The sequence below is a fragment of the Felis catus genome, chromosome A1 (genome assembly GCF_018350175.1).
Source record: "Felis catus isolate Fca126 chromosome A1, F.catus_Fca126_mat1.0, whole genome shotgun sequence".
NCBI lineage: Eukaryota > Metazoa > Chordata > Mammalia > Carnivora > Felidae > Felis > Felis catus.
In genome coordinates, this window is record NC_058368.1 from 226993558 (window position 1) to 227065646 (window position 72089).

At 42.4% G+C, this 72089-nt stretch overlaps 1 long non-coding RNA gene across 1 annotated transcript; it reads right to left on the reverse strand.

Moving 5' to 3' along the window:
* Positions 1–31374: 31374 nt before the first annotated feature.
* On the reverse strand, positions 31375–46523 carry LOC123380462. Its single transcript, XR_006586260.1, has 4 exons — positions 46145–46523; positions 39791–39893; positions 32668–32751; positions 31375–31548 (listed from the first exon to the last, which is right to left on the reverse strand). It is a non-coding gene; the product is annotated as an uncharacterized LOC123380462 (long non-coding RNA).
* Between the last annotated feature and the right edge of the window lie 25566 nt (positions 46524–72089).

The window sequence follows — 72089 nt, forward strand, 5'->3', positions numbered from 1 at the left end:
GAGAGGAAACTGAACTTTAAAATGGTAAGCAATGGGTATCACTCCCATGCTAGTCTTCCGGGAGCAGAAAAGCCATTATCTGGAGAAAGTATTTTATTTTATTTTTTTTTTATTTTTTTGAACGTTTTATTTATTTTTGAGACAGAGAGAGACAGAGCATGAACGGGGGAGGGGCAGAGAGAGAGGGAGACACAGAATCGGAAGCAGGCACCAGGCTCTCAGCCATCAGCCCAGAGCCGGACGCGGGGCTCGAACTCACGGACCGCGAGATCGTGACCTGAGCCGAAGTCGGACGTTTAACCGACTGAGCCACCCAGGTGCCCCAAAAGTATTTTAGAGACAAATAGGTTTCATCTCTCAGGAATGATTCCTCGACTCATGTTCTCACTTCAGAAGCCATCTCCCTTGCCTCCCCCAAGCGTTTGCTCAAATATTCAAATGTTATTCTCTCCGTGAGGTCTACACAGACCATTTGATAGGAAATTGCAAAATTAATTCTTCCCCCACCCCATGCTCTTTCTTTCGCTATGTATCTATCACCTTCTAATATTCTAGATCATTTACTTATTATGTTTATTGTCTATTATGTTGAGAGGAAGTTCCATGAAAGAAGGAACCCCCGTCAGTTCCGTTCAAGCACCTGGAATAGTGTCTGTCCACACTGGCACGCGTAGATGTCCTTAAATGGATGTGTGCGAGCAATAGTGAATCGAAGAGCCGCAACGTGTCAGCCATTAACGGAGGGCCTAGGGAGACGAAGATAACGTCATAATAGATGAGTATGGATCAGGGTTGCAAACTCAGGTACCATCAGAGGCCAGGGAGGTGCAATCCATGAGCGACGTGGGCCCGGTATAAAACAAGGGAGGGTGGTGGGATCAGGAGGGCTTGGGAACACCCACCCCTCCTGAAGGCATCACATTCAATTTAGAAAAATTCTCTGCCAAGCAAAACACATCTGCAAATTGTATGAGCTTCCACATTATGATCTCTATAATTCTATGTATTTTCCAGCATACCCGAATTTTCTTCCTCCTGCTTTTAATTCTTTCCAAACTTCCTATCTCAGAAAGTCAAAATACTATAAAGTCAGACTCAACTCTAATAAAATTGATGTTCCATTTTAAAGTGATCCCATCTCTGGTTCTAATTAAAAAGTTATGAATACGAGTTGAATAAAAGACTTAAAAATCTACTTCCTGTGTAAAAGGCACCTCCCAGTATCTGCACTATTGTCTATAGAGGTATAGGTGGAGACCCAGACTAGTCTAACTTATTTTTTATTTCTCTCTAAATTGCTGTGCGAGCTGGGATCTTTCATTTAACCTCTCTGGATCCCATTTTCCTCATCTGTAGAAGAAACGTTGCGTCCTTCTAATTTTAGGATTCTATCTAGATTTTACTTCCCCTCCTTGCCCCAAGAATCTCAAACCTGACATAGTTTAGTTGATGATGCTGAAGAATGCGGCCTAAGGCATTTTGTAGTAGGCCATTGTATCATTCAGCTCTTGCTGGGTAAGAAACAACCACAAAACCTCAGAGCGATACGCTCAACTCTGCAGGTTGGCAAGGTGACTCTGCTTCGCGTGTCTCATGCTGGCCACCAGAGGGTGTGACGGCGACACCGACATCAGATGGCAAGTTGTAAGCCTCCGTCCACATCACAATGAGACAGGCTGTCCCGTTGGCCTTGAAAAGTAAGCCGCCACGTAGCGATGACCTGAGATCGGTCCCCATCCAACGGCCAGCCAGAAAACCCGGGGCCTCAGCCCTACAACCACAAGGAGCTGAATTCTGCCAACAAGTCATGAACTTAGGAGAAAAACGTGTGGCTCGCGTTGAGAACGCAGTTCCGGCCAGCACCTGATTTCGGCCTGTTTGCACACTGAGCTGAGGTTCCAGTAAACCTTGACTCGGACTCCTGACACGTGGAAACTAAGATAAGAAGATAAGAAAAGGATGCTGTTTCAAGGCTGCTGAGTTTGTAATAATTCATCATTCAGCAATAAGGGACGTTAATACACAAGGATATTATGAACTCACGGTAATATTTTAGGCTTACTGAAAGTAAACAATTAGTCATTGATTCAAATTTGGTTCGGATTGGCATCAAAGTCAAAATCGCTTCAAAAATTCGTCAGTGATTAGTATCTTCAAGCACCTTGACACGAGAGGAAACAGTAGTTCGTAAGTCACATCCCCAACTCCTGCCTTCACTGGCCCTCCGATCAGCTGTGACTCTTTCCCCTGGCTACTCTCCTTCCTCCTCTCCAGCAGCCCCCCCCTGCCCCACACCCCCCTCCCAAACATGCAGTCTCACCACGTCCCCTTCAGTTTTCGATGACGTCACCGCCTAATTTCAGCCGCATGGAACAATAAATTCCATTTGGGTTTATGCCACTTTGATTTAGGGTTTCTGTTTCTTGGAATAAATCTCTTCCAGCACTCATCCTTTCTCTCCTTATTTCCCTTCACGGCCAATGTCTTCAAAACTTTGCTCCATTTTCCTACCCCTTCTTAGCTCGCTGCGATCCGAAGCCCGCCCCATCACTCCAATGGCTCTGCTGTTGTCAAATCCCCTGAAGACCTTTGTTCTTCACGCAACAGTCACTGCTCAAAGTTTGTTTTCCCTGGTGTTTCAGAAGCTGTTAGCATTGGTGACCACCCTCTTTTCTGGAAATAGGCTCCAGAGGCTTCTATTTTTTTCCTTATTTGTCTCCTTTAACAATGTGAACATTTTGGATTTCTCCATTTCTACTCTTCCCTGAAGGGATGACACTCTGGGGTTATGGCTGGGGTCAGACACTTGAAAGTTATGCCCGACGTAATCCTCTTCCTCAACCCTTGACTCTAATCCTTTATCAAGTTCTACAAAGTCCGCTTCCAAAAGATCTCCCGAATTTGCCTGTAGACCAATAATTCATAACCTGGGGTCTGCAGATCTGTAGAATTCGGGAATTCTGTGCATTCGAATGTGAAAAAAAAAACAGATCTTTATTTCCACCAACTTTTGACTGGAATCTAACATTTCCTGCAGTATCATGGCAGGCAAAAAGCCATAGAGGTATTGAAGAATTTGTGACATCGTTAACCCCCCCCAAAATCACACCATCTTAGTTCACATTACAGACGTTACAGATACCTCAAAATATCATCTGTGCTTATCACTACGTTCAGATACAAATGTTCCTAAACCCTCTGCTTGATCTTGCCTTCGAATGCATTAGTAAAGAAGCACATAATATTCTTCTATGAGATATTTGTCATTCTTGTGCTTTTGGCAACGGTGTCTCAAAAAAGTTGGAATTTTGTAATCAACGTATTGTCTCTTATACCCTCAAAAATATTCTGAGAAGTGGTCCGTAGGCTTCATTCAGACTGTCAAGGAGGCCCACGGAACAAAAAATGTTAAATATTCCTACTCTATTTTCTAAAAAAAATGGGCGACGCAGGTACACCCCAGCCATCTTCCCAGTGGAACTCAGTCTACAGATGACCACACTTTTGCCATGGGCAGCATCCTGGAAACTCTACTGGAGATGAGACAAGTCCTCTTCCTACCCTCCCTGTCTGGCCAGCTACTTCCCAAAGCCCAACTGTCTCAGTGATGGCCATGACCACAGTGGTCAAGCGGGTGAGGCTCCAGCATCAGATCCACTATGCCGCACCCTACCCTTGTTCCCCTGCTTGACCAAAGGCAGCAAAGCAGCAGTTAGCTTACATTTTTGTAGGAAACACCTGAGGACCCAGCATACGATGCCCTTGGAACCCATTTTACTTTTCAATTTCCTGTTGGTATTATTTCCCATTCAGACATCTGCAGCCGCCCTAGAAACTCATGAATTTATGATGCCATTAGTGTTTCGAAAGGCAAGGGCATCTCTTCCCAGATGTCATTTTGGATAAAGATTTTTCTTTTTCCGTACCAGTGCAAATAAACCAAGCCACGGATCTAATTTGAATGAAGACACAGACTTCACTTTCTGTCACACGCCAGCTGTTGTGAATAAATATTATGACAGCCTGGACGCACGACGCGTCTTGATGCTGCTAGGGACAAGGCAGGCTTCCACCCAAGGAGGCAGCACGGACCACACTGCTGGCCAACTGTTTCGCTCTTCTCCCCAGACCTCTGTCAAACCATTTAGAAAAGACACCACCGTTCAATTTGCAATCTATCACAGGACCTTAGAATCAACAAGGAGGCTGGAAACACCCATGATTATGTATAATCATTTCATTCATAATATTAGTTTTTTTTAATTAATTTTTTATGTTTTATTTATTTTTGAGAGAGAGAGAGAGACAGAGCATGAGCAGAGGAGGGGCAGAGAGAGAGGGAGACACAGAATCGGAAGCAGGCTCCAGGCTCTGAGCGCTCAGTGCGGAGCCCAGCGCGGGGCTCGAACTCACAGACCGTGAGATCATGACCTGAGCTGAAGTCGGACGCTCAACTGACTGAGCCACCCAGGCGCCCCTCTAATCACTTCATTCAAAACCCTGCGAGGTACAAAAGCATGTGCTGCACACCCTGGGGGGTTCCATTTTACCTAGGAAGCCTGAATGTGTTATGCTGGCCCCCGAAATCATGGACGGGGTGGCTTGGTCATAAGGATTCAGGTGAGAAGTAGAAAAACCATGGCATAAAGAAGTAAGTTGTCAGAATAGAATTAAGAGATCACAGGGGCAGGCATTTTCCTTCAGAACTTCAATCACGACCCCTTATGTTACAAAATGTAGCTCAAAGTCCATTTCTACTCTTTATTTTTTCTAATTTTTTTCATGTCTTATTTATGTTTGAGAGAGAAAGAGACAGAGTATGAGTGGGGGAAGGGCAGAGAGGGAGGGAGACGCAGAATCCACAAAGCAGGCCCCAGGCTCTGAGCTGTCGACACAGAGCCCAACGCGGGGCTCAAACTCGTGAACCGGGAGATAGTGACTTGAGCCGAAGTCAGAAGCTTAAGCGACTGAGCCATCCAGGTGCCCCGATTTCTACTCTTTAAAAAGAGCTGTTCCATCCTGTGACATAAATGTGAGCCACTGTGTTCCTACTCAGCACCTAGGAAGACAATCCTGCCCAGCCCAGACTGGACCTCAGCATCCTTCTCCACACCATGCTCCTGGAAGCTACTACTTTGATTCAGAGCTAGCAAGGAAGAGAGAACTTAGCTTGTCTTCTCTGCCTTAGGATTTTGTAACTGAGAGGAAACTGAAAGTGAGAAAAGGTCAAAGCAAGAAGCCTTTTCCCCATCACCATTTATCAAAGTCCTGATGGTCCAAAGACCATCTCAATATTTATCCCTTCTCTTAACTTTTCCTTGAGGCTCTTAACTTAAGAAATAGTCCCAGAATCTGTAATGTTCTATAATGTTTGGCTCATTCCATTCAACAGCACATATACAACATACTGATTTGTAGAGTAATTATGTGAGCATTTCTATTATCTTTACTTATTTTATTCATTCAGCCTTTTTTTTTTTTTTTTTTTTTTTTTTTTTTTTTTTTTTTTTTTTTGGAGCGTTTACTATGTGTCAGGCTCTGGGCACAAAAATGCAATGACAAAATTCCTGTCTTCAAGTTGCTCACAGACATATTTAAAAAGCGGCTGAAATACAATTTCTTTTTAAAATAATCTGTAGCTTATACTATCATAGATATATATAATAACAGATAGACGATAGAAATTTAAAGTCAAGACTAGAGAAATATATATTTGAATATGGGGCAATTGAGACCCGTGGGACGGGGAAGAAGGAAAAGAAAACAAAATATATAACTCCACATTAGAAGCACCCAGGTTAGGATCAGAGTGAAAACACATTTGAACAAGGTAATGTGTGAAAACTATATTCTGAGGGCAATGAGGCACCATAGACGTTTTGATGTATAGAATTATCAGGATCGCTTCTTGTTTCCCGGACAATTTTTGAAGCATATTATAAATTCTGACTTACCCAGTCTCCATCTATCTGCCACAATGACTTGCACATAGTAGGTGTTCAATACACATATCATGAATTCATCTGAATGTTAAGTGAATCTGAAGGCTGTGTGAGTGTTAATAAAAAGTAACAATGTCGTTTCTGGAAACCGAAAGTCCACTCCATACTTTTGTCTCTGGTCAATCCTTTGGGGGAACTCCGTGCACTAAAGAGGTAGATAAATATAAATCAGTTATTAAAGACTTCTCACACTGGCAGATTGGAGTCCTTAGACGATGCTACGCATTTGATGTTTTGTCTTATCAGACTCCACGTCCTCAAGAAGAGTCACCTCTACTCGTTATGTCATCTTGGAGTAAAGATGATCGTCTTGTAGATCCCATGGATACAAATTTACTTCTTAAAGATAAATTGCATCAAACCTCAAGGAAAAGTAAGTACATCTCTTCCCAGAGGTTATGAAGTCATAAAGTCATAAAATGCCAATATTAGAATGTCAAAGAAAAAAGAATCTGTTGAGTAAAATTCATTAGAATCATTAAAAGCCATCTTCTCGTGTGTCCACTCTTTGGAATAACTATCCATGTAAGGCCTCAAGGTAAAGAACCATAAAACTCTTGAAAGATCCCCGTTGAGGTATTAAGGTGGAGAAATTTAAGATCTTATGCAAGATGACAGTAGGAGGATCAAGTCATGAATGCACTCAAAGGATTTATCAATATGTTTTTGAATCCCTAAAATTAAATACAAGCACCACAATAAGAGATTATTCGTGGTGTTTTATCAACATCAACCTAATAATAAGACCTGATTTCTTTTTTTTTTTTTTATTTTTTTTTTCCAACGTTTATTTATTTTTGGGACAGAGAGAGACAGAGCATGAACGGGGGAGGGGCAGAGAGAGAGGGAGACACAGAATCGGAAACAGGCTCCAGGCTCTGAGCCATCAGCCCAGGGCCCGACGCGGGGCTCGAACTCACGGACCGCGAGATCGTGACCTGGCTGAAGTCGGACGCTTAACCGACTGCGCCACCCAGGCGCCCCAAGAACTGACTTCTATTTAACATTCTCTGCTCTTTATACATTCTTTCTCCTATGCTTTCATTTTTTTTTTTTTTTTTTTTTTTTTTTAGCTAGCAAATTTGTCTGGCTTTATTGCAATCCCATGAATGTGAAAGCATTATTTTTTTCATTCGTTTGCTCATGCAATGATCAAGCCTTTCTCATGCTGTGGCACTGCACTCCCGGCACAGTTTTGTATACCCCGTTAGAATCCCGGAGGGAACTTAGACACCTGAATAGAAAGATGACTGAATGACAGAAGCTAGCTTGTTGAGTACGCTTTTTGGAAGTTCCCCGATATGTGTAGTTTTAACTCCTAGAATGGCTACATCCATAGCCCAGAACATAAAATAGATGTCCTCTTCTACTGGCTTCACCTCCTGCCTCCCAGGAGCACCGCGCTGAGCCCTTATCCTAGAATAGCTCTGTTCCAGAACAACGCCTGGGCAACATCCCTCTGCTTCCTCCTCCTGAGAGTGCAACTCTAAGGCCACAGCTCCCTGTCCTTCAGCTGTCTTCAGCACATTCATCATGTCGTATCAATCGTATCATATCATGGTAAAACCTCAACTCTCGTTCTAACTTGAGATTTGCCCACCTTGCCTATTCCCAGCACTGCCTTCTATTTTTACGCAGTTACACCCCATGGAAGTAAATAGTAACTTAACATTCAGAACAAATAAGCTCATAGTTGAAGAAAATTAGGAGTTTTCCATCGTAAATATGAGAAGGTTAGGGGCGCCTGGGTGGCTCAGTCGGTTGTGCGTCCGACTTCGGCTCAGGTCATGATCTCGCAGTCTGTGAGTTCGAGCCCCGCGTCGGGCCCTGTGCTGACAGCCTGGAGCCTGCTTCGGATTCTGTGCCTCCCTCTCTCTCTCTCTGCCTCTCCCCCACTTGTGCATTTAATTCTCTGGCTCCTCCCCCCTAAGCAGTGGCCTGTCAAGAGTGTGTTCTCCCACCTAAAGCCACAACTCCTGCCTGGCTGAGCCTCCTACAGTCAAAGCTCTGGCCAAGCTCTTCGCCTGGCCTCTTCCACCTGGGGAGGTACACCTCTCTGAATCAATTGCTCAACCGAGGGTGTCCCCTCCCTCCTTATCCATTTGACAGCACTCTTCCCACATCCTGCAAATACCCCCCTTCGTCAATCTCTCCTCCGTCATCCCTTTTGAGTGCTCCATCAATTTCCTGGCAGGACACGGAGACAACTGACATTCGGGGAAAGTGCTTCCAAACTCCAGCGCGTTTGTGGATTTTTGTTCAGTCGAAGCTCTGCTCAACAGGGAAGCACACAACTGCCTTGAGAACAGAAGTTTAGTCGGGAAGCACGAAGCCTGCCGCCCTCCCTCCGGACCCAAACCTTACTGGTTCAGTTATATAATCTCAGAAATGATTTGTCTTAATTGTGGTACGTGAAAGCGTGTTTTGTTTCAGTGTTTGAACTTTGAACAAACCAAGGGTACGCTCTCATCTCTCTGCTTCTGATGTAACTTTAATTAGATTCTAGAATGGATGTGCAAGCAGAACCATGACTTAAGAAGATCTTAACTGTTCTCTGCTACCGAATTTGCTAGAATTGGAGATGTAGTTGCATTGCCCACACTACCCCTCCTACCTTTCATTTATACTTTTCTTCTAGTTTATAATCAGATTGGGACTATATTATGACAACAAATGTGTTCTTCTAGTGCCCTGTTTTCTCACTCAAGGTCACACTGATCATTCAGATTGTAATGTGAATCTCCTCGTGCACAAGATAGGCCTTTGGTTCATTTTTTCAAACCTTTTGACGGTGACCCATATCACGACCTAGACACAGAAATACATACACAAAGGCAGATGCGTGATTTACTTTACGGAAGTTTCATTAGACACCCATTTTACCGTGTGTAATAAATCCTAATTTCTCCTATGCTATTCTGTTTAGAAAGAATATGCTAATGATTGCCCATGAAAATGACTGTATGACTCCCTAGTCACTGTAACATTTAGTTTGAAATGTTTTAAGTCAATCGAGAGGGAACAGGACAATGAAACAGACATCAAGTGAATGTCAATTTAAGTCAATTGAGAGGGAACAGGACGATGAAACAGACATCAAGTGAAGGCAAGTGAAGAAGGCACAAACTTGAGTTAGCCAAGTGGCAATTAAATAAAGCAAAAGTTTAACTAAATCTTTGAAAACGTATTTAAATTCTTATTTAAATTATTGATATTTTAAATAGTCACATGTAAATATTAATATTTCATACTTGAAATAAATGGATACCAATTTAATAATTGAAATCAAATTTTAAGTGAAATGTATTTAGAGCAAACCAGTGTTTACTATGGTAATATCTAATCATAAATAGTGCCTCGGGCACTAGAGTAACGGTCTCTTCTTTCAACAAAATAATTGTTACTTTATTATTTTCATTGCAACCTACCTAGCGAAACACATTTTAATACAGAAGCTCTAAGCTTGCGCGTTGACTATTTGGGCTCTTTAAAAAAAATGACAGTGCCCTTAGCTACGCTCCTAAGGATCTATATGAAGTGGAGATTTTCCAGTTATGGAAATGGCTTTCTCTGGTCAGTTACTGTATTATTTGTGACAAGCCCTGGTTCTCTACCTGTGGCAAGAAAGAACAAGGCATAGTCTCCAAGGGTCTCAAATCTCTCACTTCTAGTAATAAGGCGTTCTCAGGAGATACACAAACGAATAAAACCCTTAGTGAAAATTACATTGATTTTTATGGATTGTAAGTATACAAAATAGCGCGATGGCCATTGGGACTTCTCACCATTAGTCTGGCTCTCTCCTTCTGGGCACGTGTAGAACTGCATCAACTCCACATGAAGTATGGCCTTGCAACTTGAATCTGAGCAGAAGACACTGTCAGTGTGGGGGCAGAGCCCTCAGACATCTCTCAGTGAAAATCAACCTTTGTTCTTTTAAGCCACTGAGATGCAGGGATTGCTTTTTGGTCTCAGCATAACCTTATTCCCGTACTTACCTCCGGAAGTGATATAGAAACATCGTGTGTGAAGACAGCTGTCTCTGAGCTTCTTTCCTCTTCTGAAGGGTTCGAAGCCATAAAAAATTAATAAAGGAGTTTTTAAACAAAGCGATTTCACTCAGCCCATCACAGATAGACCCAAACAGACAAATAGATGAAAAGAATTTCCAACGCCAAAGAAAATATTTATCCGATCACTTTACTTAGGTTTCATAAAGCGAGACTTTCTACTTTTAAGCCCTCCAGCTGATCACCTTTTAGTTGTCTCTATGGAAGAAGAAAGACTGAGCGCTTTGATTCACATGGAAATGTTTCTGGGCCTTGTCTACTGAACAGCCGGGAGTCACCAGGCAGAGCTCACAAGTTACTCTTCTGCTCAGAAAAGCCGAGATTCCTTTGTTTGCACGGCATCCCACCAGATTAAATATGGGCCACGTCATATCACATTCAAAGACTTTCTTTGAAATACATTCCTTAAATGTTTCCACACCAAACCAGATATCAACTTTCAAGCAGAGTTTACAGAGCCAAAACAATTGCAAAGTACCACCACACTAAAAGTTTCATTTAAATAAATGATCTCATCTCAAACTAGAAAATGTAATTAGAATTTTCCCTTTCCTAGCAGTGAAGAAACCACCTTCCAGATTCCAAAGAATGTAAAACCTCCAAAGGCTATATATATAAGAAGAAGAGGTATTGACTCTCTATGCTGGATATTTCTTCAATTCAAAGATATACTGAAAATGGCTAAAAAAAAAATATGATCAATTGCTCAGATCACTTACCGAAATTTGTCTCAGTATCTTGCACATGTATTATTGCGGAGATGTCTGTCATAAGCACTCCTAATGGAAGACTTAGGTGATGTTTGAGCTCTCGGGACACAAGACTTTATGAAGGTTCCCTTTTCAAAAGAAAACAGTAGAGATGGCTTGGCAACTCGCAAAATTGCCTAAGCTAAATTGTCGGGACATATCACCGACAATAAATTTATTCACTAGGGGTCATAATTGTGTTAAGCTTGTAGCATCCAAGACTAAGCTCTTTTCATCTCGGAGATAAAAGGCCATGAGTGATGTATGTTGATGTCTTTATAAAAAGGAAGCATATTATCTTGATTACATAATGTGCCATCTGCCCTTGGTCTCTGTACAACCTCTGTGGGAACATTTCAAGCTGCCTACATGCCTCGTTTGTAATTACAAGGAGCTCCTTCCAAATTGGAAAACCTGGTTGACTCTGAGGGTATAGAAAAGCATCTCAAGTGCCTTTCCGAAGGTTTTGGCTCCCGCAAAACCCCAAGTGCAATTGGCCAACCACTTTCGCCCTTAACTTCCAAGCTCATGTGTATTTTAAGGGAAATTCAATCCTTATGTTTCTGAATCATGGACACTGAACCCATTAAGATTTTTGTTTGGTAAGAGCTTTCTGAATCCCAAGATGACTTATGAGACTTTTTATAGCCTGTTTACTTTGAAGCAAAGAAGTCACGTTTGGCTGAAAGTAAACAAGATTTAAAAGTAAGAAACTTTGAGGCTTAGATAAAACAAGAGTTCAAGAAAGTTTATTCACATCCAACCTGTACAAAACTCATTAGTTGATTCTTTCAATTTATTCTACCCGAAGCAGAAATAATGGCACCTTGGGCCCATAAATTGTTGTATTCATAAACATAGTCTACAGTATTTCAGAACAGCATGGCTCTTTCACTTGAGGCAATAGTTAGTCATTCAATAGAACTGCATTTTTATTCCTTTTTTAGTGGAAACATTTTCAAAAGTGAGTGTTGCTGATTTTGAGCTCTCTTTGTGTGATTTGATTTCAGTTTGTGTGTGGGTAAACTCCTAAGTGCTCTTGGAAAAATCTTCATTAATTCACATGCTGTTAATTTGGAATTAGGATGCGGAGTGAAATTTACCTGTAATTCAACTACACAAAAGGGTTTGGAAACAAATTTTCGCGACAACAAGAGTTGGATACAATCTTACCTCACCTATTCATGATTAGACTTCTTTAAAGGATTTAACGAGCCTTCCTTTTCACATAAACAATGTGTATTTATCATAAATAACCTCTTTATTGAAGGAAGTTACTAAAATACTTTATTTGTCAAAATTTTTTATATCTACATCTATTAGTTGTGTGTACTTGGTACTAACAAAATAGAACTTATTTAATTAATCTATCATTTGGGTTGGCCATTCCTCTCTTATTTGTCTGAATTAGTGATGTGTGTTTCCTGCCATCAAATTTTTTAATTCGAACAGATTATCAGAGTTAAGGCCACACCACTTTGTGACTCAGCTACATTCGTTCCAACATATCCTGGTTCAGAATCCCTTTAACAGACATCCTAGAAACCATGTTACCACCTTGAAGATATCAATCGCGCACACCTATTAATTTAGAAGTCTTGAAATAAATTAGTCAGTGTTATGTGCAAGTCACAATGCTAGCTACTAAGGAATTATCAACATCAACAAGAGACTGCAATTTTGTTATAGAAGAAACTGGTTTTAAAAAAATATGCAATTAATCCAAACACAGGCTGCATGGTAAAGGCTTTAAAAAGGCACTAAGTGTGCTAAGACAATGGAGAAAGCTGAGGATGTGAATTGGCCCTGAAGAATGAATGTACCTGTGGCCGGTGGAAGGGAGGGGATGCCATTAGCCATTCCCAGCAAAGGAAGGAAGCATTGTAGACAAAGTAAACAAAATCAGGGGAGGCGGGGAAGCCAAGCAGGCTTGGGGCATCCCAAGCAAGCAATTTGACATGACTAAAGCACAGGTGGTGGGAAAAGATTCACCTAAAGCTAAGCTAGAATTGGATTAAATAAATGGTGGGATATTGTAGGAAAATTAGTGATGAATAAGAGGTAGGAGAATATAGATTACCCAATATCCTATTGTGAAAGGACAAGAGCAAAGGATGGAATGTTAACAAGAGAGTTTTAACCATAAATTTAACAAGAGAGATAACCTACTGGATAGGATACAGTAAGGAGATTATTTTTCTTCCTCCAGTCAAGTGGGTTTAAGAGAGAAACCAAGAAAGGGAGCCACAGGGATGGGGTGGGGTGTTAGGGAGGAAGAAAAAGAATATTCTCTTATGAAGAATTCTAACCGTGTATACAACATAAATAAATAAATACAAATACAAGTACAATTATCTATTCTTACTGAAATATCTTTTAAGTGGCCATTGACAGAATAAAATATCAAATTAATGTGTCATTGATCTCAACAAAAGGGATAAAATAGATTCTTTTGTCAATTTTAAATCTCTGGTAGAAGATAAGCTTTAATAATTTCAAGGCTCAGTTCCTCTGTGGATTTCAAGATAACATTCCTACTTTTAACATTTCAGATGAAACTTAACTGAAATATACACGGCGGAAGGGGAGTGTGTGGACTCCGTGATGGATGCTCTGTCCTATTTTTATCTATTAAAATAAAAGAGCCTTACCCTCATCTAACTTATTATCCTTGACAAAAGATGAGATCACACTGATAACTGGAAGAATTTATAAACTTTCAACATTCCACACAAAAAGCCTATGCTTGGCATTTTCATTCTTTGTTTACTGTGGCTGCTCTGGAAGGTGTGCTTAGCATCTCGTTGTGATTTCACTTTGCATCTCCACACTGACTAACTTCACTGAGGTCGAGTGCCTTTCCACTGGCCATTCAGATGTCCCCTTTGGTGATGTCTCTTACCCAGTTTTCCACTGATTCTTTTTCTTTATTATTTGTTGCATTCTTTGTATATCTTGAACATATGTATTGCAAATACCTTTTCCCACTCTGGGTTGACTGTTCATCCTTTCTCCGTGATGACCTTTGTAAGCAGAAGTTTTTGATTTTCATACAGTCCAATTTACTCGTTTTTATTTGGTGGTAGGTATTATAGGGAGTTTTTTTTTTTTAAAGAAATGTTTGCCAATGCCAAGGTTGTGAAAATGCACATCTATGCTTTTCCTTTAATGGCTTTATTGTTTTGTCTCGCTCGTAGATCTACAAGTCATCTGGAATTTACTTTTTTGTACAGTTGTGAATTTGAGGTCAAGGATACATTTGTTTTCCGTATCGATATCCAATTGACTCATCCTTCCCTGCTGCACTGCACTGTTTAATTTGCCATAAATCAGATGAAATGTTTCTGGACTCTCTTCTCTTCTGTTGGTTGGCTTGTCTCCTTGAATCCAGCACCAGAGCTTTCATTTCCATAGCTGTAGTTAAAGTACTCCGGTTTTGTTATTCTTTTTCAAGAGCACTCTGCATGTTCTTGGCCCTTTGCATTCCCAAATAAATTTTTATAATCAGCTTGTCAAGTCACACACAGACACAAAAGTTCCTACTTGGATGTAGAATAGCAAGACATTAATTTAAGAATCAACTTGGAGATAGTTGGTGTCTTAATAATATTGAGCCTTCTGGTTCGTGCTTTTCTATCTATACAGGGTTCGTTCATTTCTCTGTGTTTGTTGCTGATGTACTAAAATATAAGAGGAGACTTGATTAATTCACTTGTGAATTCCAACAGCTTGTCTGTACATTCTTCAGGATTTTCTACATTCACAATCATGTCATCTGGGAATGACACCTTTGCCTCCTCCTTTCCAATTCTAGGATTAGAATAAATAAGAAATAAAGGTAACAGAAAAAATTATATAAGGTAACAGAAAATTCCAACGTATTCAAAAGTAACATGTCTTTATGTTAATCTTAGTGTTAGCGTCCTAAAGTGACAAACAGCATATTACTTCCTGAAGCCAAAGTGGTTTTTTTGTTTTTGTTTTTGCTTTTGTTTTTTGGATAGCCGAGCATCACTTGTGTCTAATTCTGGAGTCCCCTTCCCATTATCAAAACCTCCTGCACGGTCACAGCATTGTCATGCTAAACTTTGGCTTAGAGATTCTTGCTCTCAGCACATTTGCTATGAATTAATACAAGTAATCAACAGACCAAAAAGTGAGTACAAGCAGAACGGGATTCCCTGCACAGTGAAGTTGGAGGAGCACTGGGGTGGAGGGGAGGGGAGGGGAGAACATCAGGTGTCTTTGAAGCCCACTTTCTCTGTACCTGCACCTTTTGTGGGCTCTTTTCTCCCTTGTGTGTGTGTGGGGGGGGGGGGGGGGGAAGGGGGAGGTGATACGCTTCTCTACAGCGAACGTCAGTCCTAAGCAAGTATGGAACTGAGAAATGGACAGTTTGCACAAGGTAATATGTCTTTCTTAATAAGTAGACAGTGTTAGTCTTTTGAAAAATACCTCTCCATGCATATGCAGTAGCTATTTCTATTTCATTTTGTGTTTTTATTTCCCTATAAGAGATGAATCTGATCTACAGCAAAAGCCCAAGGGCACCGATGATTTGATTTCTGTGCATTTCTGTGGTAATAAAACAAGAATCAGAAGAAATAAAGAAAATTCTTTCTTTTGCTTCTCTTCTGTAGTACACACCAGCATCTCGGGAGGTGGCCTTTCAGAATGTAAGCAAACATTTGAGGCTTGTTTTCACTCAGCACCGCACTGGATTTATGCCTGCGTCATGCATGAGAAAGTCCCACACTGACACCCTAGTACAGTTAGACCCGGTGGGTTGCAGGAACACAGAGACAGAGGCGTCAGGAGAAGGTGAGAGACACAGGCAGAGAGACAGAGTGGGGTTCGGGGAGGCTGACGTAGATGCTTCTTAGGTTGGGATTCCTGCAAAGCAGTCCTTGAGGAAAGGGTTTGTAAGCAGTTATTTGGGGAGATATACTAGCCAGAGCTCTCCACAGAAATAAAGCCAATAAGAAATACAGATATAGATAGATAGATAGATAGATAGATATACCAAGATATATATAAAGATATTTCTGTATTTTATACATATATATATATGCCTATATATTATTATAGCCCTCAATATTATTAGGGATTTAGCTCACGTGACTATGGAGGTACTGAGAACAAACTGAGGGTTGAGGGGGGGTGGGGAGAGGGGAAAGTGGGTGATGGGCATTGAGGAGGGCACCTGTTAGGATGAGCACCGGGTGTTGTATGGAAACCAATTTGACAATAAATATTAAACATATTTATATATAAGACAATATTAAACACAATATTAAAACACACATATATATTAAAAACAAGATTAAATGTAATATATATATATTAAACACAATATATTAAAAACAATATTAAGCATAACCTATGCATAAAAAAAGAGAGGTCTGATGATTTGCCATCTGCAGGCTGGAGGCCCAGGAACTTTAGTGGTGTAGTTCCAATCCAAACCAAAGGGCTGAAAACCGGGGAGAAGGGAGACAACGGTTTAATCCCAGCCAAGTCAAGGTCCAGGGGAGAAGATGGATGTGCCCACTCAAGCAGTAAATAAATTCTCCCTTCCCCCAACTCTGGTTCTATAGGCCCTCAATAAATTCAATGATGCCTGCTCACATTTGTGAAAGCAAACTTCTCAGTCTACCGATTCAAATGCTAATTTCTTCTGGAAATACCCTCACAGACACACCCAGAAATGTTTTACTAGCAATTGGGACCTCCTTTAGCCTAGTCAAAATGACACACAGGACCAAACATCACAGGAGGTAATCCCAGGAAGTATGGCCCGGGGGGGGGGGGGGGTGCGGGGGGTGCAGGGTGGGGGGGGAGACATAAGGCAGGAAAGGAGAAAAGCCAGTGCAGGGTATGTTCCTGAGTGAATGGAGGACCACAATGGGCAACTGAAACTCAACCTTGCCCAAGACCCTCGGAGACACTGTGCATGTGCCCTGTCCAACTACCAACATGGCAGCCAGGAGTCACATGTGGCTATTTAAATTCGATTTTTTAAAAATATTTTTTTAATTCAAATTTTAGTTAACATACCATGCTACATTGGTTTCAGGAGTAGAATTCAGTGACTCATCACTTACCTACAACACCCAGTGCTCATCACAAGTGTCCTTTTTATTTTTATTTTATTTTATTTTTATTTTTTTTCAATATATGAAATTTATTGTCAAATTGGTTTCCATACAACACCCAGTGCTCATCGCAAAAGGTGCCTCCTCAATACCCATCACCCACCTTCCCCTCCCTCCCACCCCCCATCAGCCCTCAGTTTGTTCTCAGTTTTTAAGAGTCTCTTATGCTTTGGCTCTCTCCCACTCTAACCTCTTTTTTTTTCCTTCCCCTCCCCCCATGGGTTTCTGTTAAGTTTTTAATACCCACCACCCATCTTGCCCATCCCCTACCCACCACCCTCCATCAATCCTCAGTTTGTTCTCTATCTTTAAGAGTCTCTTGTGGTTTGTTTCCTTCTCTTCTTTTCCCCCCCTTCCCATGTGCTCATCTATTTTGTTTCTTAAATACTGCTTATGAGTGAAATCACATGGTATTTGTCTTTCTCTGATTGACTTATTTTGCTTAGCATTATACATTCTAGTTCCATCCACATTGCCGCAAATGGCAAGATTTCATTCTTTTTGATGGCTGAGTAATATTCTGTTGTATATATATAACTACATCTTCTTTATCCATTCATCAGTCAATAGACATGTGGACTCTCTCCATGGTTTGGTTATTGTTGATAATTTTGCTATAAACATTGGGGTGCACTCACTCCTTTAAATCTGTATATTTTTATCCTTTGGGTAAATACTTACTAGTACAATTTCTGGATTGTAGGGTAGCTCTATTTTTAGTTCTGTGAGGAACCTCCATACTGTTCTCCAGAGTAGCTGCACCAGTTTGCATTCCCACCAATAGTGCAAGAAGTGTCCCCTTTCTCCACATCCTCACTAACACCTGTTGTTTCTCGTGTTGTTAATTTTAGGCCGTTCTGACAGGTGTGAGGTGGTTTCTCATCGTGGTTTTGATTTGTATTTCCCTGACGATAAGTGATGTTGAGCATCTTTTCATGTGTCTGTCAGCCATCTCGATGTCTTCTCTGGAAAAGTGTCTATCCATGTCTTCTCATTTCTTCACTGGATCATTTGTTTTTTTGGGTGTTGAGTTTGGTAAGTTCTTTATAGATTTTGGATAATAACCCTTTATCTGATGTGTCATTTGCAAATACCTTCTCCCATTTTGTAGGTCGCCACTCAGTTTTTTTGATTGTTTCCTTCACTGTGCAGAACCATTTTCTTGTAATGAAGTTTACATTTGAAATTTAATTTAACTTAATTTGAAGTTAACACCTTATTCTCCCTAGCCACGTATTAAGCGCTCAATAGCCACCTGTGGCTAATGGCTACCATATTGGACAGGGCAGATGAAAAAAATATTTCCACCATCACAGAAAGTTCTGTTGGACTGGGCTAGTGTAGACCTCATCACAGAATTGTCCCATCCAACGGGCAAGGGAGCTGGGGTAATTTTTTTACCAACTTTCATCCCTTATTGGATAAAGATCAGTTGTGTAACCTCACCTACCTCATCTTCTGGCTGGTGTCATCCACCAGAGAACACCCCCAGGCAGAGATGCACGGAGCAGTGTAAGTGTATTTCCCTGGTAACCTCTAGAATGGCGGCAATAATATGTGTGGGGTGCGAGGTATCTGTCCCAGTTGCATGCAAAACAGATGAGAGGCAGAAATCATGAAAGACACAAAGAAGATTAGAAAATGAAACCTATTAAATAAAAAAGAAGAGGAGAAGAAGTAGGAGGAGGAAGAAGAAAGACAGGAAGGAGGAAAGAAAGAAACAAAGAAAGAAAGAAAGAAAGAAGGATTAAAAGCAATGATCTCAGAAACAGCCGCATGCAAAGTAAAGTCTGCGTCACAAAATTGTCCTGCTGGGAAACCCAATCCTACACCCCACACCCCAGCCTGTTCTTCTCTCAAACGGAAAGTTGACCTCACTTAGACCTAGCCCCAGGCCACGGTTTACTACTTCTTTTTAAAGAGTATTACAAATGGGCCGGAACTTACTGCTTAGAAAGGAAGGCAGCCGATTAACTAGAACAGTGTCAAAGGTTCTGGAAGGAGAACACGATCCTCCCGGCTCCTCTCAGCTCCCCTGGGCCTGTCTGATGGCCCAGGAAAATATTAAACCCTTGCCAAGCTGCCTATCAGACCTCTCAACGGCCACAATGATTTTCACAGCAAACAACGCCTTCTCTCTCATGACTCCATCATCAGAGATAAAGCTGAGGACCTCAGCATCCCTGGAAAGAGAACAACATTTAAATGTTTTCTTGGTTGTATAAAACGCTCTCAAATATTTTCCTGAGAGACCTATATTAAGTTGAAAAACGGAATTATTCTCTGCCCTGAGCAAGAAGAAGGGGTTATGGTGTGGATCGTGGGCCATGGGAGGTGATGATTAAAAACAAGGGGCTGCCTGGCCGATAGGCTCTGGGGCAAGGGGGCAAGGTTAACTCCACCAGTGATGAGTGAAACCATTATCAGCCATCCCAATAAGATGTGACAAGAAAGGGACTTCACCTGGGCAGTCTTCTCAAAAATCCATAGCCCTGTCTGACCATGAGAAAAACATCAGACACACCAGAGTTGAAGGACATGCTACAAAATCCCTGAACTGACAAGGCCATGGAAAAGACGGGAGGACCCAGAAACTGTCCCAGGCTAAGGAGGATGACAACTAAAATGCAATAGGACATCCCGAGGGGGATCCTGGGAAAGAAAAGAAACATGCACGGAAAAACTAGTGAAATGCAAAGAAGTCTGGAGTTTGCTTACTCGTTACAGACCAGTGTCGGTTTCCCAGTTGTGATAAATATACCACAGTCATGTCAAATGTCAACATAGGAAAAAGCGGGGGAAGAATACATGGGAACTCTCTGCTACTTTCTCTGTAAATCTAAAATTGTTCCAAAATCAAAAGCTTATTTAAAAAAAAAAACCCAAAAACATCTCATTACCAAAGGCCAATTACAGGGTGTAAAGCAGAGAAATATAAAGAACAGATGAAAAAATCCTTGTTTGCTTACCTGAAGCTTTCTCAACTGTTAAAAATGCCACATAGCGGGGCGCCTGGGTGGCTCAGTCAGTTGAGCGTCCGACTTCCGCTCAGGTCACGATCTCACGGTCCGTGAGTTCGAGCCCCACGTCGGGCTCTGGGCGGATGGCTCAGAGCCTGGAGCCTGCTTCCCATTCTGTGTCTCCCTCTCTCTCTGCCCCTCCCCCGTTCATGCTCTGTCTCTCTCTGTCTCAAAAATAAATAAACGTTAAAAAAAAAATTAAAAAAAAATGCCACATAGCGGCACCTGGGGGGCTCAGTTGGTTAAGCAGCCGACTTCAGCTCAGGTCACTAGCTCACGGTTCGAGGGTTCGTGAGTTCAAGCACCGCGTCAGGCTCCCTACTGTCAGCACAGAGCTCACTTTGGATCCTCTGTCCCTCTGTTTCTCTGCCCTTCCCCTGCTTGCATGCACTCTCTCTCTCTCTCTCAAATAAATAAATAAACGTTAAAAAAAAATTTAATGCGACGTAAAGGTAAAGGTTCGAGTGGCTAGTAGAAAAAGTTAATCTATCAAAATAAGTTTACTTCGACAAAATGTAATATAAACAGTTGCACTCAGATGAGTGATGGAGAAATTAATGGTGCCCTACGTGCCCGAGCCAAACAGAATGGTGTAGAATCCAGCGGTAACAGATGGCATACAGAAACCAAGCCCAGCCGAAAGCTTTTCAGATAAGTCAGTTAAAATTGAAGGAAACAAAAATGTTGAAACGTGTATGCTTTTAATGTGTAAGTAGCACACTCTGGCTCACCGACAAAACGACAAATTACAGTTTTATTTAAGCCTCAACAACAAAAATTCTAATTCGGGGAATTTCTTTGTAATGATCTTAACTGACTCCCATTAAACACGCACATGCACGTGCACACACACACACACACACACACTTTTATGACAAATAACTGAATAGTTAGCAATTCCAAGACTCAACAGCTTCAACAAGGGGTTCTATAAATGGAAAAAATTCTCCAAACCCACTAACAATGTAACTGGAAATATGGAAAAGTTTACCGAGTTTACAAAAAGAAATCCCTGAATCATATGAACTAAACAAACAGAGAACCCAAACTGCTGACTGAGCACCAAGGGTTTAGGAGGGTGAAGATTAAGACATGGTAGGAAAAGCAATTAAGGAAAGATGGGGAAAAAAACCAACATGCGACCGACACACAGCTGAAAAGAAGCCTCTACACATGCCGATGTGACAGCATCAGATGTAATTCTTGCTGATCCTAAAACGTATTCCGTGGGACCTGATTCGTGTAAAAATGTGCCACCTCTTCTTTTCTTTCCATTCGCTTCTCCGCCATTTCCCATCAAAGTATTTTGTTATTTAGACCCTCACGACGCATGTGTATGTACCAAGGTATTAAACAAGAGTTTTCCAGACCTCAGCAGAGGATCCTAAGCACTTTTGTAGGCACCATCCGTGCTAAGCTCTCGATCATTGCCTCTCAAATGTTAATATGCATTAGAAATCACCTAGTATCTTGTTATAATGAAGGTTCTGTGGGTTGAGGGTGGAGCTCAATGTTTACGTGTCTAATAAGCTCCTGGGTAAAGCCCATGCCTGTGGCCCAACAACCACACTTCAAATAGCAAGAGTCTAGAGTGCCCCGGACGGACAGGCCAAGGCATTAAAACAGCTTTGCAGGAGTGGCCCCTTCACCTCCCTCCAGGTTGCATAGCTGAAAACAGAGCATTCCCTGGGTTTTTGAAGTATCCAGGCATGATCTTCTTTGCAGACAGTACTCTGATTTGCTTCACTTGTTTCGGCTTTCCTGTAAGCCAAATGAGGAAGGTGTTATGAAAACTTCATAGATAACTTAGCTCTAGAGTTTCAGAGCCAAGGGGATGGCTATTGGATCCCCACCTGCCGAAAGGTGAGGAGGTGGGGCTGCGAGGTCATGAACTTGGGCCGAACTTTCAGAGTTTGCAAGGACAAGGACGCATGCAAAGAGAAAAAGAATCAGCATTTGGAAGCTGCACACTGGATGAAAGCAACCCCAGATTACAATTCCACAGAAAAGTTCAATATCTTCCTCACATTTCCTTCTAATCCCTCTTCCTCCAGGGCTCCAAACAGCAGCTAGTGAGTAGGGAAGGGACTGGACCCTCGAAAGAGAGGAACAGCCAATGATGGGGCCCCTGGGTGGCTCAGTCAGTTAAGCATCCGACTTCAGCTCTGGTCACGATCTCACGGTTTGTGAGTTCGAGCCCCGCATCGGGCTCTGTGCCGACAGCTCAGAGCCTGGAGCCTGCTTCCGATTCTATGTGTGTCTCTCTCTCTACCCCTCCCCTGCTCATGCTCTGTCTCTCTGTCTCAAAAATAAACATTAAGAAAAATTTTTTTACACATCCAATGACCGTGACAGCATTTCCCTCCATTACACACAATGCAGGGATCTGGGTTGGAGGTTGCCTGAGCCAGAAGAGAGTTGAAGCTCTCAAGTAATGAGCATAGTATCATGTGACTATTCAACTGAAGTGGATTTTCTTTATCTGGGAGAGAAGGATCTGCTGAGACACCCAAGACTTTATCCAAAGTTGAAAAAGAGACATTCCATTGATGAAGTTTAATGGGAAGTGGTGAGAAATAATGAGGTTGCTTTGTCACCTTAGGAGGCTAGTTGGCTCCATATATGAGATTCTCAGTCATGCTCATTAGAGGAAAGAACGTCATAGATCACATACATGAATGTGTAGATCGTGGTACATGTACCACGATAAACAAGAATATTTAACAAGAATCTACTGCTGGGGCACCTGGGTGACTCAGTCAGTTGAGCATTTGACTCTTGATTTTGGCTCAGGTCATGATCCCAGGGTCACGAGATCAAGCCCTGTGTCGGGCGCTGTGCTGAACATGGAGTATGCTTAAGATTCTCCTCTCTCTCTCTCTCCCGTTCTCTCTCTCTTTCTCCCCCTCTGCCCCTCTCCCCAACTCTCCCTCTCTCAGTCTCTCTTAAAAAAAAAAAGACTCTAATGTTTAAAGACTTGGAGTTTGAGGGCTGAAAGAGATCTTAGGCCTATCTTGTCAAACCTTTTTGTTTTATGGAGGAGAAATCTAAGCACTTTATCAAGTGACCTGTCCGAGGACACAGTTGCTTATTGGTAGCAGACTCAGGCCTGAAAGTCCAATCCCCTGACCCCTAAAGCAGTGTGCTTTCCAATAAGCCGTAAGGACAAGCAAATAATTTCATAAAAGCAAGACACCTAAAATAGCCAACAGATTTGTAGCTACTTATTGCCAAAAAAGCCATTTCAGTGGGAAATTGCATCTGGTGAGTAGGGCAGGAAAAACTGCCATGACATATAAACATTATAAATTTAGTATAAATTTGCTTTAAAAATAGTGTTAAGGCAAAACAATCCTGAAAAAGAAGAAGTTGGAGGGGTTGCAATTCCTGATTTCAAAACTTATTACAAAGCTACAGTAATCAAAACAGTGTGGTACTGGCATAAAGATGTATAGATATAGATGATATAGGTATAGATATAGATGATATAGATAGATATAGATATAGATATAGATAGATAGATGTAGAGAGATATATCAATATATTGCAATGGGATAAACTAGAAAGCCCAAAATAAACCCTTGCATGTGTGACAAATAGATTTTTGACATGGATGCCAAGACTATTCAATGGGAAAGAATCACCTTTTCAACATATAGTGCTATAGAAACTGGATGTCCACCTGCAAGGGAATGAAGCTGGATTCTTATTTTATACCGTATGCAAAAAATCCACTCAAAACTGATCGAAGACCTAAATATAAGAGCTCACACCATAAAACTCTTAAAGAAAACATGGCCTGGAGGAAGCTTCATGACAATACATGTGGCCATTGTTTCCTGGATGGGACATCAGAAGCTCAGGCAACAAAAGCAAAAAGAGACAAATGGGACTACATTAAACTTAAATACTTTTGCTCATCAAAGGAAATGATCAACAGAGTGAAAAGGCAACCCATCATATGGGAGAAAATATATGCAAATCGTGAATCTGATAAGAGATTAATATCCAGAATATATAGAGAACTCCTACAATTCAGCAACAACAACCACGACAACCAAATAAATTCAAAAATGGCAAAGGGCTTGAATAGATATTTCTCCAAAGAAGATATACAAATAGCCAATAGGCATATGAAAAAAACGCTCAACACCATTAATCAATAGAGAAATAGCAATCAAAACCACATGTAGATACCACCTCACACCCATTTTACTATAAAAAATAATAATAAGGGCGCCTGGGTGACTCAGTCAGCTAAGAGTCCGATGCTTGGTATCAGCTCAGGTCATGATCTCACAGTTCGTGGGATGGAGCCCCGTGTGGGACTCTGCACTGTGGGCATGGATTGTGCTTGGGATTCTCTGTCTCCCTCCCTCACTGTCCCTCCCCCACTCGTGCTCTCTCTCTCTTTCTCTCTCTCTAAAAATAAATAACTAGACATTAAAACCAGATAATAACAACAACAACAGGTGTTGGCAAAGAGGTGGGGAAATTGAGACCCTCCTGCGCTGTTGGTAGAAATGCAAATGGAGAAATGGTAGAAACGCCACCGTGGAGAACAGAAGAGCAGGTCCTCAAAACACTGAAAATAGAATTGTCGTGTGAGCTAGGTATTTTATTTCTGAGTCTACACCCAAAATAATTGAAAGTAGGGCCTCCAAAACATATTTGTACGTTCATGTTTGTAGAATCTTCCACAACAGCCAACGGTGTAGATTGGTGGGTGAATGGATAAACAAAATCTAAAAATTAAAATGAAAGTGATTTGAAAAGCTTCAGAGAGGGTTTCTCCCACTACGTCTTTTTCCAAAGCCAACGGATCCATGGCTTCAGGGAAGAATGCCAAACAGACCCCAACTCATGAGCTGCCTCTAATGGCTGTTGATAATTCTCTTTTGCCATGCTCTTATACTTTGCATGTTGCAGCAAATAACTCTAACTCATGTAATCAGAAAAATAGGTGTATATATATATATATATTTTTTTTTTTTCTTCAAGTGTATTAAAGGACAGAGGGCTCCATTAGAATAGTCACACCCAAAGGGCGGCACTCACTTTATAACTGTCTCTCCTGTTCAGAGCAATTCAACCTTCCAAACACTGGGAACTAAACCACGTCCAGGAAGCTACAAAGGCAAATAAGACATTGTCCCTGCCCCTGCCAAAAAAAATCCCTGGGTTGGTTACAAGTTAGCATATCAGCGAGAAATTTTAAAGGCATCTTAAAGTTTTACCACACTCCCCCAACCGTAAAAATCTGAAAAGCAAATGTATAGCAAGCCAACAATTTGATTAAGGGGAAAAAACTCTTTTGCTACAGTTTTGTGGGCCAGGGTTACGGGGTGGAGAGGCGAGTTCTAATAAAAATCAGGCACCATAACTTCCCTGACTAAATTCAGAATCGTGGAGTGTAAACACTGGGTCTAGGAGATAGATATCAAATTGTCAGCTTTAATACTGATTAAAAAATGAACATGTCCAGTTCCGTCCCCCCAATTCACGAAGTACCTTTATTTAGGGCCAAAGTTTTAGGGCCAGGAGTGTTGCTCTAATGGCGATCGCTTCACAAGGAACAAAGAGGAAAGGAGTTTCCCCCATCAAGTCAACAAATGGCTGCTATAATCAGGGGAGTAGAAAATATTATATAAAAATGAGGAAATGGGTTGAGAGCAAGAGAGTTTTTTCCAAACTCTGCTTCAGCGGTTGAGAAGCTCTACAGCTGTTAGGCGAATGGCAGTCCAGCCTCCTGACCTCCAAGAGCCCCAATGGCACATTTATCTAAAGAAATAATAGTCCTCACTCTACTCGCCTCCCAGAGCTATTTTGAGAATCCAAGAACGGTGTGCTTGTAAGTGCTTGACAAACGGCGATCGTGCTAAGCAAATTGCATTTTTCCAGTTTTCAAACCTAAATGGCCAGCGTCTCTCAGGTCTGCTAAGCACATCATGTGAAAGACTATTATGACATTTTAGTTCCCTTATTCGGACAAAGTAAGCCACTAATTTGCTCTTAAATCTCTGTGCTTGAAACTGCTTATATTACAGAATCTGCCTTTACAAGGACATTTCCTTCTGGAATGGCAGCCAGGAAACTTCCAAGCAAATTGGATGGTCCGCGTCCAGGTGACCTGAAGACGAAGACACGAGAAGTGTGGGCAAGTCTGAGTCACGGTCCGCGGGCTGCTCACGTCTGATGGGGAGCGCTACTGTAGCTTAAGTGATAAATCATCAACTAGAGAAATATAAACACTGGTTACACAAACAAATTCAATTTAAGAGTCCCTTAATGAACCTTTAACGAGCTACATGTGGGCTGCAAATGCCCGGCACCCTGCCTCAATGTGTTTGCTTTTGAAAAAAAAAAAAAAAAAATGAAAAAAGCATCAGTTAGCCTCATCTTCTATCTTAGGACTCAGCTCATTAGCCAAATGCAATTCAAACAACCAACTTTTCAATTAAAACGCTATTTCCAAAGGAAGAGAGAGAACGCATCTGCCATTGATAAAGGCATGAACCATCGGGGAAAATATCATTTCCTCGAGGAGGGCAGACGGGAACAGAGAAAAACAGTGACGTTTCTTCCGTGGAGTGATAATTTATGAAAAATTCAGGACTTTCCACACATGGTATCATAATCAAAAAAGTGCCCCTCTTCCTGTTCTCACAGTTGGAACTTTTAAATTATAGGGTTTTCCTCCTCCAACTTTGCCTTTATTGGCTGAGACTTAAAATAAACACACACTCCCATTCACACGCACACACACACACACACACACACCCTTTTACTTGGGAGGACAAAAGGTAAGGGTTTCAATTTGTATAATGAAAACTAGATAACACAAGGCAGTGGCAACTATGATTTTTTTTTTCCTCAATGACCCACATCTACCCACAGCATTTCCATTTCCCGATCATGAGAAGCGTGGAGTCAAATCAAATAGACCATGGAAACAGTGAGGAATGAGCTTTATTACAAAGACAGCGTCTATTTCTATCACGTTGGGTTCTTCACGCTGTCGGTATGGGACATGGGTATTCATTTATTCTGTGACCGGCCTTCCTTACGCGGGACAATTTTGCTCCTCACGCAACAAGGGTTCTGACGTCACAGAGATGTGGTTACCAGCCAGGTCCACTGGGAGGGGACCAAGTAGCCAGCTAATCAGCTAACACCCCACCATGATGAAAGGGGCGGCCGGGAAGGAGACGGCTGGCCAACAGAATTAGGTTGACCTGAACACAACACTATACCCTCCACGGCAAGGATCAAGCATTGTAAATAGTTCCACTTGCTGACTTGACTTTGATTTGTGGGAAATCTTCCATATTTGTGTGAAGAAGGGGGAAGGGGAAAGGACCTCGGTAGATAGCCTAGTAAGTGCTTTAGGACAAAGCTCCCAAAGTCCCCCAGGCACTTCAAGCCCCTGTCTGACTCTGAGGCTTTGAATAAAACTTGCCCCCCACCCTAGTGCCTCTTTTCTCTATACCCTAGTTCGAATCTCCCCCGTGAAATTCTCCCGCTCAGTCTGACCTTGTTGTCTCCAGAAGCTAAGTATAAAAATAAGCTTGTAGGGGCACCTCATTGCTCGTTCAGGTGAGCATCAAACTCTTGGTTTCAGCTCAGGTCGTGATCTCATGGTTGGTGAGATCATGTCCCGCGTCGGGCTCTGTGCTGATGGTGCACAGCCTGCTTTGGATTCTCTCTCTCTCTCCCTCTCTCTCTCTCTCTCTCTCTCTCTCTCTCTCTGCTGCTCCCCTGCTCACTATCTATCCCTCTCTCTCTCAAAATAAATAAACATTAAAAAAAAATTTTAAGACCCGTATATAAAGGTATAACACAGAGGCCCTTCCTTGGGCAATTCTCCCTGAATCTTTGTTGCCCCAGTGTCCCCGCCTCTAAAATGTTTTAATAGTATTACCTATATCGTAGGGTTATTAAGAAGATTGAATTTGTTCACATAAGCTAAGCAGTTACAATAGTGCCTCACGCATGGAAAGCACTATATAAGAATCACATATTATGGTAAAGACATGTATTTCTATACAGTATTTTAAATACATCATTCATACAAAGACGTTTCTAGAATATATTATTATATGCTAGGCACTTCTGTTGGTGCCACAACACTATAAGAGCTGACGCTTACTGAGCACCTACTATGTGCCGGGGCCTGTGCTAAACACTTTACACTTGCCTCATTTAATGATAGAGAGGGCGAAAGAAGAAATAGCTTACGTTGAGTGACTAGCACACGCCAGGAAATTCTTCTTATCTGCATCACAGCAGTGGCAGAACCAGTAACGTACCCACAGTCATAGCCCAATCAGAAATGAAATCACATACACATCATGTTCATGTCCTTTCCATGAGGCTCTTCCACATACGTCTCATATATACACGAAGAGTTGCTTTTCTGCAGTGTAGAAGCCTAAGCATACCAATGCTTCTCTGGAAAAATAAGTGTCTAATATAGAATATCAGAGGTTTTGGGAAGGGAAAATGTGTCCGTGTATCTAAGAGAGAGGACTCTGGCCACTTACTGGCATTTATGCCCACTGAGGGGGTTTCTTCAGCTATTCTTTTTTTTTTTAATATGAAATTTATCGTCAACTTGGTCTCCATCCAACACCCAGTGCTCATCCCAACAGGTGCCCTCCTCCATACCCATTCTTCAGCCATTCTTAAATACGCCTGCACAGTATTTCAAAAGGCAAAGTGCCTAGGTGGCCACGGTTCCAGAACCTCAGCATCTTAGGACAGGCCCGCTCTTAACATCTATATTAACAGCAGACGTGCCACAAACATTTGGACCCAGTCTCCTGAGAATCTGCTAAAACCAATGAAGAAAGGTTCCAATTATGCTGGGAAATGTTTCCCATCTTGTTCAGATACAACCTAAATGCTTTATAGGTTCCCAGAATAGTTTATGGGATCCTCTGGTTGGTTTTGCATCTTTGTTTTGGGCATCACCTGAGCTAGAGAGGAGGGGTGAAGTTTTAAATCACAGAAATAAACAATCGCATCGCCAGGCAACTGAATCTTTCATATTCGGGGACCAGCGTCAGCTCTGGCCACGGGGTCTTGCCCAGAAGGGCAGTCGTCATGGCTGCCTTGGATCGTCGGAAAGAAAAGTTTCATTAGCTGTCCCCTGCCTTCACTCATCTTTGGGCATAAAGTCCGGAAATGATTGCAGCTGCAGGAAAGAAGTTAGGGGATCTGAAATGAAACTAGGGAATATGGTTTCATTTCTCTATCCATTTCTCATTGACAGGATTAATGGGTTTCCCGTTCATTCCCAATCACTGCTGCCCCCGGCCAAGGCTTATGAACCAGGAAATGGCACCTTTTCTAGGAATTCTCCATTTTCCTTGCCCTTCAGAGCCTTCCCTCCTTGTCTGTATCAAACAGAGGTCACACAGATTTCTAATAGAAAGAACTGATAAAAAGGACCAGGTCAATCTCTACAAGCTCCTCATCAGATACCTTGTAACTCATTGGAGTCCCCCGGAGAGTTTCGTGAAAATGGAGATATACAACTCACCTCAGAAACTCTCATTTCATGGGGCGCCCGGGTGGCTCTGTCAGTTAAGCATCTGACCCTTGATTTCAGCTCAGGTCATGATCTCACAGTTCATGGGTTCAAGAACCATGTAGGGCTCTGCACTGCCAGTACAGAGTCTGCTTGGGATTCTCTCTCTCTCTCTCTCTCTCTCTCTCAAAATATATAAACTCAAAAAAGCTTTGTAAATAAAAAAAGAAAGAAATTCTGATTTTGTAGGTCTGAGAAGGCCCCTGGACAGTAGTAGTCTATAAAGCTCGCCGGGAGATTCTAATACACAGCTGAGGGAAACCAGCTCCCTGCTTCCTGGAGGAAGTGCCTTGGTCCAGTCTCTTTCTTTCACCTTTAAGTTAAACTCCATTTGGAGTCTCCCTCTGCTGCTGCTTCTCAGGAATCACCCATGACTTTGCTTCCGCGCAGGGCCCCCTTCATCAACGGGTCGTTGGGATTGAGCGTGTTTCTCAACACCGACTTTGCCCCTAGTTGTTTGCCAGTTCTGTCTTCCAATATGGGACCTAGGCAGGGGAGTTTAGGGGCTAGTTGCCACTTGCTTTAAGCCCCACGTAGGTCTCAAATGTAGACTCTTGGCCTAATTGACAACTAGATGCATACAGCCGGAAAGATACCCTGGCAGGTGCGAAAGACCGCTTTCCACGTGAGAGCTTTAAATATAAATCCAACTAATAAACTGTATCACCTAGAGTGTGCAATGGATTCACATTTTTATAAATCACAAAACTGCTTTTGAAGGACACAATTACCATACACTGTATCGGGGGGTATATTTGAAGCACCGGTGAGATAAATGGCAAGCTCTTTAGCCTCATCGCAAATTTTGTGACCCGGCCCTGGCTTCTTTCGTTTCGAATCTCTTGGAAGAGGGGAGTATCCTGCCACACCTGTGGGGTCTCACAGACCTTACCCGGGTGTGGTGTCCCAGGCCTCACTCCACACGAGGAGACGAAAAACTAAGCCAGCAATCCCTCCACCCGCACCCCTTTCTGTCAGAGAATCCACAACAAGGCCAGGACGAGGGTGTGGTAAGAGAGACACGGAGGGCCAGTATTTTAAGGGGACACTCCCTGTCAGGTAACAATCGTGCATTGCACAGCCCTGAACGCGAGCGCCTCCTGAAATATTGTACTGCGAGTGGTCAGGTACTTACTGAGCCAGCACACTTGTGCACACTTATGCATGCACGCACACACACACACACACACACACACACACACACACACACAGAGGTCCAGCCCGATAACAAAACTTCTGATGTAAAGTATCCCATTAAAATGCCTCTTACTCAGGGGCCCCTGGGTGGCTCAGTTGGCTAAGCATCCAACTGCGGCTCAGGTCATGAACTTGAAGTTTGTGAGTTCCAGCCCCGCATCGAGCTCTGAGCTGACAGCTGAGAGCGTGGAGCCTGCTTCGGATTCTGGGACTCCTTCTGCACTCCTCTCTCCCTCTCTCTGTCTCTCTCAAAGATAAATAAACATTAAAAAATGTTTAAATAAAAATAAAATGCCTCTTACTCAAAAGTACGTTTTGCTTTTAAGAGATGTATTTGATCCATTGATTTTTCTGTCATAATCATGGAAAAAATCTAAGCCTGGCTATCAGACATGAATAATCCCGAACTGGTTTACAAGGTTCGCGGGGAAGAGTAAAAACAGAAAATGTGTTGAAAAGACATGTTTGTATGTGGCGTTCATTCTTGCAGATATATAAGCAGGAAAGAGCCATGGGAACCCTTGGCGGCCGACCGACTGAGACTGTTAATTATTACTTTTGTTTTTATTAAAGAGAGTTCTCACAAAAGTTATAAATATACGGTGTTCTTTGAAATGGTGGAGACAACGAGGAAAAAGACCAAATCTAATCCAGCCAAGTTGAAAACTAGGTCTGTGGAGACCTTGGTGGCATGCGTGTGATTTATCCTGAGGCATTTTTCAGGGAAAAAGACGAACTACAAGAAAGCATCGTTCTGTTCTTCCTAAAAGAGAGAGAGAGAGAAGTCAAAAGGTTAATATTGTTTACATCAGTTTACTTTATTGTTTCAGTTCACTGCAAGTTCAAGTTACTTTTCCATGTTGAAAGGACTCCTACATCACTTATGTATATACAGAAGCACACCCCTAATGAGACAACCCACTTGAACTCAAGAACACTCACTCACTGTAGCAGCTCTCAGAAGAAAGAACTATTTCTTCGGCAGTGAAAAGGCTGTTGTCCCTGAAGCCCGTTGTGGGAAAAATTTGCTTATCCAATGGAATTTCCTATTCGCAAGTTCTTTATCCGGTTTTTTAAATTTGACTTCCACAAATGAATAACCAGGGCGATGAAGATTAGGAGGATCCGTCACCAGGAGTGACGGATTCCCCGAGTTCGGATCACTACCTTGGGCAGGCTGTCTAGCCTCTCTGCTACTATAATTCTTCATCTGCAAAGTGCAAACAATGAAAACACCTATCCACGACGACCCTAGTAATTAACAATTCACCTTTAGCCTTTTAACACTTGCTAAGTGCTTGGCACAATGCCTACTTTAAAGCCAGGGCTCGGGGCGCCTGGGTGGTGCAGTCGGTTAAGCGTCCGACTTCAGCCAGGTCACGATCTCGCGGTCCGTGAGTTCGAGCCCCGCGTCAGGCTCTGGGCTGATGGCTCGGAGCCTGGAGCCTGTTTCCGATTCTGTGTCTCCCTCTCTCTCTGCCCCTCCCCCATTCATGCTCTGTCTCTCTCTGTCCCAAAAATAAATAAATGTTGAAAAAAAATTAAAAAAAAAAAAAGCCAGGGCTCAACATTTAGCCATACTTATGCTTAATATTATCAAAAATCCTTAAATAATCTGTCAGGATACAAGACACCTTAAAGAGGTTCTTAAAGAGATCTTTTATACTTTGTCAGGATTCAAGATCTTTTTTGTAGCCAACAGCCCATGTTAGAAGGCTCGCAGGCCCCTTGGGAAGAAGTTAAGAGAGTTCAATGAACCAATACAGAATTTGTCAGCAAAAGATATTGTTCCTGCATATTGTAGGTTCCAATTACACTAAAATCTTATCTATTTTAACTAGACAAGTAAACTGTGAAGTTATGTGTTTTGCCAGCGACTGACCTGTGTGACCACAAGCAGAACAGTATGGGACCCATCCCTCCGGGCTTGGAGATAAAAGCCACTGTTTTCAAAGGGAGGAGAGCCCTCAAAAAGAGGAGAAAAACAAACTGTTAAGAAACAAAGACGTGGGGCACCTCGGTGGCTCAGTCGGTTAAGCATCTGAGTTCGGCTCAGGTCATGATCTCACAGTTTGTGGGTTCGAGCCCCACATCGGGCTCTGTGCTGACAGCTCAGAGCCTGGAGCCTGCTTCTGAATCTGTGTCTCCCTCTCTCTCTCTCTCTCTCTCTCTGCTCCTCCCCCTGTCATGCTGTGTCTCTGTCTCTCTCTCTCTCTCAAAAATAAATAAACATAAACATTTTTTTTAAAAAAAAGAAAAAGAAACAAAGATGTTTTCGTATAGATATATCCATAAGGAGAGAAAGAAAAATGGGCACTATCGCTAAAGGGAGATAACATGAAATGAATTTGTTCTGATGATTAGTGCGTTGTGTAGGCACAACCAGGAAGTCCCTGGATGTTATTGGTCTCTTCTTCTTGCCTGGATTTCTGTAGATCAAAAGTTATATGAATTCCCCTTAGAGTTATTAGGTTGAATGGTACATGGGAAGCCTAAGGTATATCAGTTCACTGTTTTCATGATTATCACATTTTTCACGATCACCGCTGATTGTAATTACCATCGACCTGTAAGTTCCACCAGAACCACTTCAGGATTCAGGGAAAATTCAAGTCAGACACAGATGTTCCTATAATTTTGTTAAGAAGCGAAGACGTTTTCATGTAAGTATCCCTAAGGAGAGAAAGAAAAATGGGCACCAGGGCTCAAAGGGACGTTGTTTCTGTATATCGCTGACAAGCATTATGTTGAAATGATTGACAGAGTCTATTCCGCAGCTAACAACCCTGTTGTGCTGTGAAGGGGGGTTACTGCCTTCAGCCACGTGAGGCAAAGGTTTGGTTATCGAGTCAGCAGACCTGGATCACAGGCTTTGCTCCATCACTGACCAGAACTGTGGGATTACGGACAACTGTTCTGTCGCTCTGAGGCGCAAATACTTCGCTCTTAGGGCGTGGTTGGGCGTAATGGTATCGGAATAGGCATGGCTGTCAAAAGACAATAAATAAATGTAAATTTTCCTCAAACTAGAATCAACCCCAAGGAGGCCACTCTCGGGCCACATGCCACAAACCCCAATTCTATGGTTTCTTCTCCATTTTCCATGACAGGGTATCCACCCAGACATTCTTTAAACCATTCTTCTTAGATTGTTGCTTCGTAACCTTGGTGAACTACAGCCCCGTTTCAGCTCTTTGTGCAATAACTGTATTAATGTCATGGCATCTTTTACTTTTTTTACTTGGCTGACTCAAGAAAAGTGTAGAAATTCTTGGTGTCAAATTTACTTAAATTATTGGGTTTCTTGTCTTCCTCTGATGGTTCCCAATGAGTTAGTAGTAGAAAGGGCCTTTATAAATCCAGGATGTGCCGTCATCAATGTTGTTATGATGATATCAGTTGCCTTAAGGCAAATTTAATAAATTGAGACACCACACTAACATCATGCTTCAACGTTCTCAGCAAGAAGCTCTGTCATAATCATTTCTAGCTTGAGGGACCGTGTCCCATGAAAACAAGACTTGGCAGGGGAACGAGATGGATTGTTCTGAGTGATTCGTAAACTACATCTTGCAAATTAATAGTCCAAAGTTGACGTGGACAGTTCCCAAACTGAAAGAGATGCCATTTTCATTCATTCTGGTCTTTAGGTCTTTTCTAGAAACATGACAGTTCTGGAATAAACATAAGATCTTCCTTTGGATTAAAAAAAAAAATGACAAGAGCATCTCTCTAGCCGTGTCACAGTCATCCTGGGAACAGACTTAGAAGTTTCATCCAACAAGGTGATGTAGCTTCCGGAACAGTGAAACAGCAACCCAAATGTCATGTGTTTAGAATGAAGTCAGTAGTGTCCTTCCTTGACTCTGCCCAAGTGAGACCTTCCCTAGAGCATGGAGTGAAGCACCAGGTGAGAGGTGCATGGGGGAGGAGTGAAGAGAAGGCCGCAGAGATCTGAAGCCTTGACGTGTGTGTGGATAGTTGACTTTCACTTCCCTCCCAAGGCCAAGGGCACTGTTTCCTCTGCAGGTTCCTTAGCAGCTGCCCCTTTTGTCATCCTCACGTCTGCCCCTTGCACTCCCCTGTGCTAGTCTGAGCCTCCCTTGTGTCTCACTGTTATTGCAACACCTTCCCCTCCCTCTGGGCTCTCCCCGTGCCGATCCTGCCCCCCACCAACACTGTAACAGTTTAGAGCCCGGGCTCAGGAGCCAGGCTGCTTGCGTGAGGGTTCTGGCTCTGCCATTCACAGCTATGTCACCTTGAGGAAATTGCTCAAATTCTCTACGTTTCCACCTAAGTGGGGGCAGTCCTATTTATTCCACAAGAATATTGAGAAAGTGCTGAGTATTCATATATGAGAAGCACTACAGCAGTGCCTGCATACAGCAAGCGCCTTATTAATGACTGTTCAAGTGGGCTTTCTGCATACAGCAAGCGCCTTATTACTGACTTGTTCAAGCGGGCTTTCTGGCACTCCCTTTTCCAATGTTGCAAGTGGCTCGTATTGCCTAAACACTGCAAATCGAACCCCTCAGTACAGCATCCTGGGCCATCCTTGCTCTAAGCCTTAGCCTTCCAGGTTTGTCTAAAACTCTGTGCTTTAGACGCATGCACGCTTCAATCCGCGTGCGCCAGGCTACCCAGCATAACCAAACGCTGCCATACGCGTTTCCCATCTCCTCACTTGGGCCCTCACTGCCACTCCTGACTAACAGCCCACTTTCCCCAAAGCACCTTTTAAAATACTGCATCTCCTCCAAGGCCTGGATCAAAGGAACTGTCATCCAGAAATGTAGTCCTGGTAAGCCCATTTGGAAAGATGATCGCATCCACAACGTTTGTCTGGCCCTCTGTCACTGTATTACAGACACTGTCACATTCACTCTTGTATTCCCGGACCTGGGAAGGAGGGCTTAGGTGTACAGGGACAGGTCACCAAAAATTGCCCCGGATCAGACTCTGTGATGTTTCTGTACTTGAAAAGAAACATGCCAAGGATTTTCCTCTTTAGCTATTAGGAGTAAAGGCAGGAGACAGAGAATGACCTGGGGAGTTGTTCTAGGGGCTAAAATCTGAAATAGCTAACATCTTAAGAGAAGATGATGGTAACATATCTGATAGCAAGGGGACCTGTGGCTTGAAGGAACTAGTCAAGTAGTTATCGTCAAATCTCCAACACGGAACTAATCTCTGTTGTGAGAATTAGCGTGAATATCCTCTCCAAAGAAGACAATTCTGGGGCGCCTGGGCGGCTCACTCGGCTAAGCATCTAACTCTTGATTTTGGCTCAGGTCATGATCTCACAGTTCGTGAGTTGGGGCTCTGTGCTGACAGTGCAGAGCCTGCTTCGAATTCTCTCTCTCCCTCTCTCTCTGCCCCTCCCCACCCCAGCTCGTGCTGTCTATCTCCAAGAAAAAAATTTTTGAAAAAAGAAGACGACTCTGATTCATTTCATATTTGCACTATCTCGTATGTTACGTTCTTTGAATCGTAACGAGGGACGTTTTCTCACTTAAGCGGTTGTCTTGAAATCGTTCCTTCTGAAAGCGTGGTTATCACCAGCTCTTGTTAAATGTTGGAGTCCTTAAATCTTGCGGAACACGGGAGCCAGCTTAAAGGCAAAAGAGGATTCCCTGGAAGTTTCTACCCTACGGATACACGATATTGCAATTTGCCAACATACTGAAAGGAACAGATGTTAGAAGTTGCAGTAACTTCACGCAACTGGTCAAGAAAGAGCTGCCTTAAAGCATTTCTAAATTTTTCTGGTCCTTTCCTGAACGGCAAAGTTTCACAAGGGTTGGCAAAGATAAGGTCTGTTATGCAAACTCTAGTTGGAGTCATCATTTTACAGAGTGGTAAAGTGAGTTCAGTTTGGGGAACAACTAATCTACAGTCAATACAAATCTTGGGAACCAAATCTTGATAACAATAGCATGTCTTGATGTTGGAGGCAAAGTACTGGCTTCGGGTGTTTCTAAGCAAAATTATTGACTCCGTGATAATTCATCCACAATTAATCCACAGAGGTTTTAGAAAACCAGAAACCAAGGGTCATCCATAATTTTGAAATGGGAAAATATACTCTACTTTCTAAGGCAGACTATCATTATTTGGGTTCATGGATACCAGTCCAGGCATGAGCTTGTCTATGCACATCACTATATCCTGACACAGTGGGAAGTACATTTAGTCAGTTGACCTGATAAATGAGTTGGGGCTTAATTCAGTTTGTGGGTTCACCTAGTGAAAGACAAATGTTTGCACTTCATTCAGCCTTGGATAATTCAAAAGTTACGCTGCTCTAACAAGAAAATCCATTAAGCATAGTTGTTCAAGCGTCTGTTCATTTGGGGGGAGAATTTATCAGGAGGTTGTCAGAGGAAAAGAACCCAAGTGATGCCTCTCCAGACACTGAGCTTACCCTGCGGATTTGAGAAGGGTCCCTTCCCTGCCAAAGAGCCCGCACCGGAGACAAGCCTGAAAAAGGACCACACTCGCAGACAGGGTCCCGTGGCAGCCTCCTCACCTCTTCTAAGCTTTGGGTTTGGCTTCACCAACATTGAACTCTCCTAGACACTTACAATGATCTATAGCCTCAGTTTGAAGCTCATCCAAAGACAACTGCAGAGCCATCAAGTTTTATTTCTATTAGGATCCTCTGGAATTTACTGAGTCTGCACTAGACTTTGGACAAAAATGACCTTGGGTTGCTTTGTCACAGGAACACAGGAGTCATACATTTCAATCGTTAGCTCCTCACAGACTATGAAAGCCCAATATTGAAGATTGAGCCTATTAAAGACGATATCCTCTGTAAAGGTTTTCAGCGAGAAGTGTTTTCTGCTTTGATTTTGAAGGTTAATGGAAGTGTCATGGAAACCCTCGCACATCCATAATTCTACGGATGCCCAGAAGAAGGAAGCATGTCCACTGGCAGTTGTATTCAGAATCCATGCCACAAGTAGAGTCGAATGTAGTTTACATTGAACTTAATGGGTCATGGGTTAACAGAGAGAAATGCTAGGTGAAGCCCTGGCATTAATACACGACAACATAAACAGCCAGAAGAAATGACGAGGTGTTTAGGGCAGACAGGAAAATACTTCATGGAAGAAACAACTTCATAGAGTTCCATGAGATTACTGGTATATATGCCCCCCTCTTCTGCCTGTCACCCACACTCCCCGCCACCTTCCGAGTAAAACAATCCTCTGAAACACTGCCATCTAGTGGCCACTCCCGGAGAGAGCATGGGCGCTGGGCACCTGAAACCCCAATCACCCAAGAGAGGAAAATTGAAGATCAAGTTCTGACAAATGGGCCTTTCGGGGATGAGGAACTTCAGACCCTCCAAAATGTCAAGTACCGTGCTCAAGGTGATTCACGTGACAAGTGGCATTTATACAAAATAGAATTCACTTTTTAAAAATTACAACAGTATTTCCAAAGTGCTGAGTGTGTGCACAAGCAAGGAACCATTCTGGGAAAAACAAAATAGAATTAAAGAAACAGTAAAAGAAGAAAAGAAAGGAGGAGGAGGAGGAAGAAGGAGAAGAAGAAGAATCATCTGAGCAGCATCAGTACTGCCCAATAGAAGTTCTGCAATGATTAAAAAAAGAAAAAAAAAAAGGAGACCATGTCTCAAGAAGACTCCTGCACATGAAGGTCACTCAAAAGGTGACTATTTCTGATCTGTGAGATGAGTTGTGCCCGGGGCATTCCAGAAGAGAGGCACGGTACTTGGGATCATGGTGTCCCCGATTTTTATTTTGGGAAAATTCTCAAACCTTCCAAAAAGCCAAAAGAGAAAAAACAAATTGGCCCTGTATTCCCATCCTTCCGATTCGCCAGCTGTTAACATGTTGCTACTTTCTTCATCTCTGTATGTCAGTTAGAATGATTGCAGTCATCATTGGACAGAGCTTACCCTGGAGTATTTTAGTATTTAGGTCCCAAGAATAAGGGCCGTCTTCTCTGGAACCTCATTATCAATGTCACGCTGAAGAAATTTAATGAGTCAGTAACATTACGTAACACAGAGTCCATGTTTGAAATTCTTTTCAGTTGTCTCCAAAAACGTCTTCTATACCTTTTCTTCTTCCTGATCCAAGGTCCACCCAAAGTTCACATGATGCATTCGATTATTATGTGTCTTCAGTCTCTTTGCAGGTGGGACAGCCTCTCGCCATCACCCTTTTTACTGTTCATGACGTTGATGTGTCTGGAGAGCCCAGAGAGTGGCCTATTCCATTTCTGACATTCTGCGTATGTCCGTGTGTTTGGACTTCAGAGGACAACGGTAGCTGATGCCAGCCTTTCACATATCTGCCCTCATTTTCATTATATATAAACCTATGTATTTTTTCTGTGGGCTTCTAGGATGAGCACTGGAGTCCCTCTGGACCCCAAGGAATATCTCATTAAACCAAGAAACATCTCATTAAGCAACTTGCTTGTCTATGTAAAATCTCAAGGGAGAGACACTGGGGTTCTGGGGTTTTCAGGGGGTCGGGGATGGGAAGAGAACAGTTCTGCCTATGATTGGCAGCTGCTCTCAGGGGCCCCATTTCCTCGTGACCCACATCCACACCAGCAGAAATTAAAAGCTTATGCTGTCATTTTCACTCCCATGTTCACAGATACTTTTATCAAAACTTGCCTTTAAGGAAAAGGATAATGATAAGGTCAAAGCATGCGAAAGTATTCCAAAATCTATCAACTTTGGAGATGATCCTGCCTGTTTTATAGCCTTTCCTACTTCTCAGTCACGACCATTTGCCGCTGAGCGGGAGCGTTCTTTGCTGCAGAGTTTGGTCGTAGTTTCCATCAGTGCTCGACTATACATCTACCATCAACCTGGTATCCTGTGCACCCCACGTGAACTCTTTCAGGTTTGGCTCCGTGTTCGCTTGCATAGCTGTTTGAGGTCTTACAGAAACTAAGAACCTGGTAGGTTTCTTCAGTTGTTTCCTGAGAACCCTCATCTGTTATATAGAACTTACCAATGTTAAGAGACCATCTAACCCCGGTCCTGTCTGGGTTCCTCCTTCTTCCTGATGCTGTTCCATTTCCAGCACACCCCCGCCCGGTCCTCCTTGCTTGCTCCTGCAAAAATCCAAAACCCAGACCTGGGAGGAAGGTCACCCTGGCCCGGGGGTACTCTGCTTACCCAGGGCTGGTAGCACCTGCCTGTCCACCTGCTTGTCCCGTGCCACAACCCAGGACGAAGGTTGGTCTCTCCCAGGCTTGGCACTCGGCTCCTTCATAATTCCTGATTACCAGTTGATGATTACCTGGCCATTCGGATTGCTGTTTGCCTCTCTTTCCAACGGAACTGAATTTCCAAGGGCATAAAACCATTCCCTTGTATCAAGAGAAAGAGTACCTACAAACTAATCAGGAAAACAAGCAAAAAACAAAAACAGACAAACAAACAAACAACCACGAAAAAACCCCACCAACATGAGGAGCTCTGACTCTGGAGTCAGATAGGTCTGAAATTCTAGCTCAAGCAGCCCTACGTGGTTCATCTGGGAAATGTCACTTATCTGTCTAAGTTTCAATTTCCTCATGTGGAAAATACTGATGACAGGTACCTTATAGGAAGCTTATAAATCTCTGTGAGATAATGTATATAAAATGTTTTACTTTTCAGTCTCCTTCAAGCATCCCAACACGTTTGATACGTGATTTCGGTGAATATTAACCATTGCTAAGATGATTCACAGGACCCGCGGATTCCACTGATTAGTGAGTTACTGTCAGGGAGAATAAATCGTAGAATTAGAAAAGGCCCTTGGGGAGCTCGAAGGTGGTGGTCCAGAGATACCTTCATGGATGATAAAAATTGTTACTTAGTGATAAAAATCAAAAGCCCCTAATAAAGGGCATCGCATACACGTTGTCCAGGAGCATTTCACAGAGGCCTTTGTCAAAGAAGGGGAAATTAAAAAAAAAAAAATTTTAACATTTATTCATTTTTGAGAGACACAGAGAACAGAGCGTGAGCAGGGGAAAGGCAAAGAGATGAGGAGACAGAATCCAAAGCAGGCTCCAGGCTCCAAGCTGTCGGCACAGAGCCCGATGCGGGGCTCGAACTCACGAGCAATGAAATGAGACCATGGCCTGAGCTGAAGTCGGATGCTCAACCGACTGAGCCACCCAGGGGTCCCGTCAACTCATCATTTCAAGTTTTCACGATGAACTGGCGGGAGTTCATGATGTTTAGTTTTCTGCTCATAGGTCACTCTCATTCTGAGTGTGGGATATTTTCATTAATTCATTGGGATTGGACCACTTTCGTAAGTTTACTCTTGTGATGCTTAAGTGTTTTTGATGATTTCAGTACAGATTAGTCCTATTATTATGAACTTCATCTTCACTCCTTCTAGAAGAAGAATGAAAGTTAATCTTATAACAAGAGCTAAACACATATAAGCTTACTACATGCCAGAGACTGTCTAAATGTTTGTAAATTATGAACCCACATGACAATGCTATGAGGTAGGGACCATTATTATCCTTAGTACACATATAAGAAAAACACCCAGAGAAGTTAAGCTGTTTGCTAAAGTCACACAGCTGGAAAGTGGCAAAGCTAGGAATGGACTTCGAGTGGTGACGTCTGCAGTTAAACACAATCCTGCAGTACCTCTAAGATTCATTCATTCACTCCGTAGATAGTTATCACTTACGACTGTGTACACAGGTATATAAATTCTACTTATACAACTTTATGGCTTTAATTTACAACGCTTGCCACAGCACTTTATTGCAAGATATGCACAAGCGTATTTCACACCGATCATATTTTAATGTTATGGAAACGCCACTGCCGACCCTTGTCCTTTTAATGTTAATTACGCCGAGCCATAATAGGGAGTCCATTCCTCATCTATTTCCAGAACCATTAGTCTGACACTTCTTTGACTTCTTTGCCATAAATTGACTTAAATTACTAAATGCAGGGAATGTTTTCTGGTTTTCTTTCAATGAAAGCCGAGAAAGTTGTTACCTGAAATATGAAAATATACATCTTAAATATCCTCAAAAATATCCAAATGTCCCACATCTCTTGACTTTCTCGAAGAGAGGAACTATTGACATGTTCATCATCTGATTTAGAAGTAATCGGCATCAGTGTATCGGCAGTAGGTAGAGAGGAGAGGAGAGAAAACAATTTGCTTTTTTTCTTAAAAAAGAAAAAAAGTGGTCAAGGTAGTAGGATGCTATAACTGTTCATATCTATCCTTAGAGCAGAAGCTCCAGACACGGAAATAAGCAATGTATTCATACCACTGATGACAGAATCAGATCGTGAAAATGAGATGTTTGTTTAAAAATATTCCACATTTAGGGGCGCCTGGGTGGCTCAGTCGATTAAGTAGCCGACTTCGGCTCAGGTCATGATCTCGCGGTCCGTGAGTTCGAGCCCTGCGTCGGGCTCTGTGCTGACAGCTCAGAGCCTGGAGCCTGTTTCAGATTCTGTGTCTCCCTCTCTCTGACCCTCCCCTGTTCATGCTCTGTCTCTCCCTGTCTCAAAAATAAATAAAACGTTAACAATTTAAAAAAATATATTCCACATTTAAATTAAGATCATTTACAAATAAGGCATCAGATGTGCTGGTTGCAATGGTTGGACATCACATTTCTAAAAAGAAAACACGGGCTGCTACTAGAATGTAAATTAATCCAAATCAGCAGTAAATTCAGAGCATCAGTTTCTACAACCACCGTGAGAGGCGCATGGCTTACGGTTGTATCTTCGCATTCCTTTCCGAAAATACAACTTTACCAACTTCTCTATTATTTGTATACGCTCAGAAGTGCCCTTGTCATAAGTACTCTTGTCTCAGTTAAACCTTGATTTCTCTGACATTTTAAACCGTTAAGCTGGCTGGCCAGGAATTTTTAAAAGTCTGTTTTGTATGTGCTTTTCCACATCAGCCACTTTGGGGAAGTGGGCGATTATAAATTCGCCAACTAGGTAATGATTCTCTAACAGCGGCACAGTCACAAAAATAACTTTCCGGAAACGAAAAATTCAATCTGCTTGCTGTTTAAAGGTTCAGCTCTGCAGGGGAATTCAAAACCTGATCCCCAAACGGTGTGACTTTGGGAAAGTTACTTAACCTTCCTGAGACTCTCAGTACCTCCTCAGTATAATAGGGACAAAACCAGAAGCGTTTCACAGTATCAAGGTGAAGATGAAGAAGATAATTCATGCGAGGGGCGCCTGGTTGGCTCCGTTGGTCGGGCGTCCGACTTCGGCTCAGGTCATGATCTCACGGTCCGTGAGTTCAAGCCCCGCGTCGGGCTCTGTGCTGACAGCTGGGAGCCTGGAGCCTGCTTCGGATTCTGTGTCTCCCTCTCTCTCTGCCTCTCCCCCACTCATGCTCTGTCTCTCTCTCTCTCTCTCTCTGTCTCTCTCTCTCTGTGTGTGTCAAAAATAAACAAACATAAAAATAAAAGATAATTCATGCAAAGTGCTTGACACAGTGCCTGGCACATGGAGAGCATTCAGTATCGATGGCCATGAGCATGATAATTACATCATCATCCAAAGATAAAATATATTATTTTGCTTTTGTATTCTAAATATGACTCACCTGCATCGCTCTTGACATATATTAATAAAAAGGACAAAGACCAAACAAATTGTGAGAAATTAAAAAGCATTAAAAATCTGAAAAAGTTACCATTTTCCACAAGCTCTAGTCCAAAGACAGTAGAGTAGGAAGAGCCCCGAAGCTTTGCTAAGTCCTCACCACGCTGGGCACTTGGCATTCTTTCTCTGTCCCTACAACCACCCTGGGAGGCAAGGTTATACTCTCCTCTATGTGGCCAGAATCAGTGACAATCCAGAGAAATGCCCAAACCCCTCCTCAGAGAAAATTGATCCCAATGCACTAAGCCCTTCCTTTCACAGAAGTGACTACTGCACCACATTGACCCCACCACTCTGATCCCATCTGGGTTAGACCAGGCATGGAGGTCTCACCAATGGCAAATATTCTTTCGAGTCTATCCACCATCCACATGGACTGGGTGGTGGCTGGCTAATAAGATGGGGCCTTGCTTGGCGATTTTGAACTCAAGATTCAAAGAGTTGGTCAGCAGGGGGCAGTAGGAGCAGAAGAAACCAGGGGAACGGTGGCGAGTTACCAAAATGGTAGAGTACTAGCAATACAATCAAATGATTGCTGCTGAGGAGGAAACAGCCCGCCTTTCCCCGGATGGCCCCAGAGACATGCCTTACACTAAGAGGGAGAATAGAATGGTTACCCAGCATCACTGGGGACCTGCCGAGACTGGGCACCATGAAACTGTTACGATGAAGGACCAAGACATAAGAATGAAGCGACAGGTAAACACCATGGTGAAAAGTTAGCAGTAAATACATGAAACTTACACATCCTCCAAAGAGAGGGGAGGGAAAGAAGGGAAGAAAGAAAGAAAGAAAGAAAGAAAGAAAGAAAGAAAGAAAGAGAAAGAAAGAAAGAAAGAAAGAGGGAGGGAGGAAGGGAGGGAGAAGAAAGGAAGGAAGAAGGGAGGGGGGAGAAGGAAGGAAGGAACAAAGGAAGGAAGGAAGGAAGGGAGGAAGGAAGGAAGGAAGGAAGGAAGGAAGGAAGGGAGAAGGAAGGAAGGAGGGAGGAGAGAGAAGGAAGGAAGGAACGAATGGAGGAGGGAAGGAAAAGAAATACAAGGTGTAATTTTGTTTTCCTTGTAAGCTACTTTCTCAGGACTAAAAGCAGCTACAAGACTTTATCTTCACAGAAAAAGCCAAGCTGACATTCTTCTGTGTCTGGTATTCACCCACATGTTCCTCAATGCCAAAAAGAGTCCAGTTTGCAGAGACAACTGTGAAGTTTCAGCAAATTGATTCAGCCACCACCATGGGCCAAGTTTTTTTCTTTTTCAGTTGCCTTTACAATGAACAATGTTTCTTTCCAATGTAACTGCTGAGTGGACGATGTTTCTAAGAACAATCTATTTCTATTCAGTGTCTCTCCTGGCTCCTGCCAAGATTTCAGTTCTTGTTCTGAGAGCTAGCTGACAAGTTTCTACATTTCCCTCACTTCAGCCACTTCAAGATTGTTTTCTCCCTAAAGAAAAGAACATATATAAGAAGCAAAAAATATACATATGTCTATATATATACCACACACACATATATATGTAGAGGGAGAGAGAAGGATGTAGATATAAAAGGATATATATAGGGATCATTTCTATATACTCTTTATATCTTTTTATATGTGTGTGCATATATATTATGTATGTATATATTTGTGTATACATATATGTATATATACATATACATAGGTACACACATATATGCAGTTTATTATATATCAGGTCACTGGAACTTAGACTAAACCTTTAAATGAAGCTGCGTATAATTTTTTGAAACAGGCACCAAGGAGATAATAGCGTATTTATGGCCCAGATTCTAATCTAGAAGTCTTGACTTTTAAATATCACCAGCCCATACATTTCTGCCCCGAAGCTCTTTGCCACATCAAATTACCATTTATGTAAGCATTTGATAAGCACTCATTAACTCTCTGACTCTCAAAAAAAAAAAAAAAAAAAAAAGATGTCTATTTCAGCTCATTCCATTTGAATTTCTGATCCGGATAGCAGAGGAAATTGCAGTTACCCAACCGCTAATCAGATAGATTTCTTCTCAAAGATTGCCAGCGGGGCTTTAGACGAGCAAGCTACATGAGTGTGTGTTACAGGAGGGTGAGGCAAGGCTGGTAAATTTCCTTCAACTTGTGATCACTGGCCAGAAGCTTAGGCAGCTCTTAACTTAGCAACGGGTGCCAAGGCTAATAAACTGATCTCTTTGCAGTCCCTCAAAGGATACAACCGTTGGCATTTTAAATAACACCACGAAAGCCATTCTACTTGAGATAAACACCTGGAAGGCGCAGTCTCCAACCAGGAGCCTGTCCTCTTCCCTAATTACTGTCCTAGAAATTCAAATCAGCCACCGCGCCAGGATCATATTAAAATTCCTACATTATTCCTGACCCCAAGGAGACTGGGAGGTTCAAAGCGCTCAAGGCGAGCAATAGTCAAGCTCGAACAGAACTTCGTAAAATCATGACCTGCTTTGACACAGCCCTTGGCACATCCTCTCGTTGACCTAACAACTCTCACTCCTGACCCGACGATTCGGGTTCTTGACGCTTCCAAGGCCTGTGAGGTTGTTAGGTTAGAAGCTAAAGGCAGCAACAAAAGTCAAAGCAGACATCTGAAGAGAGGAGAAGTGTTAGAATACCAAGCATAGCCTCTGCGTGCTGTGCAGAGTTAAGTATGTCGCATATGCCACGCACAGAGCCACCCACCTTCCAATCCGGCCGCCCTTTTCAAGAGTTGAAAACCAAGTCAATACCACTCCTACTCGCGCGGCCCACGTTTCTTCAGTCCAGAGTGACTGCAGCTTTTCACAGTGGCCCAGTGTCTTATTGATTTTGCAACCAAGGCAGCCTGATCACGTATTACCCAGAGGTCGTTATTTGGTTCCCAGTTGCCATGGGAGATTGTGCATTGGCCTCTTTTCTTAGTATCAGGGTTAACTTGCCACCAGGTCCTCTACTGCCGGTCCTTGTTTTTTCTTCATGGATAAATGAATTGGATTTACAATTCTTGTCAAAAGTTCCGTGCCATACTGGGGCGCCGGGGTGGCTCAGTCGGTTGGGCGTCCGACTTCAGCTCAGGTCACGATCTCGCGGTCCGTGAGTTCGAGCCCCACGTCAGGCTCTGGGCTGATGGCTCGGAGCCTAGAGCCTGTTTCCGATTCTGTGTCTCCCTCTCTCTCTGCCGCTCCCCCGTTCATGCTCTGTCTCTCTCTGTCCCAAAAATAAATAAACGTTAAAAAACATTTTTACACTTACACTACTTGTCTCTTCCTCTTTCCTCTTTTTTTGTAATACCACAATTCATTATTTTTGTGAGTCAATCCAGCTCAATCTTTCTCAATAGCTACACCAGCTATTGGCATGCTGAAGTTCACCAGCAGGGGATAAAATATCATGCTTTCTCCCTAAACCTTAAAAATAATTTTCCGGAGGGGCGCCTGGGTGGCTCATTCTGTTGAGCGGCTGACTTCGGCTCAGGCCATGATCTCACGGTCCATGAGTTCGAGCCCTGCGTCGGGCTCTGTGCTGACAGCTCGGAGCCTGGAGCCTGCTTTGGATTCTGTCTCCTCATCTCTTTGCCTTTCCCCTGCTCATGCTCTGTTCTCTGTGTCTCTCAAAAATGAATAAATGTTAAAAAAATTGTTTTTTAATTTCCCCTTCTTTGACAAAGGCCTCTGTGAAATGCTCCTGGACAATGTGTATGTAATGCCCTTATTAGGGACTTTTAGTTTTTATGTGTCTCCATCTCTCTCTGCCCCTCCCCCGTTCATGCTCTGTCTCTCTCTGTCTCAAAAATAAATAAACGTTAACAAACATTTTTTTTAAAGAAGAATTTCCTTTAACTGGCTGTGGTAAATGTCCTGATCAATACTGACAGTGGCGGTATCTTTCAAGAGGGTCTAAAACACAAAATTTGGGTTAAACTGTATCATTAGGGCCATATCTCTTCTTTCTCGTAGTCGCATGGCCCTCTGGGGGGAGCTCTATCATAAAGAGGCAACGGGGATCAAGTTGGCTCAGAGTCTCAGAAGACATTACTGGCTTTGCAATGCCTGGGACCCCTTGAGACAGGATTGGGACTCATCTTTTTAAATGTTTTTTTTTTATTATTATTATATTTTTGAGGAAGAGAGAGAGAGAGAGAGAGAGAGAGAGAGAACCAGCAGGGGAGGGGCAGAGAGAGAGGGAGACACAGAATCTGAAGAAGACTCCAGGCTCTGAGCTGTCAGCACAGAGCTCAGAGCCCGACGCAGGGCTCGAACTCACAAACCGCTAGATCATGACATGAGCTGAAGTCAGCGCTCAACCGACTGAGCCACCCAGGCGCCCCAGGATTGGGATTCATCTTAAGCCTGCATTTATGGGGAGGAGGGGAAGGCCATAAAAAATTCTATAGATGAGATTGCCCACCCCAGCCCGAGATTACAATATTTTTTTCCTGATTGTTCTCAATCCATTCCTTCCCATAAACATAACCATTTATCCCATGAAAGAATTTTGATATTCATGTTTTTGTGGCCTTATTTTCTTTCCTCATCCGTGGGCTAAAATGCAGCTATTAGCCATTCTGTATTTCCACAGTTTAGCTCAAGCTGTGCTTTGAAGTTCTTGATTTATAAGGAGGCACTTTGGACTTACGGGGGGATATTTGAAGAGCTGCCCAAGAGACTGTTTTCGACCTCACAAAAACTTTTAAATGTTTATTTATTCATTTTGAGAGAGAGAGAGAGCATGAGCTGGGGAGGGGCAGAGACAGAGGGAGAGAGAATTCCAAGCAGGCTCCATGGCTGTTAGCGCAGAGCTCAACTCGGGGTTCGAACCCACGAACCACGAGATCATGATCTGAGCTGGAATCGAGAGTCGGATGCTTAACCGACTGAGCCACCAGGAGCCCCTGGCACACAAGCTTTTGAACGTCTGAGTGCTCCAGCTGCGCCTAACATGAACCACACCAGAATCTATGGGGGTGAAATGCCGACATTATGAGTATTTAGTAAAATTTAGTAAAATTGCATATGCAGGAGAGATTGAAAACTCCTGCTGTAAAGTAACCAGGAGTCCCTGTAGTACTTGTTCAGCCTCAGACACCCCCAGCCCTGGGTCACCCAAACCCTCTTTCTCTCAGAGAGAGGCAAGAGAGCAAGCCCAATCCTCACCCCAAAGTGTACATGGCCTTGTTCTCACCCCAGCGAGTTACCCTGTGAGAAGAAGGTCCTAGGTCAGCAGATGTTAAGTTTTCAGGCTCTTCAATTATGCATCTTTTCTCCAAGGTGTGTGTGAAGCAGGGTTTTCCTTTGGTGGAAGGCTCATCTTTAGGGACTCAAAATTCAAATTTGATGGTGTCACCTCTAACGTATCAGTTGTGATTCTCTGGATACAGAGATTAACACAAAAGGAAAGAGAATCTGCAAGCATTTTTGGTAACTAGGGCTCTCAAAGGATACAACTCAGAGGAAGGGCTTCACAGGAAGGCCTCGCTCCCAGCCCTGGGGCCCCCCAGGAGGGTGACTTATGGCTGGGGTCTACCGCTGTGGCCACTCGGGCTGCGGAGCCCCAGAGAGAGTCAGGGTCGGACAGAGAAAAATAGTGAACTCCACACGATAGCCTAAAGGACCGGTTTTTGAGCACTCTTCAAACCCCTCAAAACCTTCATGGGCTGGATGGAAGAAATGGGTAAAATTGTAGGAGACGAGATATCGTAACATTAGGAGCAAAGCTGGAAAAACACACTGAGGTCCCTTTGCACCCGCTTCCCCAGGGTGATGTCTGCAAAGCAGAGGTTATATCAGGGGCTCACGCGCTCTGGCCATAGTCTGTTCCTATTTGGACTGAGTGTCGGAGAAGAAAACAGATTTGTATTCTCCTCCCAGCTACCCACTTTTCCTATAGTTGCCATCAACCCTCTTTCCTCCTCCCTGTAACGCTTTTCCTAGGAAGCTCATCCTTTCCCAAGGCTTCATCCATGGTGATAACCCTTAACTGCATGCCTTTGGTCCGGACCTCTCCTCTGAGCCTGAGTCATGTACCCATGACATCTCCTCTCCACCTGAGTCAATGGGGTGCTGAGGGCACAGTTTTAAGACCAGGAACTGAAGGTTTGCCCCCCTCACCATGCCCAGTTCCCCCATTCACTGGGTGGAAAGATGGACCATCTGAAGCTTCAAGCTGCTGGGAGGGGCATCCTTGGCATGAGGAGGGAAATTTGGTAAGGTGGTGTTGCAGGTGGAAATGAGTGAGGAGAGGGAAGGGCTACTGAAGGTCAGACTTGGGAATCCCCCAGGGTGAGGAACTTGGGTGGTGACAGGCTGGGCATCTTGCCCAAGAGGCAAGGCAGGAGATGTATGGGGACTGGGTCTCCCCAGTGAACTGCCCTGGGGACACACTTCAAACTAGGTCCTCTGTTTCCACTTTTCCACTCTAGCTCAGTATGGAAGAGAACACTTACAATTTCCCCCTTATGCTTCTGATGATTTCTTCCCTAAGCCATGGATGTGGTTCACTTGAGATTTTCTAAGGCTTGGGTACTTGTTCATTTATTCAACAGAATAACTCATTGAAAACAATTAATGGGGCATCTCGCGTATGCTGGGCACTATGGTAAGTCCAAGGACATAATGGTGAACATGAAATCGAAATGGACCATGAGTTTTCTGTGCTTGAAGGAGACTATAAAGAGCTAGACAATAAATATTACATGTGCAAACACACACTCATGAAATGATTCCGGTGGTTACAAACACCACGGTGCCATGGATGTGGGTGCTAGGAAAAACGACTTTAGACGTGGCAATCGCCAGAGGCCTCTCTGACATTTAAGGAGAACGTGAAGAGCACGTATGAGTGGTCCAGGCAGAGGACAATCACTGGCGAGGTGGCTGGGTGAGAAAGGTTTGTGTGCTGACAGGGCCAAGTGAGGGAGAGGGACAGAAGACCAAGTAGGACCACTCAAGTCATGGTATGTGGTTCAGATTGTACCCAGATGCCTGGCAAGCCACTTAAGTGTTTATGCAAAGGCATGGGAAGATCCAAGTAACATTTTTAAAACATTATCTGGTAAGTGGAGAATAAATAGGAGGGTGGCAGAAAAGGAGACAGGAGGCTGCTAAGGAGGCTGTTGGAAGAGGTGACCATGCAGGGAGTGGAGGAGGAGAAAACTGGTGGGGAAAGTCTAGGTACATTGGTGGATGTGGAATTACTGGTATTTTGCAGATAGATTAGGCGTGAGGTTTGAAAGAAGGAAAAAGGAAGGCAGACTCTTAGATTTTTAGCTAAAGCACTGTGGGGGGGGGGGGATGTCAAGACCAATTCCCAAGATGAGAAATTGGAGAAGAGAGAGATTTGGGGGGCACTAGACATCAAGTGTTCATTTCACACCGATGCTTGCGGAGCAGGACTTTCAAGCAGAGATGTGGATACATGGCTGCGGGTCCATGGCTCTGAGGCTCAGAGGGGAGGTCTGGGCCAAGTGTATACGTGTGGAGTCATCCCAATAAATGAAGCGTTGAGAAAGGATGTCAGTGCCTGGGCTTCCTTACAGCATGGCGGTCTCAGGATACTCTCCTTACACGGCAGCCAGCTTCCCCCACAAAACGGGCTCCAGGAGATTCAGGCAGAAGTTATAAGTTTTCTTCAGACCTCGTGTCAGAAGTGACAAATCGTCCCTTCCATCATAAACTGTAAAACCACACTTTGATCGGGTTTTTCCCCCCAATTCTTCTCTGTAGACCACTTAACTGGGTCTGATTCTTCCAGATTCCACGTTGAAGCTGGGATTTTCTTACGGGCTCCGTATTTAAATCACATTCTAAAATGTGAAGTTTTTATTTGCAAACCTACTAACAAACAGAAAATATGAAAGAAAGGACATAAATGCAGGGACCTCCTTTTTGGAAGGACGGCAGAAAAGGCCACACCGAACTCATGAGATAATGAAGAGGAAAGAGAGAAGCCATTTTTCAAAATATTAGTGCTATTTACCATCAAACACAAGAAATCTAACATGGACCCAGTTCACAACTGGAGTCAGAATAATCCCCCAAAGTGGTTTTACAAATACAGCGGCTTCCAGCCATGTTCTTTCTCACTCTCTTTTGCCCAAAATCTTGTTTCTAGAACTGGCATTCTCTCTTTCCGTCTTCGCATGCCCGTTCTTCTCCAAACCACATCTTTAAAAACAATACACCAAAGCTATACAGTATTTTTCCTCTTTTAGAGGTTTTGAAAACCTCTATTTAATTGAATTCCAGATTGAGATATCCCACCAGTCTGTCTCAACAGTACCTGAAATTTGACTAAAATACTCGTGCACATAATTATATAAGGAATGTGTTAGGGTTACTGAGACGAGAGTCTTTAATTATGTCAACGTTTTGATAATTAACATTTTTTAAATTATAAGGCACTTCTGGCCCTGGTCCTAATGATGCCTTAGGAAATGTGTCTCCCTATTTCTACACTAATTTTTTTTCCGAGGAATCTTTTCACTGCCTTCTTTTTTTTTTTAATTTTTTTTTTCAACGTTTATTTATTTTTGGGACAGAGAGAGACAGAGCATGAATGGGGGAGGGGCAGAGAGAGAGGGAGACACAGAATCGGAAACAGGCTCCAGGCTCCGAGCCATCAGCCCAGAGCCTGACGCGGGGCTCAAACTCACGGACCGCGAGATCGTGACCTGGCTGAAGTCGGACGCTTAACCGACTGCGCCACCCAGGCGCCCCTTCACTGCCTTCTTGAATGGCATTAAGTCATTTTTGTTGTTGTTGTTTTCTGATCATATCAAAGTCCCAGATGCCATGAAGATAAGTATTTGGTGGTGAGATTGCATTTCAGGGACCAACAGCAACACAGAGCATGGGCCCCAAGGACTAACCTGAGGAGACTCCCCCTGTATAGCTTCTGGTCCTCTTCCAAGGGCAGCAGCTCAGTGTTATGAATAAATAACAGATGAAACACATCCCCGAGAAAGAGCAAAACGCCCTAAGCTACAACCAGAGACTTATCAAGACACTTTGCCATTTTTTACAACAGGGAGAATTGGTTTTAATTCAAAGGGAGTTGTAATAAAACAACTTTGTCATTCTTACAGTTCGGGAGGGAAATACTTGAAATCCTCTGAACTATTGAACTGTCAAAGTTTCCCCAGCATCTGTGTTGCTGAAAATCAGACATACTATGGATATTGATTGAGTCTTCTAGAGCTCTATAGAAGATTGATGATACATGTCTGAAGAACTTCCTTGTTAAGTTATCATGGCCGTACTCTTTGGTGGAATGCAGTCTATAGGCCAAATGTGGCCCTCGTAGGCGTCTTCTTTAACCCACACCACGTTAAAAATAATCGAGAGAGTTCACCCCAAATTATTCATTCATGTATTCAGCAAACATTCACTGAGTACCTTCATACATCCCAAGCTCAGGACCAGATGCTAAAAAGTGCTCTCATGAAAAAAGACGTGCTTTTTGTTCTTATGATTTTTACAGTCAAGAAAAGAAGACGGGTAATCAAACAAGCAGTAAGAGAAAGTATGGTAAATGTTATGACAAAGTAAAGGGCACTGCTGTGCGTATAAAATAACCAGTACTGATTGAGTGTTTACTATGCACGAGGAGTTGTATGTTGTGCTTTACCACAGGCCGTCTTCAGCGCAATCCCATGAAGTGAGGAGCTATGATCATATCCATATTTCAGATGAGCATTCTTTTTTTTTTCATTATTTAATTTCTTGGGACAGAGAGAGGATGCAAGTGAGGGAGGGGCAGAAGGAAAAGGAGGGACAGAATCCAAAGCAGGCTCCGTGGGGCTCGATCTCACCAGCGTGAGATCATGACCTGAGCCAAAATCAAGAGTCAGACTCATAACCGACTGGGCTATCCAGGCGCCCCTTAGACGAGCATTCTAAATAAGAGAAAGCTTTGGGGCACCTGGGTGGCTCAGTCGGTTAAGCATCTGACTTCGGCTCAGGTCGTGATCTCACAGCTTGTGAGTTCGAGCCCTGCATCGGGCTCTAGGAGCCTGGAGCCTGCTTCGGATTCTGTGTCTCCCACTCTCTCTCTCTCTCTCTGCCCCTCCCCTGCTCACACTCTGTCTCTCTCTCAAAAAAAATAAACATAAATAAATAAATAAATAAATAAATAAATAAATAACAAAAAGCTTTGGTAATTTGTCCAGTATCATAAAAACAGTTACCCTTTCAAAGTCAGTATTTTGATTTATCTATTCTGGATTATATTCTCAAGTCATTTATTTCAGGAAGGATCCAAGGTAGTGTCATGGCAACAACAATGAATTATTCATATCCTATTGGGGCTGCTAAACTGTTTTCTAATATGGTTTTTCTTATTTTCATCTGTGAATAAAGCATTTGTGGTCTAATGTAATGAATGTAGATTTTGGAGCCAGTTGGACTTCAAACAGTATTTGAATCTGCTACGTTCTAGATTTGTGGCTGTAGCAGACAGAATTCTGGCCCACGTAATCTTCACCCTGTGGTGTTACACCCCTAATTATGTTATGTTACATGCCAAAAAACACTTTGCAGATGTCATTGATGTTCTAAGCCAGTTGACCTTAAGATACAGGGATTGTCTAGATGGGCTTGCCTCAGTCAGATAAGATCCCTTTAAAGTGGGGAGGTTTCTCTGGTTGGAGACAGAAGAGATGCTTCAGAAGAAGTCAGAGAGATTAGAAGCATGATTCAATGTGCTGTTGCTGGCTTCCTGGGTGCCTAACACGTGTCACACAGGGTCTTAGGCATTTAGTAAATGGTGAATCTTGATGTTGATTAAATCTTGATGAGAAAGGCCCTTTTATCATGTAAAACTACTCGCAACTATGGCTACCAAAATTTGGGTTTCATAGTCATGATTCTCCATTCACTGGCCAACAACCTAGACGGACCCAACCGAAGTCCATTCTCTATGTTCCCAGTGGGCATCAATGTGCATGATCCCACCCAAACACATTTTATTTCTCTGGTTATAGAAGACTTTTTTTTTTTACTGCTTGTTCCTTACTCTGATGCCATTCATTTACACATCTCTAATGTGGTGCACTCAGTATAGGCAACATTATAAGCACCAAAAAGCACCTCACGGTTATGAGCCGCATATATTTATATTTTGAATTACAATTTAGCAGTAAATAGCTTCTAATCCTTTGGGGGAAAGCCAGGATATATATCAATCATCAATTAACTTTCCATTCCCAGCCAAAAAAAAAAATGCATATAAAAATAGACAAAATACAGTAGCCTTGTTAAAATAGGACATCTTACCCATCTGGAAAATAGTCTCTGCCTTAAGTTCTATGCTATTTTGAGTAAACCAGTATATCACTGTTTACTGTACAAGTTCATCAATAGGTCAATTACTGAAATGCTGATTAAAAAGTGACCTTTGGGAACTCAACTTTGTTCTTAAGGCAATTTTTACTTAAACTAATATACCTGCTCTGAACTTACCTGTTTTGCAAATTCCAAATACACGTAAGATTTTGTTTTCTTATCTCAATGTACATCTAACAAGACAACTTTAGCAGGAAAATTCAAGGTGCTCTATAGTTCTATTCATTCATCCATCCTTCACTTTTTAAAAATGTTTGTTTGTTTGTTTGTTTGTTTGTTTGTTTTTGAGAGAAAGAGAGAGAGGTTGCGCACAATGGGGGAGGGGCCGAGAGAGAGAGGGAGACACCGAATCCAAAGCAGGCTCCAAGCTGTCAGCACAGAGTCCAGTCCTGGGCTTGAACTCACGAATTGTGAGATCATGACATGAGCCCAAGTTAGATGTTCAACTAACTGAGCCACCCAGGCACCCCTTCCCCATCTTTCACTTTTAATTATCAGTAGCATTAGTATGTATTGAGCTATGATGTAAGCAAGGCAATATTTCCATTTTTTTTCTGCCTTCAAGAGTTTCCAATCCACTAAGGAGCTAAGAGAGACACAAGTAATCATGGTACAAGGAATACAAGATAGACCTTGTATAGATCATCTCCCAGGGCTGAGTAAAGAACCATCCCATCCATGAGTAAGACTTGGAGGCAAATTCTCTATATAGCAGTGGAAAGATAACCCAACCATGATGTGCTATCACTCACTCTTCAAGTTACTTCAAGCAGGCCACTTCCCCTCCCTGGGCTCTGGTGCTTTTGAAAATGGGGGGAACTCTCCATGTAAAACAGGAGTGGTCCCTTGCTGCCCCAGGACCTCGTGGCCAGTCTACTTGTTGTCCCTTGGTCCTCACCCAACTGAGGAATCGGAAACAAGAAAGACAGAACTAAGAGACTGGGGAGGAACCTGGCTTCAGGCCTCTTTCTCTCTCCAGCCAGAGGCAGGAAACAGAGATTTACAAAGAAGGGAAAAACACAACGTGGGAATTTCCCCGGGACACCTCAGCAAGGATGCAGAAATTAATACTGAAGGTTCACGATTTTCACATCAGAGGTCACTTGAATTCAGAACACAAATAATCTCATCTAGTCTTACCTTTACGCCTCAAGATATCACTCAACACCTAACATTGCTGGAATTATGCTTACCAGAATTCATAAAACTATACACCTCCGTCTCATCAGCTTATGTCCATTGAGTAGAAACTGGCACCTACACAGAATTTGAACCCAAATCTCTTCCTGGGTGTGGAAGGTCGGTCACTTCCTTACCCCTTCCCTAAATTTATCACCCATTTCTCACATCTATTCTCTGCAATATGAGATTCTAAGAACTGGAAGTGCCAGATGGCTCCTAAGACATATAATCACCATTTTTAACTTCAAATAAAATGAGTTTGAAGAAGTCTTTAACACTTTCGGTTCACTCTTCATTTTAATCCCTCAAATTACCCACTAATCCTAAAATTTGGGGGCCACTTAAAAGAAACACTAAGAATTTCAAATACACTAGGCAGGGCACAGACACCCATCACATCGTGACTATGTACAACAGGGGCTGAGAACGTGAACTCGGAAGTCACACTGCGTGGGTCTGCAGCCCATGTTCGAGAAGAGGGGAATTAGTGCTCACTTGTTGCAGAGACGCATCTCAAAGAATTCGCGAACATATTTTTTAAAGTACCACACCACCCTACGGGATTACGGTCAAGAGTAAAGGAATCAGTGCACGTGAAACGCCTACGACATATACGAGAGCTTGATAAATACCAGCCCTTACGACTAGTTTTGTTATTCATGGCGTGTTCATTGTGTTCCAGGCCCTGTGATCTGTCCAGGAGAGGCAGAGGCAGAAAGAAACTTACGAGGGTCTGAGTCTGGAGCCACACCGTCCAAGCCAAGGATGAAGGCACACGTGGGGGAGAAGAATACCAGGACGCAAAGACAAGGTCTAAGTTACGTCAACCCCAAATGCCATCTTCCTTCTGGACTGGCCTTAATGTTTAAGTCACTTCAAATTGTTGATATTCCCATCCAAAACCGTCCTCGCTGAGAGATCCTTAGATACTCACTGCTGTATTTTACATATTTGTTTAATCAATAAGCTAAACCACTGCGACCAGCTGGTCACTTTTAGTCATGTGAATGGCCTCAGGAGAATCTATTGAATTAGTCCAAATTTCATAGCACCTACATTTAATGTATACATGCCGAGTGTCTGATGGCTCATTTTCTTCCTGGAGATTCAGTGGAAAGCACAGATGGCATGTCATTCTCACTCTGTAATAGTTTCATCATTTAAAGGGTCAGACAAGAAGAGCAGGAAAACACAATATAGTAGCTCCTTGCTAAGTATGCTCCTTAAACATATTTTCATTTCCTTGGGAATATTTGGTTTGGAAAAGAAAAAGAGCCACAGAATTTTTTAATAAATTGGGAAACATTCCTATGTGGAGTTTTAGTTAATTACGGAAACTCACACACTGCTAATTCCTAGCCATCTATCTTTGGGCAGACTCTTTAAATTTCTTGTTGGAGTCAGGATATTTTCTTTGGTTTGACATTAATGATATTTAAAAATTAATTTTTCACCCACAGGAAATATTAGTCTTTCGTCTGGGAGTCAAGAAGATTCTTCTTCTCAGATAAATCATCAGTGAGTCAGCCAGCTCTGAAACTCAAGATCCATAAATCATAAAATCATGAGATCGAAGGCATCTTAGGATCTCCAAGCCCCGTCCTTATGGGGATAAGGATGCTGAATCCTCGAGAAGTGAACAAAATTGCCTCGAGTCACAACATGGAAAGGGCAGGCCAAAATCCACTTCCCCTTTCTACTTCCCTTATTTTGTAGCTACGTTATTACTGGACTTAGAAATGCATTCCAACTGTTGCTTTAAATACATAAAATTCTGAATTGAACTTTAATTATTAATCAGTAATGAAAATGGAAAAGAAACAGAAGCTTCTACATTCTTTTCTTTCCCTCTGCGTCTGTTTGATGTCTCTGTCCGACCTGGGTGGACTTGACGTCCCCAGTGTTTGCAGCCCTTTAGGGACGATTTCTCACTTTTTCCGTTCCGAAGCGTCACAAATTAGAAGTTAGGAAAGTTGTATGTTCTCGAGTCAAGGTCTTTAGCTTACAAGTCAGCCATTTAATTAACCATCAGATTTGCCTAAAAATGATTTGTGTTTTATAGCTTGGCCCTCCACCATTTGCTGCCTCCCCACCAAAAGATGATCGGAGCTCCTCCTACGGTTGGCTGCCCCTCAAACACACTTGAAGACAACAGAGGATTTTGTAGCCTTATACCTACGCTCTTCACACTGTTGCTCTGCCCAGGGAACGCCATGAATAGCACTTATTAATCTTGTCGAAAGAATTTTGGCTTTGAGCGTACAATGTGCGCTTCGGGGAACATCAGCTTTCACCTCTGTGTGTCCTTCTCGGGATTTCATCTCAGTATCTTAAAACGGGGGGAGGGTTTCTTACAAAGGAGAGCGATTTCCTTGTTGTACATCAACTTACCGAGTTTCTCTCTGGAAATCGTTGCCCAAATGGTTCACATTAGTTGATTCCCGTTTCTCAGTTAATCATCTAGTCAACAGAGCCTTAACGCCAATGTTTCATATTTTAGGGTGTCTTAGACTTTCTAGAGCAGCAACTTCTTTGTGTGCCTTGGAGATAATTCTTGTAATTAAAGAATATTGCGTTTCTACAAAGCCATAGCCAAATAGACACAAGGCTATGTCTCTGCCCTGTGGCTGTTTAAATGTTAAATTGATCAAGACCTATTTCACAATGTCCTCATGGAGTTAATAAGAAGCATGCTGTAGATTGATTCCCCAAGAAAGGGACGAAGGGGAAATTCACAGAAGTCTAATATTGGCTTGGCGAATATAATAAGTAAGGTTATGGGTAAAACCAAAGAAATGCCATCAAGCTGCAAAACTCAAAGGTATAGAAGCATCGTTTTTTAAAAAAATGAAGCCACTACAGTTATTCTTTTCCTAAGACATCATTCACCCCATCATGACTCAAACACGGGAAGTGGGAGAGAGCAGGATCGGGGAATCCCACTCTTAAACAAGGGTGGTGGGGTTGCGTTTTCATTCAATGAGATGAAGGAAAACAAATAAAACTTGCCTCCACATCCCGATTTACTGGAGCGACTGGAATTCAACCTCATTTATGTTGGGGGTTGAAAGAATGACATTCATTCATGTCATATGAGGATTTAAGGGGCTAACGGTACCAGGAGATTCCGGGGAAAGGCTGCAGGCTTCAGTCTGCATGGTCCACTCAAATGCCAAGTGTGGGCACAAAAAAACCTTCACTGTGGTTTCTAAGGTTGTGGCCTTCACCCTTCATGAAACCACTTGCTTAACACCCATGTGTCATTCAGCAAATGCATCTCCTCTCTAGGAAGCCTTGGTTCCTAACATCACTTTTTTAAAATCAGATTTATTAAAATACAACCCATATATTATATCATTCATCCACTTAAAGTATATGCTTCAATGGTTTTTAGTACATTCATAGATATGTGCAAACATCACCATGGCCAATTTAGGAACATTTTAATCACCTCAATAAGAAACCACATACCCATTAACAGTAACTCCTATCATCCTCCTTCAGTCACAAGTCTACCCTCAATCTCTACAGATTTTCCTATTGTGGCCTTTTGCATAAATGGAATCATACAGTAGATAATCTTTGTGACCGGCTTCTTTCATTTAGCCTATGATGTTTCAGGTTCATCCATGCTGTAGCGTATATCAGAACTTTGTTCCTTTTCATTACAGAATGCTATTCCCCTGAATGGACATACCACATTTTATTAATCTCAGTTCATCGGTTGTTGGACATTTGGGTGGTTTCCACTTTTTGACTGTTGCACGAGTGCTGCTATGACCACCTGTGTACAAGTTTTTGTGTGAACGTATGTTTTCACTTTTCTTGGATCTACACCTAAGAGGGAAATTGCTGGGTCGGATGGTAACTTCATGTTTAACGTGTTGAGGAAGTGCCAGACTGTTCCAAAGTGGCTGCACCACTTTGGTGGATATTTCTCCACATCCTTGCCAGTGCTTTTTTTATGTATTGTCTTTTTTTTTTTTTTTTAATTTTAGCCATCCTAGTACGTGGGAAATAGTATTGCATTGTAGTTTTGGTTTTCATTTCCCTAATGACTCCCGCTAAGCATATTTTTCCGTGCCTACCACATTTTGAAAGCCCCCAAAGCTTCTGCTGCCTTCTTCCTAAGTGAAGCTCTTTCCAGCATGGGCTTTCAAACCCCAGGGTCCCCTTCCCTTTTCAGACACAAATACTTCTTATCTCTGGTGCGAGAATGTTTGAAACTTAGTTCTGAAAGCACAGCTTATTGAAGAAGGAAGTGAAGCATGGGAAAAGAGCACCTGCAAGGTGAGGAGACCCCCAAGAGTGGTTTCCTGTGTGACGTGGACCTTCAAAGCAGACACTGAGCGGATGGTCTCTACTGGTCGGCCAGAAATAGCACTACCCAAGCCTGAGGGTGATGCAATGGGAGGACCCCAAAATGTCGGGACCCTCGCGATTCTGTTTTCCCATGGCCTGGCCCCTTGCTAAGAAAAACACAAGGACAAGTACTGCTCAATATTTCCCTTCACGCTGTGTTTAAACTTGCACCTATGTTAAAAAAAAAAAAAAAAAAAAAAAAGACTCCTGAGCGCAAGACAAACAGCACCGGAAAATTCTTGTGCAAATTAGCAATCAAAGTATTCCAGTTATAAAATTAGTGAGTCATGCTCTCTCTCTCTCTCTCTCAAAAGTAAATCAACATTAAAAAATAAAATAAAAAAATAAGATTAGTAAGTGATGGAGATGAAAAGTACAGCATCGGGAATATAGTCAAAATATTGTAATAATGTTGTACGGTGACAGATGGTGATTACCTACCGTGTATTGTGGTGAGCATTGAGGAATGTATAGAATTGTCCAATCACAATGTTGCGCACCTGAAACTAACATGTCAACTATACATTAATAACAAAATGTTTTTATTTTTATATACATATTTTATATATAATATAATATTGTGTGCGTGCGTGTGTGTGTGTGTGTGTGTGTATGCTCAAAAACAGGATAATTGGTGATACAATAATTTGATTAAGGCCTGTTCAGAAAATTTTGAGGGGGCCTCTGGGTGGCTCTGTCTGTTAAGCATCAGACTCTTAATTTCGGTTCAGGTCATGATGTCACAGTTTATGAGTCCGAGCCGCACATCGGTCTTTGTGTTGACAGTGCAGAGCCTGCTTGGGATTCTCTCTCTCCCTCTCTCTCCCTCCCCAATCACTCTCTCTAAATAAATAAATAAATAAATATTTAAAATACCTTGAGGGGAAAAAAGAGAGAATCTGAGAGTGAATGAAGAGAGAAATGCTGTATATTTATTGCTTTGCTGTGTTATATCTGTGAAGAGAACTCCTTTCTTGAACGGGCTCATAAGGAGCGAAAACCCTATAAATAGGTTTTATTTACCAAAAATATCTTGGGGTCCCTGGGTGGCTTAATCGGTAAGCGTCCGACTTCAGGTCATGATCTCATGGTTTGTGAGTTCGAGCCCCACATGGGGCTCTGTGCTGACAGCTCAGAGCCCGGAGCCTGCTTCGGATTCTGTGTCTCCCTCTCTCTCTGTTCCTCCCCCACTCACACTCTGTCTCCCTCTCAAAAATAAATAAAAATTTAAAAAAATCTTTATAATAATTATTTTTCTCCAAAGCTTTTTGTCCTTAGCCAAATGCTTCCTGGGGTGAACTCATTAGATGAAGAGGGCTATATTAGTTTGTTCTGACTGCTATAACAAAGTACCACAGACTGGGTGGCCTAAACAACAGACATTTCTTTTCTCACAGTTCTAGAGGCTGCAAGTCTGAGATCAAAGTGTCTGCAGAGTAAGTTTCTTCTGCAACCTCTCTCCTTGGGCCGTCTTCCCCGAGCAACCTCACAGGGTCTTCCCCTCTGTGTGTGTGTGTGTGTGTGTGTGTGTGTGCGCTAACCTCCTCTTCTTATAAGGACACAAGTTGCTATGGTCTGAATAGCAAAATTCATACATTGAATGCTAAGCCCCAAGGTGATGGTATTAGCAGGTGGGGCCTTTGGAGGTCATTAGGTCCTGTATGTGGAGCTCTCATGAATGGGATTAGAGGCTCCGGAGAGGTTTTTCATCCTTCCCATCATGTGACGACACAGCGAGAAGATCATCTATAAAGCAGGAGGAGGACTCCCAAAGACACCATATCTTGCCAGAGCCTTGATCTTGGACTTCCCAGTCTCTAGAACTGTGAGAAACAGCTCTCTGCTGTTTATAAGCCACCAGTCTATGGTGTTGTGTTAAAGTAAGCTGAGCAGACTAAAACCCCAGTCATATTCAGTTAGGGCCCACCCATATGCCTCTTATTACCTTAATTATCTCTTGAAAGGCCGTATCTTCAAATACAATCACATTCTGAGGTTTAATATTTCAACATATGAATTTTGGAAGGACACAATGCATCCCATAACAAGAGTCATGCAATAAATTACTGAAGTTACATAATACTATGGTATTATACAAACTGTGTGGACACTTATTACTTCATTCAATTCTAACAAAAAAGTCTATGATTTAGACATCTATTTTTAATAGAAAAAAGTATGAAAATAGAAGCTCGGGGAGATTGAGAGCGTTTTTCCAATTTTATTTGGCAAACCGGATACTTGTTTCTTAACATTTCAAAATACCCCAGTACCGGGGCGCTTGGGTGGCTCAGTCGGTAAGCCTCCAACTTCGACTCAGGTCATGTTCTCACAGTTCGTGGGTTCGAGCCCCGTGTCGGGCTCTGTGCTGACAGTTCAGATCCTGGAGCCTGCTTCGGATTCTGTGTCTCCCTCTCTCTCTGCCCTTTCCCCACTCCTGCTCTGTCTCTGTCTCTGTTTCTCTCTCTCAAAAATAAACATTTAAATTATGGTTTTAAAAAGAGAGGCCACTGTTTATTTTAAAACTGTAAATTTTAAAATACATTTACTTTATTTATTATATAAATGTATTATGTTTTTATCACATAGAGAAAAGCTGGAACTACACTTAATGTTCACCAACAATAAATGGTCATGCATACTGTAAAATATTATACAGCCATCTAAAAAGAAAAAGATATATATACATTGACCTAATCATAAGTCTATGACATACTAAATTAAAAAAATAAAGTTATTAAAGTAAGCTGTGTTCCTTAAATAATTTTAAAGAATAAAGTCAAGAATAAAATTATATCTATAAAAATCTCATTAAATTATAATTTTCAAGGGGGGTGGGAGGGAGGGGAGGGTGGGTGATGGGTATTGAGGAGGGAACTTTTCGGGATGAGCACTGGGTGTTGTATGGAAACCAATTTGACAATAAATTTCGTATATTGAAAAAAAAAATGATAATTTTCAGGGCACCTGGGTGGCTTAGTTAGTTAAGCGTCCAACTTTGTCTCAGGTCATAATCTCACGGTTTCTAGGTTCAGGCCCCACGTTGGGCTCTGTGCTGACAGCTCAGAGCCTGGAGCCGGCTTCAGATTCTGTGTTTCCCTCTCTCTCTCTCTGTCTCTCCCCCACTTGTGCGCTCTCTCTCTCTCTCTCTCTCTCTCTCTCTCAAAAATAAATAAATAAATGTTAAAAAAACATTTGTAATTATAATTCAAAAAGTTAAAACCATAACACAAATATAGAGTCAAAGTGTGTCCCAATGCGGGGCTCGAGCTCATGAACCGTGAGATCATGACCTGAGCAGAAGTCAGACGCTTAACTGACTGAGCCACCCAGGCGCCCTAAAAGTGCTCAATGTTCTACTGAGCAATAAATAAATAAATTCTTTTTGGTCATCTTCCTACACGACAGAAATCACCAGCGCTATTGACAGTTTGCTGCAACTTAACCACAACCCTCACAGAGTTGTAAAATATTCTCGTCAATAGTAAATACAAGTCACACGAAGGTCTACATCCCTGAAATATTCACCGCTTCCCAGGGAGGCCTGCTGAGACAACTTTCAGCCCTACAAGGATACTACAAGGACACCTAGTAATCCCTTCTACCTATCTCCAATCTTTTAATAATTGTTTTACACTTTTCCTGGTTCTGTTAGATAACGAGCAACATTATTCCCTGAGACTCCAAGGGATTAAACCTAAAATACGCAACTAATAGAATAAAATTCTCTCTCTTCTCAACTATTAAAGTATAATTTACATGGAAAGCGAAGTACACTTTACATACAAAGCCTATATCCCTCAACAAAAAGCAAACAATGCCAAAGATAATCAGAATTTTAGTTGCTGAAAAGACAAATACATACTACTACGTCTCCATGACTTTTATAAACTCGATCAAGATATAAGCCAGGCATCCTGTCTATCTAGTGTTGTGCCCTCTCCTAAGAGACAAGAGCTAAAAATCATCTTCCAGCCTGATTGCACTTGAGAGGAAGTCAGAAAAACCAAAGACTATTACACTGTAAACTCCACAACAGTTTACCAGCTTGCACAAAGTTCTGATGCCCTTTAAAGAGTACTTTTGCATCAGTTGGGAGCTCCTGCTGACAGTTTCTGAGAATAACATATAAATCAGAAGCTTTCGAATGAAGGTAAGGGAAAACCTAACTCAAAGTAGCTTTAAAAAATATTTGTTGGGCCATGTAAGTCTAAGTCCAGAGGTAATGTGGAATTCGGTTTGATCGAGGCTCTCTTTCTCTGTGATTGCCTCAGCCCTCTCCCGGCCTGAAAGCCCTCTCCTTGTTGACGCTCTGCTTAGGTTCCCTTCCCGGAGATCTCTGCACGTCTTGCCTGTTTCACATTAGAAATGGTCTTCAAGTGACGCCGTCTCAAAGAAGTCTTCTGTGAACTCCTAATCTAAGGAAGTTTCTTACTGCTCAGCACTATTCAATTAAACGAAGTTATTTTCATCAAAAGATATATCATTATCTGAACGTTCCTTGTTCTCTTATTTATCTGTTGAACCTCATCACAACTGGAATATAAGATCAACGCGAGCAGGGCTGATCGATCTGTCTTGCTCACCCCTTATCGCCAGAGCATAGAACAGTGCCTGGCATTCAGTAAATGATCACTAAGTATTTACTGAGAGAGCGGGCAAAGGAACAATTACTCACCTTTCAGGAGTCAGTTCAGACATCTTCTCTCCAGAATCTCAAGGCAAAGTTTCTAAAGATTTGAGGAAATAAAAAATATACCTCTCTCCATGTATGGTAGTAAAAATCTATGTACTGCGGAGAATAGCTCCATCCTCGCCGGAAAGAGAGAGAAAGCACGAGAAAGGGAGGGAGAGAGGAAGGCAGGGAAGGAGGGAGGGAGGGAGGGAGGGAGGAAGAAATCATTATAATATATTTATAGTTTGTATCAGGGCGGCCACTTGAAAAAATAGTAGTTACAATAGATGGTTGGTATTACTATTTTTTTTCTCTCTTTATAGAATGCTAAGCTTTTTCAAGATATCCAATAGAAGAATTTTAGTATTTTTATAGTTGTTCTTTTTTTTTCCTTATTATAAATCTCCTATCATGCCAATTTCAATGGTGGAGTTTTGGCAACTAGGCGTCACTGTGGACTGTCATAGGAAGGTCAGCTTTCATTCAAACGAGGATGAAAACAATGAAAAGACCTTTTCTTAAAGATCTTCTTCCTTGAGGTCAATGCTGAGCTCCACACTGTCGAATAGAAAGGCCAGGTTCTCCTGAATTCTCCTTTTCAATCTCTATCATATTGAGCAGCTATGAAAATCCAAATTTGTTCTTCACCTTTTGCTAGCGGTGGGTTTTAGGGTTTTTCCCCCCGAGATCGAGTGCCAGTGGAAAAAAATCATTGCTGACGTTTCTCAGGAGTACAACAGAGACATGGCTCGTTCAGCTCTTCCGTTGGTATCGAACAATGAACTGATCACATAAGAAGCAGATACATTTTCTACCGCTAGTCGGTGCAGCTAAATCTCCTGTCCTTACTCCTCTTAAAAGGAGCCTTGTCGTGGACAAGCAGCTTCTATCCCTATAAATTCCCAGGAGGGAAGGCCGCGTAACAAACGGCGCCTGATGAAACTACACGACGTCAGCGTGCAACAGGAATTGGGCGGACATCAATCGGTTTTCCAGTCTCTTCCAATTTCTGTGGCCTAATTCACTCTTTTCGTTTCTTTGCGTGATTCTTCATCCCGCTGTCCTCATCATGATCCAAACCTAGTGGCCACGAGGGACAGCGCCTCCCCTGACCTCAGCCCCTCAGGTGCTTCCGCTCCATGGTTTGTTCTCATTGCCCACCTAGGGAACAATGCGAATGTCTTCTTTAGTTGTGGCGTCGCTGATCTCACAATGGCAAAGTCGGTCAGCCTCTTTTAAGGAAGTCTGCCCGCCCTGGCTCCATGTTCTCACTGTCAATACATGGCCTCACCTCTTACGTTAAGCAGAAGCATCAAGCTTGTTCGAATACCAGCATCATCTGCCTCTTCTTCACTATCTTTTCACCACCTGCCTCCTTTTCCACTGTGTCACTTCCCACGTGCCGTCTCAAACTCCCGTGCATCTTTTACACACGTCTTGTCTCCATCTGAAATGTGTGTGCGTGTGTGTGTTAAACCAGATTGTATCTTTACCAAACAGAGAGCAAAAGACAGAACTGAGGAAATATTACAGGTTAGGCTGATAATGCACCTGGATTGTGCAATGGCCCAGTCGCATGCTAGCTGTAAGGCTTGCAAAGGTGGGCTGACCTCTCTGAGCATCGAAGTGTCACTTTCTTCCACTTTTTTTTTCTTGCCTCAAGTGGTCATTTCACAAGGCAAAGAATTCATTTTCAAAATGACACCAGCCGCGGGTGTTATATATAAGTATGCATCACCAAATCCTACACCGGAAACTAGCATTCCACTGCATGCGAACTAACTGGTATTTAAATCAAAACTGGAAGCTACAAAAAAATAAAAAATAAAATAAAATAAGACCAACTGGAAATGCATTTCTGCCCTGCAAATAATCACGTGATTTGAAAACATGCTAAGGATTATTTTGGTAAAAGAGACAATACTTCCATTTTCTCCCTTCTCTTAGCATATCGATATGTTTCTTTAAGAAAAAATTTAGGGGCGCCCACCTGGGTGGCTCAGTCGGACAAGTGTCCAACTCTTGATAGCGGCTCAGGTCATGATGTCACGGTTTGACAGATGGAGCCCCGTGTTGGGCGCTGACAGCATGGAGCCTGCTTGGGATTCTCTCTCTCCTTCTCTCCGTCCCTCCCCTGCTTGTACGCACACATGCACACATGTGTTCACTCTCTCCCTCTCTCTAAATATAAATAAACATTAAAACAAATAAATATGTAAATTTTTTTTAAAAATTGAGTGGTTTCCCTCAGGCTTTCGTGGAACATTTTCAACTAATCTGAGTCTACTCTGATTATGGTAGCACTATGTTATTTAATAACAGATAGTGTGCTAACTTAGAGCATTCCCAATCTCTCCCTCTTGTCCTTATCACAGTGCTGGTATTCATTTCATGGAGTCACAAGATACAGGTACCCAATACATTGTTACTGTTATTATTTTGAACAGTTGTCTATTAGAGCAATTAAGAATAAGAAAAAGAAAAGATTATATCTTGCCTTCACAAATTCCTTCTCTAACCATCTCTAAGATTGTCTTTTCTTCATGTCCAAGCTTCTCACCTGTGTCATTTTCCTTCCCTGTGAAGAACACCAAATGTTGGCCCAGATGCGGAGCCACGGGAACTCTCCTTCACTGCTGGCGGAAATGCAAAACGGTGGAGTCACGTACAGTTTGGGCAATGCCTTACGAAACTAGACCTAGACGTACCATGCAATGCGACAACCGTGATCCTTGGTATTTACCCAAGTGTGTTGAAAATCTGTTCCCACAAAAACCTGCATTCAAGTGTTTTCGGCATCCTCATTCGTAACTGCCAAAAACTGGTAGCCATCAAGACGTCCATCAGAAGGTAATGGAATAACAAATGAAATTAATTTTAATGTCTCATTGTGCTTTGTCACTTGTACTAAGAAATATACATATATATTTAGCCTTCATTCTTGTTCCTAGCACAGAACTCCTCAAATTGAGAATTTCCTAAGTAGTGAGAGCGACAAAGGTGTCTTTTGTTCTGTCAATGAGGTGACTTTTGGACTGCGCCTAAAGAAAGGGACTGGTTGGCAAGGAACCAACCCTGTGACCAAGGAGGAGGAAAGAGGGACTAGAGGTTGAATTAGTCACCAATGACCAGTGACTTAATCAACCGTGCCTGTGAAATGAAACCTCCATAAAACCCCAGAAAGATGGGTTCCGAGAGCTTCCACGCTGGTTAACACACAGAGAAGTGGGGAGCATGATGTCCTCAAGGGCATGGAATCTCCATACCCTTCCCGCATTCCTTGCTCTGTGCATCTCTCTCCCATTTGGCTATTTCTGAATTATATCTTTTTATAATAAACTGGAGATCTAGTAATTAAAATTGTCCCTCTGAGTTTTGTGAGCTGCTCTAGCAAATTAATCCAACGTAATGTGGAGGGGGGGAGGGGCGGGTGGATGGTTCCTGGAAAACTTTGATTTATAGCCAGTCAGAAGCACAAGGTGACAGCCTGGGTTGGCATCCCAGGGGCAGGGGGCACTTTTGTAAGACAGAAACCTTCACCTGTGGGATCTGATGCTGTCTCTGGGTAGATAGTGCCGGAACTGAGTTGAACTGTAGGACACCCAACCAGTGACCAGGGTAGGATTGTTGGATGTGTAGGGAAAAATCCTCTCTCCAAGCAATAGAATTGGTGACCAGAACTAATACTTCTACAAGAAAACTGTTAGCAATAAATACATGAAAGATCACTTTTGCAGCAATATTTAAATCCATCATGAAAAGTTGTTAGCATATAATCACAAGCACAAAGCACAATTAAAAGAGTAAATATGGCTTCACATCACTTTTAAGCCAGTGTCAACAATGCACCAAAAGGTGAAACTCGTTGTAAAAGAAGAGATTTGAGGAAGCCCTTTGATGTAGACATTTGCAGATCTGTTTTAGGTTAAAGAGAGAGAACAAGCGTAAAGTGTGTTTTTATCAAACTAAACCTTTGAACGGCATAATTTAATAAGCCCAAAAGTGTATTGAAAAACTGATTGAGAAACTGAGGTCTGTTTACAGCTGGCTGAGAGAATAAATATTCAATATTTCGTCCTTGTAATGGTGGTCCTCTGTGAAAACATGTCAGTTTGCAACAGACTCGATAGAAAATAGCTGGTGAGGAAAAGGAGGAGGAAAAAGATCAGTGAGTGTTTTAGTGGATATAGGGTCAACGGGATAATTGAACTTGAAAGCAAGTGTGGAGCCAAATCAGTGAAGACAAAGCTGCTGGAGTGGTGCTTCTCAAACTCCAGGCCATTAAGAACGAGTGCATGAGTCCTCGTGTCATCATTCACTAAGAACAGAGTGCTTGCCTCTTGATTTTCTCATTGTGTTCGATGAGGTGGTAAAAATGGGCACTTTGGTAGAACAAACAAGATGACAAAAAAAAAAAAATGAGTGCTTAGAGACATCTTTAATGAAATGGGAAATGACTTTGAGAACTTACTCTGGACGACAGAAAATGTATCGAGAAATGTCGACTGACTGATAAGAGCCAAGGAAGGCAAAGCCAAGATGACATTTAAGAAGGCCGTAGGAAAGAAATAGAGGAGGTGATTTTAAGACTCCAGTCTTGCAAGGACGAGAATGATGGGGGGCAGGGGTGAAAAGGGGGCCTGAAATCCAGGAAGGATTCCTCTCTTCCCTTCCCTCCTCCAGCCTAGATGGGAGCCAAAGATGGAGAGCCCCAGAAGCTAGATGATCCCGACATCTGAAATATTCGGAACTGTCAGTAGAAGTTATCATTCTTTACAGGTTCCAAATATGATCCATTTTACCAGCTGAGAGCCCTTATGTGAAAGAGTTTGAGAAACCTTGAGAAACTTTCAGGAAGACCCCTCTTCTGTGCCCACCTCCAAGATACCCACCATCATTGATGAAGATGAAGTGCTTAGAGAATGTTAGCCATCTCGCTCCCTTGGTCAACCTCTTTCTGTCCAAAGGACCCATGAACAAATGGCAGCTCAATGGACTTTGCATGGCCTGGAAAATCATGATAATAACGAGAGTCTCCTCTCTGCGGCCAACCTGATCACAACTGCTGCAAGCTCCTGATATTCCAGCAGCAGTGACCTGAGATATGGCACCACACTTCAAGGAGACAAGTCCTCGTGGTATATCAAACACACATCAGTGCTTCTCCTAAGGAAGGGGGAGCCATTGGACTGAGAGCATAGCTCCCACACTTGGAAATTCACCCCACATTCACATCCACTCACATTTCCCCACAGGCTGCTCCCAGCCAAAGGCTGAGCATGCAAGGATGTATTAACCATGTGCATGTATGGTCCTGAGAAAAGTTATAAAATTGTGTACAAAAAAATGTTTTAATGTAAAGAAAATTAAATTTGAGAGTTAGTTAAAAAAAAGTAGATCATGGGAACTGACTGTTGGTTCACGTCTTCTGCCCATTTTTCAATTGGATTATTTGGTTTTTGGTGTTGAGTTATATAAGTTCTTTGTATATTTTGGATAGTAACCCCTTACAAGAAAACATCATTTGCAAATATCTTCTCCCATTCAGTGGGTTGACTTTTTGTTTTGTTGACTGTTTCTTTTGCTGTGCGGGAACTTTTTATGCATTTTAATCTGATTAAAAATATCAGTGGCAAAGTAGAAGATCAAAAACAACAAGTTTATTCTGAAAAAAAAAAAAACTCCTCTGAGGAGTGCTTTGGAAAAAAAAAAAAAAAAAAAACTCCTCTGAGGAGTGCTTTGGAAAAAAAAAAAAAAAAAACTCCTCTGAGGAGTGTTTCGTGAGGCAACAAAAGAGACCCGACTCATGAATCAGAAATTATTCCAGTCTGCATATCATTCAACCCGGCTGCCTCTCAGGGAGGAACTCTTATCAAAATGTCCACAAATAGCAACCTAAGGATCACTACTCTTCACCTCTCTGGCAACGTTTGGACTTCTCTCTCCAGAGATTGCTCTGATGGAATTTTTACAAGAATGGAGAAAAAAAAATGCTACGTATATTTATATATTTCAAGTCTTGAGTTATTGAAATATTATGACACCAAAAAGCAGCAGTGAAATTGCCTGAAAGGCACACACCTAATGTATCACTTCACTACTCTTCAAACTCAGCCTCGCCCTCTACAACTGATAAATTCAATACCATAATATTTTATGCATAAACCAGCCACCCAATAAAACAGGGTTTCAGGCAGGAAACACTTTTGTCCATGTCTATTTTTTTTTCCTGAGAGTATTTGTTTTAATTTTTTTTAATGTTTATTTATTTTTGAGACAGAACATGAGTGGGGGAAAAACAGGGAGAGAGACACACACACATAGAATCCGAAGCAGGCTCCAGGCTCCGAGCTGTCAGCACAGAGCCCGATGCGGGCTCGAACCCACAAACCACCAGATCATGACCTGAGCCGAAGTCGGACATTCGACCAACTAAGCCACCCAGGCGTCCCTCCTGAGAGTATTTTAAAATATTTTTACAGTTAGAGAAATACAGAACGATTTGGATGTGACAGTCACGTGTGAATTTTTACGACCAAGCACAAAACTTCAAAAGAGTTATCTCAGTTGCTGTCCCGGGTCTCACAGCAGGCCCCTGATTTCCCAGAGTTCAAGTTCAGGTCTTATCACTAGGTATACTTCAGTGAAAAGTTGTAAGAAGCAGATATTTATGGAATGTGTCTTGATGTTGTGAGCCATGAGGAGCCATTTAAAGTTCAGAGTAAAAGAATTAAATCAGCCTATGAGGAGAATCAGTGAAAGAAAGGAAATTCTGGAAATGCAACGGTTTGGGTTTAAGATGAAGATTCCTTGCAGAGGGGCATGTTCAGGGGAGATAAAGGAAGAAATTAATCCCTTCTGAAGATTTCTAATCATTTATTTCCACTCTATGCCCACGAAGTTAACACCCCAGTCTCTGACAAGCTCTTATCAAACTCCACTCCAGCCATCAATCCTTTGCTACAACCCTCTCTTTACAAGCCTTCATCCTTCAAAGTCATTACAGAAAAGCATCAGAGTTATGAAAAGTGAACACAGGACTCCATTGTTCCAAACACCTCTTTTTCTTAGCTCTGTCCACGTATCGCAG